Source organism: Azolla caroliniana, unplaced genomic scaffold (assembly GCF_043228905.1).
Source record: "Azolla caroliniana isolate FFs.n. ecotype wild unplaced genomic scaffold, voAzoCaro1.0.p SCAF_9, whole genome shotgun sequence".
Taxonomy (NCBI): Eukaryota; Viridiplantae; Streptophyta; class Polypodiopsida; order Salviniales; family Salviniaceae; genus Azolla; species Azolla caroliniana.
Genome location: NW_028230444.1, coordinates 15,246,644 through 15,318,732, shown reverse-complemented (window position 1 = coordinate 15,318,732; position 72,089 = coordinate 15,246,644). Strand labels below are relative to the sequence as shown.

At 40.3% G+C, this 72,089-nt stretch overlaps 4 protein-coding genes across 7 annotated transcripts in view; 1 reads left to right on the top strand and 3 right to left on the bottom strand.

The window, feature by feature from the left end:
* The first annotated feature begins 16,156 nt into the window (after positions 1-16,156).
* CCDA (cytochrome c biogenesis protein family) lies at positions 16,157-39,309 on the top strand. The gene is made up of 12 exons (XM_087324520.1): positions 16,157-16,261; positions 16,360-16,476; positions 19,113-19,229; positions 20,315-20,525; positions 20,623-20,708; positions 20,803-20,834; positions 20,945-21,106; positions 29,162-29,234; positions 29,334-29,434; positions 29,515-29,607; positions 29,709-29,755; positions 39,086-39,309. The coding sequence occupies exons 1-12, from the start codon at positions 16,198-16,200 to the stop codon at positions 39,165-39,167; spliced, it is 1,185 nt and encodes a 394-aa protein (XP_087180646.1). The 5' UTR covers positions 16,157-16,197; the 3' UTR covers positions 39,168-39,309.
* Positions 39,310-40,791: 1,482 nt separating this feature from the next.
* On the bottom strand, positions 40,792-42,066 carry LOC147860238 (photosystem I reaction center subunit IV, chloroplastic-like). Its single transcript, XM_087324136.1, has 3 exons — positions 41,668-42,066; positions 41,414-41,479; positions 40,792-41,304 (listed from the first exon to the last, which is right to left on the bottom strand). Exons 1-3 carry the CDS (start codon positions 41,899-41,901, stop codon positions 41,203-41,205), a joined length of 402 nt encoding a protein of 133 aa, XP_087180262.1. The 5' UTR covers positions 41,902-42,066; the 3' UTR covers positions 40,792-41,202.
* An 11,648-nt stretch (positions 42,067-53,714) lies between these two features.
* On the bottom strand, positions 53,715-63,255 carry LOC147860237 (DNA ligase 4-like). Of its 4 annotated transcripts, XM_087324515.1 has the most exons (20): positions 62,916-63,255; positions 61,750-61,825; positions 61,530-61,654; positions 61,416-61,450; positions 61,212-61,261; positions 60,827-60,910; positions 60,598-60,696; positions 60,477-60,525; positions 60,316-60,403; positions 59,840-60,037; positions 59,622-59,747; positions 59,063-59,165; positions 58,866-58,971; positions 56,022-56,164; positions 55,757-55,924; positions 55,531-55,650; positions 54,553-55,439; positions 54,226-54,348; positions 53,791-54,129; positions 53,715-53,757 (listed from the first exon to the last, which is right to left on the bottom strand). In XM_087324515.1, exons 2-17 carry the CDS (start codon positions 61,761-61,763, stop codon positions 54,617-54,619), a joined length of 2,331 nt encoding a protein of 776 aa, XP_087180641.1. In that variant the 5' UTR covers positions 61,764-61,825; positions 62,916-63,255; the 3' UTR covers positions 53,715-53,757; positions 53,791-54,129; positions 54,226-54,348; positions 54,553-54,616. The 4 variants fall into 4 exon arrangements, with proteins under 4 accessions (XP_087180641.1, XP_087180643.1, XP_087180644.1 ...); XM_087324517.1 differs by lacking the exons at positions 53,715-53,757; positions 53,791-54,129; positions 54,226-54,348 and having other exon boundaries at positions 55,247-55,434; XM_087324518.1 differs by lacking the exons at positions 53,715-53,757; positions 53,791-54,129; positions 54,226-54,348 and having other exon boundaries at positions 55,302-55,439; positions 55,531-55,640.
* Positions 63,256-70,104: 6,849 nt separating this feature from the next.
* LOC147860236 (DNA ligase 4-like) overlaps positions 70,105-72,089 on the bottom strand; it is a 4,185-nt gene continuing 2,200 nt past the window's right edge. The window contains exons 6-8 of the mRNA XM_087324522.1: positions 71,599-71,684; positions 71,144-71,181; positions 70,105-70,190 (exon numbers count right to left, since the gene is read on the bottom strand). Coding sequence (XP_087180648.1) covers positions 70,182-70,190; positions 71,144-71,181; positions 71,599-71,684 — 133 coding nt within the window. The 3' untranslated portion in view covers positions 70,105-70,181. The remainder of the gene's footprint in view (positions 70,191-71,143; positions 71,182-71,598; positions 71,685-72,089) is intronic.

Genomic DNA, 72,089 nt, shown 5'->3' with positions numbered 1-72,089 from the left:
ACTGGATGAAATCATCGAACTTCTTGTACCACTGTCGGGGTGCCTGTTTCAGGCCATAAAGACTCTTCTTGAGTCGGCAGACTAGATGTTCCTGACCGGTGGCCACAAAGCCTTTCGGCTGCTCCATGTAGATTTCCTCCTTTAGATCACCGTGGAGGAATGCCGTTTTCACATCTAGCTGAATCAGCTCCAAATTTTCGGCAGCCACAACACCGAGCATGAAACGAAGGGTTGTCATTTTCACCATTGGTGAAAAGATTTCGTCGAAGTCGACGCCATATTCCTGTCGAAATCCCTTCGCAACTAATCTGGCCTTGTACTTTGGGGTGGTCGAGTCGGACGTCTCCTTTAGTCTATAGACCCACTTGCAAGGAAGAGCACGTCGATTCTTCGGTAAGTCGACCAGATCCCAAGTCTTGTTGGTGCGGATGGAGTGCATTTCCGACTCCATTGCCAGATGCCAGGTGGCTAAATCGGCAGCTGCCGATGCTTCTTCGTAGGACGTCGGTTCGCCGACGTCGGTGAAGAAAATTCCGGGAGAGTACCTCTCCGGAGGTTGCGATAGTCTTTCGGATCTTCGAGGTATGACTGGACTGGTCTCACCGGGTGTCGATGTCGGATGGTCGGAAGCCGAGCCATTCGGTTGTGCCGAATTTGTGAATTCGGTGCGAGAGAGGTCAGTTACCCGTGAAACTAATCTCACGTTGTCTGTTGGGCCGTCATGAAGGGTTGGCACTTCGGAAAATATTACCCTTCAGACTTCAATAGGCCTTTCGGCCGTTTTGTGCATAGTCGACTCGTTGAACATGACTTCCGAACTTCAGATGATTTGCCTGTGCTCGGGGTCCCAGAGTCGGTATCTGATCTCGCCGTCGGGTCCATACCCGAGGAAAACGCATTTCCTTGATCTCGGTTCGAGTTTTCGGCGGTCGTCTTTCGGTATGAGGGCGTATGCCTCGCAATCGAAAATCCTCAGCTTATCATAATTCGACTTTCTGTCGGTCCATATTTCCTAAAGTATCTTAAGTCCTAGAGGTCTACTTTGCGACATATTGATTATGTGTACTGCCGTGAGTAGAGCCTCTGCCCAGAAGCCATCCGACAGTCCGGAGTGTTGGAGCATGGATACAACGCGTTCTTGAATCGTTCGATTCATGCATTCTGCGATTCTGTTCTGCTCCGGACTATATGGTGTCGTATATTCACGTCTAATGCCGCGTTCTCGGCAAAATTTGACGAATTCATCAAATTTGAACTCACCTCCATTGTCGGTTCGGAGACGCTTTAGTTTCCGACCGGTCTGGTTTTCGACCATTGTGAGCCAATCTGAGAAGATCGAGAACACCCGATCTTCGGTTCTGATGGGGTAAGCCCAGACCTTCCGAGTCGAGTCGTCAATGAAACTGACAAAGTACGAGGCACCACCGAGGGACTGATGTGGCATCGGGCCATAGACGTCTGAGTGGACCAAATCGAGCGGGCTCGACTCTCTTGGTGCTGATGTCGGGTGTGATGCGGCTATCTGTTTGCCGTACTGGCAATGCTCACAAAATTGATGGTCCGAGAAGGAGAGTTTCGGGATGTATCCAGCTCTGGATAGGTGCGTGATGCCGGCCTTGCTGAGGTGTCCAAGTCGTCCATGCCCTAAGGATGACACAGGGATATCTACCAGAAATAAGTCACCCTCTCTGAGTGTGACATACAAAGGGTACAATGAGTGTACCTTTGGTCCTCTAGCAAGCAGGAGGTTCCCTTTGTGGAGTGTCCACCGTCCTAATGAGAAACCAGCACGGATGCCAGCTTCATCAAGTTGTCCGACTGAGATCAAGGGTCGTGAGAGCTCAGGAACGTGTCGGACGTTGTGTAGTATGAGTGTAGAGCCACCCGGAAGGTTGAGCTCTACAGTGCCGATTCCGATGATAGCACAGTGCTGCGAATTTCCGACTCGAACTAAGTCGGAGTGCCGGTCCGAATATTGCCGAAACTGTGATCGGTGAGGTGTCACGTGATATGACGCACCCGGGTCCAGAAGCCATGTGCTCGATTCCTCAGTCGTAAGTAGAACTTCTGATTCGACTGGATTCTCTATGGACAATATGTTCGGGTCGGTCATCAATATCTCGGCTGAAGAGCCGACGTAGTTGACTTCCTCATGTCGGTTACTCCTCTGGTCAGCTCTCTGAGCTTTGTCTGTCTTTGACTTGAGTACCCAACAGTCGGCCTTGATGTGTCCCGGTTTCTTGCGGTAGTTGCAGATTCGGGTTTCCCGGGACTTGCTGCGGCTTCACTGATTTGTCGGCGGTCGGGAAGAACTTCTTCCCCGGTTGTTCGATCGGTCGGTCGAACCTTGTACTACATAGGCTTCTTCTGCCGAGTCTTTGGTGAAAGATTTTCTCTGAGCTGCTTCAGTTAGGATTGCACTTGTGATTTCGGAGTACTTGATGGCAGTCGTAGAAGCGTTGCACACAGTTGTAACGAAGGTTTCCCAAGAGGAGGGGAGACTGCTCATGAGTATCATTGCTCTAAGTTCATCCTCGATTGTCGTCCCCTGTGACGAGATTTGGGAGCTCAAACTTTCGTACTCGTTAAGGTGTGCCTGAACCGAATCAGAGTCTTTCATCCGCAGGTTGTAGAGGTGCCGGATCAAATACATCTTCGTTGAGGCGACCTTCTTTTCGTAGGTATCCGACAGCTTCTTCCAAAGTTCGAAGGTTGTCGTGCACGATTGCACTATGAAGTACACTGACTCCGACAGGTGCATCCGAATCGTGGCGCGGACGATTCTGTCCAGCTTCTACCACTCATTTTCCTTGTATATTTCTGGAGCAGTTTCATTCTCAATCGGATCGATCTGACCCTTGACTATAAGATAGTCCTGCATTTGCTCCTTCCAAAAATTGAAGTTCGAACCGTCGAACCTCCTTAGACTCATTTCCAATGAGCCGGATGTTGATGCCATCAGATTCGGTTTCGGTTGACGAAGCTCGGTTCGGAGTTGACTACGAACCTTGTTGGAGTGCAGTCGGTCGGCTCACCCGATATCGTTCTAGTCGGATTTGAACCCGAGTCAGTTCGGTTTCGAATATATGTATTGTTGAACTTGCTCAAATTGACTCCAGTAACTCGAGGGACAGAACCGACTAGTCTTCCCGAATGTTACCGAGTCGGAGTGAGCCCGGTTCGCTTCCGAATATATATGCCAAATACCGATTATTGAAACCGATTATCTGGACCAATTCTGTTTTGGGTGACTGTAGCGACGAGAGAGACGGATCCAATTGATCCTCCCGAATGTCGATCAGTTTGAAGCACGAATTGGGGTTGTTGTCTTGAGACCGATCTGCATCGAGTGGTTACAACGGGCGGCGAGCAGCGTTCGGTGACCTGTTCGGATGCCGTTTAACCGAGTGGAGCATGATCGTGTCAATGTTGCACAAGGGGATTTCACCTCGAGCAGTTACGATCATGAGGAACAGAGTACAGCCGGCTGGCTTACTCCAAGCGAAGATGATCTAACGTGATGAGATGCAAGCCTCGTTTTTCTTCTTCTACTCTCTTCTCTATTTCTTCAAATAAAAAAACAAAAAACAGAATGTTGTGATCCAAAAAATTCGAATGGCGACCGACAGCAGGATGAAGGACATCCAAGCTCTGATACCAAATGTAGGGAATGGACAAGGCTGTCAGTGCGGAAGAGATCACACAGTATGAATCTGTGAGGAAGAAATACCTGCGTATGAGATGGGCAAGAACAAAATACGTACAGAGAGAGCGAGAGAGAGAGGCACAAAGAATATATCTATATTCATAAAGGGGCAATCGTTACAATAATGAACAACCAACCTTTACAAAAGGTTACAAAGTCACTTTATATAGTGACTCACTTAGGGCAACTGCCCTTTATGTTATTTACAAAAATAGCCCGAACTTGGGCTCTCTAAGAGGATAGTGTGAATACGTCCATTATACATTCGTATTCGACACACCCCCACCAAACCACACATCCACCGGTATGTGCCATGAAAGGAAAGGAGAGAGATTTCGACGACAGTGATCAACTGGGTTCTCCGCCGTCCCGGCTCCCACCGACCCCGATCCGTCGACTCCATCCGTTCCGCCACGTATGTCCTCCGATTAGACCCCGGTTACTCCGATTGTACGCCGAATTCTACACCTCGCGTGTCGCGTGTGCCCCTCCTTTGGTTCGACCGTCTCCTCGTCCCAAGCACCTCGGCGTGCCGTCTCTCTCTGTTCCCCGCTTGCCTTCCGTAGGCTCTTCCCGTGCGTCGATGTCATCCTCTGAATACACGCTTGTTCTTCGGTCCTTAGGTGACCCCATTATGCACTCCTTGTTTCTCCCTTGCTCTCCATGCTCTCTCGCGGTAGAGTGTACCGTCATCCCGACGACTCACCGCTCCGCCTTTTGTCCCATCCTTGCCTCTCAAAGGCTCGATCGGACCGCTATCACCGGTCACTCGTTGTCGATCTTCCGGGTGCATGCTTGTTCTTGGCCCTTCGTTGACCGTAGTGCATGCTCCGTTTCACGCCCTTCACTCGTCGTAGTCCCGACCTCCATGTCAGCCTCTTCTTCCTTCATCGTCGTAGTCATTTCCGGCCCTGTTTGGCCCTCTTGGCCCCGCTCGTCCGTCTTTCCGCACCGGATACCCGTTTCGGTAACCTCGTCCGCTCCGGCCTCTGACTCCTTGCCACCACCTGCCGTCTCTCCGGTCTTACGTCGATCCGCAACCAATGATGATGCTTTTTAATATAGTTAATCATTCCCCATCTTGTCTCATTGTTCATAAGTGTTCTTTCTCTCCTTCTCTCACACTCTCATATACTTATACACACATCACATAATCTTCCGTTGCTTAGTCACATAATTAGGTACTAATTAAGCCGTAGTTAATTACCTAATTCTTAACATGGTATCAAAGCGTGTGGTTTAGCACATCCACTAAGTCCATCCGACTCTTCGTGATTGTGTGTTCGAAACGCCAACGACAAATTCTGTCTATCCACTATCCGCTATCGTAGTGCCGCTACGTAGCACGTGTACGTGATCGGAAAAAAAAGAAAAAGAAAGAAAGAGAAGATATTAATCAACATGAACACACAAATGGGTAGCTCGCTCTCTAGTGAAAAACTAGACCGGAGCAATTATTCATCTTGGGAGTACAAGACGAACCAATACCTTGTCGACCAAGCGTATTGGAGCGACATCAATGACGCACAAGAAAATCGACCCGACCCCCCAAAGAACGCCGACTACTCAACATGGGAGCAAGCGGCGAGTCAAATCATGTATTGCTTGGCAGCATGTGTCCGCGATCACATGGTTAGCCACATTCGAGATGCCAAGACGCCTAAAGAGGTGTGGGAGAATCTCAAGAAGATGTTTGCCGCCAACAAAATGTTGGGAAATCAGTCCATCCGAATGGGATCCGGTTATGAATGAAGAGGACCCGGTGAGAACCGGAAGAGATCCGAAAACCGGATCGGATGGACCCAGTGAGCACCGGAAGAGAAGACATACTTGTCAATATGTTTTGAGTAAGCCTATTGAGGCTATATTTGTAAATAGCCCTAAGTTCATATAAGTATAAATATGACTTAGTGCAATCACTCTGTAGGTGTTATGGGGTTGTCATATTGTTGTTGATATAACTATTGTATAGAGAGAGAGAGAGAGATACAGAGCGATACTTTGTTGTAACCGCCGGTTGGCGAAGATACAGAGCTCGAGGTCGTTGCCTCTCTGTTTGTACCTTTTCCTATATAGTGATAGTTTGGAGTCTGTGGGCTCCCGTGGTTTTTCCCTATTAGAGTTTTCCATGTAAACATCCTTTGTATCCTTTATCGTTCTTTGTATGTGTAAGTGCGCTCACTCCCTACTTCCCATTTCTGTGTTTGATTTCCATCCAAGTGATTCAAGACTCAGTTGTGGCCGAGCAATATTTTGCTCTATTCTTCTCAAACTGGTATCAGAGCGAGCAACACAAGAAATGGAAGAATCATTCGGCGGCGTGGTCAAGCTCACCGGCTCCAACTACTCAGTGTGGAAGTCGAAGATGAGGGATATGCTGGTGGTTAAAGATCTTTGGTTGCCGGTACAGTTCGGTGACAAGAGACCCGATAAGATCGACACCACAGTGTGGGAGGTGATGCACATGAAGACAACGGCTTATATCCGGTGCTTCATCGACATGAGCCTGTGGGACACTTCAAGAAGAACTGTTGGCATTTCCAGAAAGAGAAAGAAACCGGCACTACTGATTCGAAGAAGAGTTCGGACCGAAACGGTTCGGACCGGAGAGGCCCGGATCGGAAGGGAACGTCGGCAATCGCGACAAATGAAGAAGAATTGATGCTCATTACCGAAGAGAATGAGTTAAACCTTGTCGGCCACGAGACAATGTGGGTTATCGATTCCGGAGCATCGTTCCACCTTACACTGGACCAGAGGTGCTTCTCATCCTACATAGCCGGAGATCATGGTTGTGTCCGGATGGGGAATGAAGGTACATGTTGAATTGTCGGCATAGGAGATGTGTTGTTGACGACATCAACCATATGCAAGTTGCTGCTGAAGGATGTCCAACACGTTCCGAAGGTTCGACTAAACATGATATCAGTCAGTCGTTTAGATGATGAAGGCTACACGGGTAACATCCGGAACGGAGTTATGAAGTTCAACAAAGGAAGCTTGATAGTGGCTCGAGCCCGGAAGACCAACACACTATACTTGATGAATGCTCGGATATGCCGGGAAGAAGTGAACGTAGCATCTGAGACTACCGGTGAGCTATGACACAAGAGACTGTGTCATATGAGCCAGAAGGGGATGAAGAGACTTGCCGAAGACAACCTCATTCCGGAGGTGAAAGACGTGCATCTTAAGAAGTGCACCGATTGCTTGGCCGGGAAGAAAAAACCAAACCTCCTTCTGGTCAAGACCACCGATGAGATGGAGTGCACCACTAAAGCTTGTGCATACCGATGTGTGTCAAGTGGACACGAAGTCACATGCCGAATCCCAATACTTCGTGACATTCATAGACGACCACAGCTGGAAGCTGTGGGTCTCACCGCTGAAGACAAAGGATCCGATGTTATCCGTCTTCAAGGAGCTCCATGCGAGAACAGAAAGAGAACCATGATGGAGAGAGTCTGGAGTATGTTGGCACATGCAAAATTACCCAAGACGTTTTGGGCTGAGGCGTTGATGACGGTGACCTATGTGATAAACAAATCACCCTCAGCACCCTTGGAAGGAGACTCACCATAGAAAGTATAGACCCATAAAGATGTATCTTACCGGCATCTAAAGGTGTTCGGGTGTCTCGCCTATGTGCATGTTGCAAAGGACAAGAGAGCAAAGTTGGATCCAAAGTCCAAACCATGCATATTCCTTGGATACGGCGATGATGAGTTCGGTTACCGAATGTGGGATCTGGTCGACAAGAATGTGTTCCGGAGTTGGGACATAGTCTTCATGGAAGACAAGACCATTGCCGACTGGGAGTCGGAGAAGAAGGTGATGAACTCTAGATCATCCAATGAAAACCAACTTGAGGACACAAGGATATACCCGGTTGAAAACCGGATGTTATCCGGTAACCGGATGACACTCGATGAACCGGCCGGATACGGCCAAGAAACCGAACCGACAGAAGAAGAAGAAGAAGAAGAAGACGTCGGAACCGGACAAGATCCCGAATTGGATTCAGATGAGGAACAAATGGAGGAACCGGCAGTCAGAAACCAAGGACGGAGATATCCTCTCTCAGAGAGAAGAGCCCCTTGGAGATTTCTGGATGCAGAGCACATGTTGCTAACCAATGAGGGGGAGCCAGAAAGCTTCGAAGAAGCAAAGAGAGACACTCACATCCGCAAGTGCTTGAGTGCCATGCAGGATGAGATGGATTCCCTGCATGAGAACCACACGTATGAACTGACAGAGTTGCCAAAAGGAAAGAGGGCACTCAAGAACAAGTGGGTGTACAAGCTGAAACCGGGAGATGCCCCATGGGCGTGGTGGACGAGGCGGGTCGGCTGGATCTGCCTCCGTGTAAAACATTCAGTATGCATACATGACCAATGTGGCGGAAGTGTGTGGGCCGGAGAGCTACGCAGAAGCGGCAAAGGAGGAAGAAATGCGGGCACTTGATGCCAACGACACATGGGACCTAGTTTACCCTCCCCGACACTGTAATCCGATCGGATGTAAGTGGGTGTACAAGGTAAAGTACAATGTTGACAGTTTGGTTAACCGATACAAGGCCCGATTAGTGGCGAAGGGATACGCGCAGACCCACGGAATTGACTACGACGAGACCTTCGCTCCGGTAGCGAAGATGACAACGGTTCGTGTGTGCTGGTAGTTGTTGCGGCAAGGGGGTGGCATCTTCACCAGATGGACGTGAAGAATGCATTTCTTCAAGGTGATCTTGAAGAAGAGGTCTTTATGACCCAACCCCCCGATTTCCAATCGGAGATGAACAAGTCGGCGGTATGTCGGCTGAAGAAGTCACTTTATGGCCTGAAGCAAGCCCCCCGAGCTTGGAATGCGAAGATCACGCACCGGTTGCGTAAGATGGGGTTTGCGGCCTCCAAGTCCAACTCTTCGTTGTTCATCCGGCAAGGTCTAGACGGTCTGGTTTGCATCGTGCTGTATGTTGATGATCTAGTCATCACCGGACCCGGACTCGATGAAATCAGCCGTGTCAAGTCCCAGTTGTCGGACGCATTTGAGATGAAGGACCTGGGGGACCTTCACTATTTCCTTGGGATCGAGGTGATCCGAACCCCCGATGGCATATTGCTCTCACAAAGACACTATGTGTTGAATATGTTGTATAAGTTCGGCATGACGGAATGCCGACCGATCTCCACAGCCCTAGATCGGAACCAGAAGCTCTATCCCAACTCCGGACCGGCCTGCAATGAGAAACGATTCTGACAAATCGTCGGAAGCCTGATATATTTGACGATCACTCGACCCGACCTCAGTTACCCGGTCGGAGTGATCAGCCAGTTCATGTAGAAGCCGACCGTCGAGCACCTTCCGTGCGCACACCAGACAGATACTCTGGTATGTGAGCGGCACAAAGGACTGGGGACTGTTATACCAGCATGGTATAACCGAAGCACTAGTCGGATATACAGATGCTGACTGGGCCGGTGATGCATCGGATCGCCGATCCACCTTCGATTACATGTTCTCTCTAGGTAGCGCGGATGTTGCATGGAGCATCAAAAAGCAGCCAACAGTGGCTCTGTCGAGCACTAAGACTGAATCCCAGGGCGCTACCAATGCCACTTGTGAAGCCATCTAGCTTCGACGACTGCTGCGAGACCTACGGTTTGAGGTCTCGACCCCGATCCTGCTCTATTATGACAACATGAGCAGCATTCAGCTTGCCAAGAACCCTGTGTTCCTTGCTCAAACAAAGCACATAGAAATGCATTATCACTTTGTGCGTGAGCGGGTTTTGAGCGGTGAAGTAGAACTTCGGTATGTTCAGACGGATCGGCAGATTGCCGATATCTTCACCAAACCACTCGGATCAGACAAGTTGCAACACTTCACCGAAATGCTTGGTGTTTAGCATCTCGACGTGCCACACTTGAGGGGGAGAAAAGAAAAGGGAACAGATGGCACCAGACAAGGAGCCGGAGAGGAAGAAAGAACCAACAAAGGGGGAGACAAGAGGAAAAAGGAAGACGAGCCGACCGAAGGAGTCGACACATCGAAAAGGTCGGAACAAGCGGCAGCGGCGGCAGAGTCAAGAAGGACAGAGCCGACCGGAAGAAAACGGCCAAGACCCGAACGTGGTCCAGTGTGGTGAAGGGCCTGAAACCGGAAGACGAGTTGGAGAACACCAACTCGGACAAGAGCTGGAAAGAATCAAAGGAAAACGATTCGGAGAAGCCGGATCAACTAAAGGCCAAGTGGACACGAACGCAATGAAAGTCGACGCCAACACGAAGGAACCGACGGGTCGACAAGTGTCGGAGTCGCAGCAACGAGGGAGCTGAAATGGGCTTGTTGAGCAAACAAGCCGACCGAGGAGGTCGAGGTGCGTAGAACCAAAATGGTCGTTGCAAACAAGACCGGACCGGACGAGGAACGCGAGCGAGGCGGAGCAACGCCAGAAGGAGCCGGGTAGAAGAACCAGCTGCCGCGGACACTAACACCATTATCCGACCTCAAGTTGAGCTTGAGGGGGAGTGTTGAGCAAGCAAGCTCAACCGGATCCAGATTGGCTGAATAAGCTTGAGCCGGATCAGTATCCAGATGGTATCCGGAAACAACCGGCCGGTTCGGAGAGCCGGATTCGAGCAGGAACCGGAAGCCTAGTAGTAGCCTAGACTAATAGGTAATCATTGTCTCATAGTTGGTGACAGTCGCACTTGTGAGCATTGAAGTACCTGTCAATACTTCTGTCAGTCCGTATGGACTTGTATAAAAGTGCTCACTAAGCACATCCTATGTACAGACTGAGTATTATTTTTGAATTGAGTTTTGTGTGCATTCTCACTCTGTCTATCTCTCCCGTGTATTGTGTATATTCAAGCTCTCCATTAAACCTGTGTTTCTGTGTTCGGTTTTCTATTGCTTCCGCATGCTATTCTTTTTACATTGAATGAGTGACATGGTTATCATGTAACACATGTAATACATGAGCGCCAAATGGCAAACATGTACCTCATGCATGTCTTGCACCCTCACAGGCATCATATGCATGGGGGCATCTATAAAAGAGTAGATGGAGAGGAAAAACGGGCTAGGTATTAATCAAGAAATGAAGAGTAAGAAAATTCATTATCCCATTTTTGTGATGTATTAATCTTGTCTCTCAAATCTAAAGTCAAGCGTTCTATCTTATCTCAATCTCTCTCTCTTTCAATCTATCTTAAATACTTTCTCGCTAAAGCTAGTGCAAACTTCGAATCCTTACGTAGTGACGGATCTTCACAACAACGCTAAATATCTTCTAATAATTAATAATATAATTATTACAACTATACATCATATATGTTATCATAATGCTCAAAGGTTTGACACATATAAAAAGGGGTTGTGGGTTCGAATTTTCTTTGTAAGTTAAACTGAATGTAATCGTGGCACTTCATGATAGCGATCCTTTTTCTGCAGTTATAGCATATTCAATTTGCCAATTCACTTGAATTACCTCGTTTGATTTGTGATTGTTGTGGCTAGAATTGTTCTTTATCCGGTTCCTCTCGAATCCGGGGATTGTATTGGAATTGCATAGCTTGTTTAGGTCGCCTCTGTTCGTCCTGTGCGTTTTCATGGGGTTGAAATCGGTAATTACCTTCCCGATTACCGTTGATTCTCCTTTGATCATAATGCCAACAATTATATCTGTCTCGTCTTGATTCGGCAAGTCCACCTCTATTCTCGGTGTAGAATTGCCATTTGTCGACTCTTCAGCCTCTTTCATATCGAGGTGAGTAATCGCAATCATATCAGTTTCGGCTATCTCTTTGATATTTGTCTGACCGAAATCTATCCTCCTCCGGCCGGAATATCTCCTCATACTAGGGTCGATCATCTTCTCTCAAACGTTCTAGTTGCCAAATTCAGTCATCGTGCTGAATTCGGTCTTCTTGCGGCTTGATATGTCGAACTGGAGCAACCACTTTGTTTAGCAAATTGTATTCGCATTGATTGATCATGTGGGATCTTGAGTGACAAATAGGATAGTGCGTCCACATGGTGCATTCGATTGTTGAATGGCTAGGATTTAAGCAAGTTGTGCATGGACACCTTGTCAGAATCTCAACTCCTCTTCCTTTGGTAAGGCTCATTGAAGTGACACCATTGACATGTTGTCCATTACAAGCACACGGTCAATGACTTGCTCAATTGTGTCAGCTTGGAAGTCTAACATTACCAATGTCATCCGAAGTGGTTCTCCAAGCTGTTACATTTTGCATATTCGTCCTTCGGCTATTAATATTTAACTTCGGCTCTATCCGACTTTTCCTACTTTCGGCTATACTGCATTCAGCTTTTCGGCCACAAAACTCCTTTTACACTATAGTCACCCTACCTAGCTAATAGTCCCCAATCATTAATGCATCATTCTAGAGCCAAGAAAATATTATCTTTTAAACCAACAGAAAAATCTATTTATGCATTATGTCGTGTCGGGCAAAATCAAGTGTACATCATGGTGAAATCTTTATTGTTGAAGGTTATTGTCTTCACCAAGAATAATCGACAATCCATCTATTCAACAACACATAACAAATCAATTTGTTTGCAATTTCATTCAGACAAACTAGCTATACTATGAGAAAGCCATGATACTCATAATGCAAAACAATCGTTAGTACCATTAAACCCATAAATACTAGTTATGCGCTTATCTCAATTCAAGAGCTTCAACTAGAGTAACTTTTCATGGAGAGTGATGCCATTTAAAAGGGTATCATTGAGATTGAATAGGAAAAAAGGGATTTAGAATGTACATTGAATGGGAAAAAGATGTATTTGCATTCATGACAAAAACCTGCCTTTGATTACACATGCATACATATTTGCATCCTCAAATTAAGTAAATGCATATGGAATTCATTCCTTTTCTATGTTCATTTCTAGTGATTTTGGGGATATCTTTGATACGAAGCATTTTATTGCTTCTCTACAAATTGAACTACGGATTATCATAGATGTTCTTGCGAAGTTCCTTTTAAAAGTGAGGAAAAGAACAATTGTTTCTTTGCCTCTAATTAGTTGGTCGGATGAATCCTACTCTATGTTGGATGTCAGCAAGAAACAGAGAAAGAAAAATAGGCAAGATACATACCTTAGAGCGGTGAGCAGGAGATGTTGTGCAATCGGTGACCGAGGAGCAACGAGCAGAAGGAAATCTCCACGCTCAGGTAATGTCAACAGTCAGATACACACAAAAGGAGGGGAAAAAAGGGAAGTGGGAATCAAGGTTCATAGAAACATAAAAACAATATATTTTTACCATGTTCTTTTACGAAACTATGTAAATAGCCTGTTAAAAAATTATTAACCCGCTATATTCCGGTTGGTTGGAAAACCTGGCCAAGATCAATTCCAGTTGTCCCCCATATTGGCCGACAGAAGTCCCAATGTAACTAGAACGATGACACTGTTCCTGGCCTGGAACACTCATGTGTTGTAAAAAGATGATTACATAACATAAAAGTTGTGTGTTTTTGCAATGTTACTTGAAAGGAATGTATACATGCACATGTGACAATGGTTTAAACTTCATGGGTTCAATAACATCAATAGTAAATGGGGAATAACTTTGCATAACAAAAAAAACTCTTTAATACATGTTATCTTTGCTAATCTTTTTAATACATGTTATCTTTGCTAATCTTTTTAATACATGTTATCTTTGCTAATCTTTTTAATACATGTTATCTTTGTTAATATTTCTGGTATTGAAAGGGATACTAATCTCCCAAAATTCATTTGCTCGATATAATAATGTAATATAAGGCCTGCAAGAATCCATAGCAAGTTAAGGATATGAGACTTTTTGTTGTTTGCTTGAAGTTGAGAAATTGTTGAACTGTAAGTTGAGTTGTCTTCCACTACTAGGAATACCATTTGTTGTTCAGACTTTTGCTTGTTATTGGGAAACACTCCATCATATTTAGCCTTTGACATAAAATTCACAACATCCTCATTTCGGCGTGCATTTACAACTCTTGAGAAGTGCATATACACGATCTGTGGATTTAAGTTTGCCTTACTAATAACGAGTGTTGTATTAATTAATCTAGATGAAAGACACCCATCATAGATAGAATATCATTAACTTTCAACATTTTAATTTCCTTGCTTTTGATTTATAGTCCCAATTAAAGAAATCTTAGCAAAGAACCTCATATTTGTGAGTCTATGTGCACACTAGAAGATGTAATTTGCTAAAGTTCAAGAAGGAAGACATCTCATATAAGAGGAATATTATGTGAGGCTTGGTTGAATGGGCATACATGATCAAACTTAAGATTGCATGGTAAAATAAACAATAAAGCAATAGGAAAACAAATAATAAGGGACATAAAATGGATTCAAAAGAAACACACCTTCAATTCTTAGCACTAAAGCAATCTTGCTCCAAAAATAGATGTCTAAATAAATTACTTATCACAAAAAGCTCTCCTTTATTATCCTTGGAGTTCTGCATATTTTTTAATTATCTTCAAGCATTGATGAATCTAGTTAATCATTTACAGAAGATAATTATTAAAATGTTTAGATTCACTCAAAGACATACTTGTATGCCGTCAAAATAATGCTTTTCCAAATTTCCGGAAACTACAATGTTGAAAAGTTATTGTTAATATATTTGCATGTTGTAGATAAGTTCTTCTAATGAGCATGAAACAATAAGCCAATACACTATAATATGTCTCCTTTGTCAAAATAGAAATGATTGATCCTAGACTTGTAAGTCTTGAGCTAGATTACAATCGGGATAAAAAATAACAACTCTATTCACACTCAATAAACCCTTGTAAGAGTCTACTACTAAACAATAGGCCAAATTAAAGTAAAATAAAGATAAATAAATTTGATAGAAGAACTCGACCACCCCTAAGCTATAATCAAGACATAGACAACCTACCACTAATGTCCCATACCGATGGATATTAGGATGACTAATACCTTGGAATTAGGGATCGACAACAGCTTGGCTCAAGCTTAAACCGGTTTTAAATGGCTTAGCGGCTCGGCTTGGCTCGGCTTGAGCCTTGCCAAACTGGCTCAAACTAGTTAAGACATTTTAGCCATTTATGTGATTTAAGAATTAGGGTTTAGAAAGTTAGAAATTAGACAGTTAGAACTTAGAACTTAGAACTTAGAACTTAGAACTTAGAACTTAGAGCTTGAAAGTTGATAGAGAGACTGACAAGAAGCCATAGGTAACATACTATTGAGTGACCATAGAGGGAGAGAGAGCTTGCATAATGGACAATCAAGGGACCTCCTTATTGTTTAGTGTTACGTTGTTATATACATTCTTTGGACAAGGATTGGATCATCGAGAGTGATAGGTCTCCATAGCCTTGGGCCTCGTGGTTTAGGTGGTGGGAGGCAGGGGATTCATGGATGTCAACCGACCAATCATAGTAGTCTACAAAGAGGGAGTCGTGAAGGTGGGACTTGGAGTTGAGTTTGACTCATAAGTGGTAAGGCCGAGGGGGTGGGAGTTATGAGGAGAAGAAGAAGAGTAGGAGGAAGTGGTAGTGGTGTTTTTTGGGTATCTTCAATTTTTTTGTTCCAAACCAGCTCCCAAATCGCTTCCTAAACTGGTTTAGGGATCGGTTTGGTTTGGTTCAGGTTTGAGAACCCCAAAACGGTTTAGGCTTAACTGGTTTGGCTTGGATAAGGACAAACCGTTTAAGCCTAAACCGAACCGTTAGAAGAGATAACATGATCGTAGTGACGAAAGCCTAGCTTGCACCACTAGTGTCTTAAGACAATCACCTTACGACATAATGTGTTTATAATGGTAGTTAGACCTCATATTTATACCTCTTCCTAGGACCCTTGAATGGACATGCCTTTCTAAAAGATTCTCTATTCATTGGTTGTCAAGATCATGATAGTGCATGCACCCATCATTCCTTCTATACAATTACATTAGTCCCTTTTAAACATTAATGAACATATACATACCCTTCACTTATGTAAATATTAGTGACCTACCCTCACCTACGTAATGTGTGCATAACAACCCTCTACCACAAACTTTCATCTCATAGATAAACTATTATCATGCATTAGGTGAGTGGGGTTACTAGCATTGGGCGACGGGGCTATTGGTGAGAGAGCTAGGTTATCGGTGATAGTAGAAGGGGGTAGAGCCGGGCAATCGGTGACAAAGGCTAGTCATAGTTGGGTTGCTAGCAACGCAACGCACATGCTTGGATAAAGATATGCACGGTGCAGATCGCACACACCCTTCCAAACGTGCCCTGCACCGTCCAATTCCCCTGCCCCCGCCTCATATGTATTGATTTGGTAGCAAATAGAGAAGAGCGTGCGTTAGTCACTCTTCTCCTTGCTTATGTACGTACGTATGTATATGTATGTATATTATATGTACATATGTATATATAGTTGTACTATTTGCAGGCCACTCACTCAGTTTCGTGTTCGTTCTCCTCATGACTGTTCCCTCCATGGCCTTATCCAGCTTCACTGCCCACACCCCATCCGTGCTTCAATCAGGTCTCTGTCTCTGTCTCTGTCTCTGTCTCTCCCTCCCTCCCCCTCCCTCTCTCCTGATTTTTCGTGCTAACATTTCAATGGAATATATGTATATGCAGTCCCTTCTTCTCTATCTCTGGTTAAGAGACCATCTGCGATTTCCTTGTCCAGAAGAGAAGACTCATTTTTGTGTAAAAGTTTGATCCATGGAGCAAGTTCTGCTCTGGCCTTCACAGGTATGGGCGTGCATTGCATATTTGTGGGTGTAAGCGCATGTGTATGCTTTATATGTATACATGCATATATGTGTGTATGCATATTTTATGTGTATGAGAATGTGCACGATATCATAAAAAGAAAAGAGTGTGTGTATGTGTATGTAGAATTGCTAAAAAAGTCTGTATGTGTATGGAGACTTTGCTGTTTCTGATGTCATTGCGATCAATTGTTTGGATCCCCAACGGAAAACACATAAATCTGATACATTAGCTTGTACTGCTTATTTGGCTATAACAAAAATGAACTTGATGAATTACGTTGATAATAATGTCTATCATAGACATTAATATAAATTTGTTTGAGATGGTATTGGCTGTTATCGGGAACTACTATGATGAAGTAGCCTGAGATGGGTGTGCCAATCATGGGAAATAGAGGGACGAATTAGTTTGAGATGGTATTGGCAATCACGGAAAATAATGATGGATTAATGATTGTGAAATGATATTTGCGTATCATGGAAATGAATGTGCTGAATGTGTTTGGAAGAGGTATTTGAGCATCATTGAAATGAATATGCTGAATAAGTATGAAAAATTGTATTTGAGCATCATGATGAGCTAGTTTGAAAATGATAGCGGTTATCATGGAAATTAATGCAATGAATTAGCGTGATATGGTATTGGACGTTTAAACACCGAAGATTTGCTACCATAAAGTGTAGATAGAGTATACCGTAGCAAGAAATCTTTGACAATGCCAATCCACAGAAACAAATATAGATCATACAAATACAGAAGAAAAGGGTAGACTACCAAGCATATATGTAATTGATACCAAGTATACTGAAGAAGTAATCAAGCAAGATTACATGTGTTGTTTATTTGAGGATGATCAGTTCAGTGTTGATCAAATCTTGTTTCTGACGCCATCTCTCTTTCTGAATGCTCATAGGTAAAACTTTTATGTTTCATGATTAAATCCTGAATCCTAAAGTTAGTCTTCTTTTGTGAATGCCCAGTTTCATGAATGTAAAGACCTTGATAGTAGATAATTATATTATTGATATGTAATCTTCACTTGTCATCATTGATTTTAAACATACTGGAAATGAAAACGATGCCTAGGAGATGGCTCATCATAGAAGGATCCATGTGGCCTATCTCAAGATGTAGCTGAATATTGATGCAAGTGAATGCTCAGATATTAAAAACCTAAACTATAGAATATATTATTAGAGAGATGGAGCTCAATACATGTATGTATGCCAAAGCTTTTCTCAAATTGCAGTTGAATCTTGATGCATTTGAATGCAGAAATAATAATTAAACGAAATTCCTGAATGTTTGATCAGAGATTAGGTTGAATGCTCATGCATCTAGGTTAATGAAAAATGCTAGTTGGAATGCAAGAAGAGATGGCTATGGATGAATACATGCAATCAAATCTCAAGTGGCCAGAGAGATGTACAACACGAGTTGAAGCATTAAAATGAAACATGATTTTTTGCCATGAATTGATATGGTCAAAAAGTACAAAACAATGCCAATGTACTTGGGGGTAGTCATGAAGTCTGCTGCATCATCGAAACCTTGGAATTAGTTACTACAAGGAAAAGTTGTGTCATATGTGTGAGTTGGCTAGATAGAAAGAAAATAGCAGCCACGGGGGGATGCCATGACTATTGTTATAAAGATGGATGCAGCATTGATAATTATGAAAGAAAATTGAAGGGGAAGCCTGAGACCACTTATCTTACACCCAGAATGATATCAAATGACAATTTAAAACCATACTTGTAGATCTATCTATCTGCCTTTCAAAAGATGATGGAAGTCAAGGTTGGAATTTAATTGCATCCATAGTCATCTGAAATAAGGTCCATTTTCCAATGATGATTTTGCTTCAATGTTTTACGATTCTTCAAGGGAAACATTGTACATTATACATTCAAGGTAGAAATTATACCCTTTATTTGATATTTGTTTACATGGCTACATATTGAACCCCTGGGCAAGGAAGTCAGATTGCTCATAGGATCCATACACTGAAAGCTTGTAGTATTGAATATCTATTATGAGCAATCAAATATGTAGAATTGGCAGCTGTTTTTGGAGGGGCTCTGATTTATAGAGGGGTTGTATTATGCAACTCAAGAAAATATTGTTGAACATTGTCTGTCAGGCATGGCCAATGATCATGTAGGACGGTTTTGGTAGAGTCTATACTGTCAACAGTCTTCAAGCTGACTGAAAATTTATGAGGGAAAGATGTAAGATCTAATAATATATTTTGAATTGCCTATTCTTTATGCATCCTCCTATGGTTTTCCACATGATTATTATTTTTATTTATGGATAGATTCTGTTTATGCCTATTTATGAGAATTAAAGAGAAGATCAAGAAAAGAAAAAGGAGAGGCATGGTGATGGGCCAAAATGCCAGATATGAAAGCTATCAGTGCAAACTTCAGCTTCTATGAGTCCCCATCTAAATATTGCAAAAGTATTGATTTCATTATGGATACATCGCCTAGACAAAGCACATGCATGTGATATAAACAAAAAAGTAATACAGTTGATTGGAGAGATGTGAAATTTTCATGCAATATATTCAAAAAGTAATATTGGGTTTTCTTATGGTTATATTACAGGAACAAAAGATGCACTTGCTGCCTCGGATGCATTTGCTGCTCTCTTCACTCTGGTTCAACTTTTATCTTTATCTATGTTGTTGAGATTGCAGATTCCTGTAAACGGATTCACTGAGGGTAATTGAACAGACTGAACAGAAGAGATATAGGGAAATTAGTTAATTCTACTATTTTCCTTGTGGGTTCTTTGCGGCACAATGAATTGACAAAGCTGTTTTTTTCCATCACATTGTATTCCCAGCTTCTACACATGATGCGTTTAGGAAAGAAAATTTGACCGATATTGCCTAAATCCAGACTCTATTTACATCCTTCCATGAGAAAGGAGAAATGCATGAGTCTTCAACAGGTATTCTTATGAAAGTTGAGCTCAACATGGATATAGGGAGCTTGTAATCAATACCTTTCCTAGAAATGATTGGAAATTTTCCTTTCTACAAAGAACTCATGAAAAAATAAAGACATTGAGGAACGCGAACCTATGTGTCTATTTATTTAGTCACCAGCAGCTGGAATTGCAGCCAATTATGTTCTAGGAGAGGATAAGTATAAAATTCGAATCTATGCAACAATACGAGGAAGAAAGAACCTATATTTTTTCCTGTATTACTTTTTTGTCATCATTTTTCTACATTTATTTCACACAATTAAATTGGTTTGTTCTCAAGAAAGCTAATCAATTGCATGAAAAGGGACAAGTATTTCTGTGTGCATGTAGCATGTAGATTTACTATGAATCACCTATATAAGCTTGCAATAATCTAACTTTTGGAGATGCCTATACATTTCTAAAAAGGTGATTCCCAGCACAAAAATTAGCTCGTTTTCATGTGTCTCAAAACTGTCCCAACTTTAGATTATGTTGAAGCCTGTGTAACATATGAATGTTTATGTTTGGCTTTCATAACCAATGGTACAGGCTGCATCACATTTCTGATAACTTGACAAAGTTCGTGGATTCCATAGTACTAATTCTTGTCCATCATTATCATGATGATGTTCTGTGATAAATGCTGCCTTACATACATCCAAAAATCCTGTAAAATATTCATAGCCTTCTTAACTTGCCATTACTCCATTTTATCTTATCTAGTGAAGGTAGAACAATATATAAACGAATGGTCAGTTTATTTGATAAGTACTTCGTAGATACTTAAACCATAGTAGTTTTTAAAACTGCAAATGGTTGCTTTTTGATATAGTCTCAAAATGTAAGGAACTTAAAATTAGTGTTAACTGTGTGGATCTTTACCACATAACACTCAACATTCAGGGAGGGGAGACAACATTGCAATCTTCTTTATTCCTATCTGATGCTGGAGCAGCTGACTGGTTCAGCAGCCTATTGTTTAATGCTGGTCAGAATGCGAATGAAGTTGTGGAACTGCAGTTGAGCTCTTTAGGTCCACTGAGGTACATACAAATTGATACTTAAGCCTACATATATGGAATTAAAGGAACTCTTGTCATCATTGACATTATTTGTTGAATGACTTGCCTATTTGGACAGCGTTGCTATTATTTTTGGAGCAGGTTTGGTCACAAGTTTTTCACCATGCACTTTAAGTGTCTTGCCATTGACTCTTGGGTATATTGGTATTAACTTCATAACTTCTGTAAAAGTTTTAGAAAGAAACGTAAAAATTTAGTTTACAAGAGAATGCTCATGCATGTTAATTTGCTTGTATAGGGGCCTCTGGAGCTGGGAAAAGCCGTGGGCAGGTTGGAACCCATCATTTTCATCTATTATAATCCAACTTAGATTTATAGTACCCTAATTAACATTCTCATTAACTATCTGTTTTTGAGTTCTGTTACTGGATTTGGTACAGACTTTCTTGGATTCTCTGTCATTCGCTTTAGGACTTGCCACGACGCTTGCCCTCTTGGGCGTTGGGGCCTCATTGGCCGGAAAGGCTTATGGGCAAATTGGGCAGGGATTACCCATAGGTGCATCCATTTTGGCGATAATAATGGGTTTGAATCTTCTTGAGGTAAGGTTCATGATACCTTTTATGTTCTGTTTTCTGAAGTCTTGCTGTCTTGCTCCACCAACACAAACAAAATACAGGGTCACATGACTAGTTTGAGAACATGTATAATAATAAAAGTTTCAAAACAGCAAAGGAATCTGCCAGATGAGACTAGATGCTCTTACCTCCAAGAGTGCTTCTCTTGAGAATAAACCTGAAAAAAACACATAGTTAGTATGTTTCAAATTTGTAACATCATGAATAAGAGTAAACAGATTCAGACTTAGGTTTTGTTGCTCTTACCTCCAAGAATGCTACTCTTGAGAGTAAGCCGTTACAAAACACACAGTTGGTATGTTCTGAACTTGTAACATCATGAATAAGAGTGAACAGTTGGTTTTGTTCGTCGCACCTCCGAAGAGATACTTACAAATAATGTAAGTATTTATTCTTGTGGGCAAAAAGACCGAAAATCTTCTATGATAAAATTAGTGAGGTATCCATCTAATATTATGTGCCTTGAAAATGATTGTAGGGCATTTCTCGGGCCAAACTACAATATTGGACATCTTAATACATGCACTATAAAAGATGTTTTTTCTTTTTTTTCAAACCAAGCCATAAATAGTTTATTGTATCATGAGTAGTCATTGAGAAAGCTATTTTTTGGTGTCCCTGATCTGGTTTCCTACATTTATTGGGGGATAAAGGCTCTATGTACTCTCCTCATGTACACTTTGCCCTTTCCTCCTTGTAGCTCTTCTCTAGAGCGTTCTAGGGTTTTGTTTTCCTACTTATGCAAACATAATACTTTGACCTTTAGGCATTTGGGATTTTGGATGTTTTTAACCTGTTCATATTGTCCAAGTGGCTAAAGTGCCCACTTTCATAAAATGATGTCCCAATATCCCAAACCCTAGATTTGGGATAAAACTTGTATTAATTGTCTTTATCTCTCTTCATTCTATTTCTATTTACTTCTTTACTTCGTTATGTTTATTTTGAATTTGCTGTTCTCAAAAAAAAGACAACATTTTAAGATGTAGTCTCTTGTTTGGTCTTATAGGCCATTTTGGCCTCTTCAAAGACGTTAATATATCTTTCTATGGAAAAATGAGAAAAACACCTTTATTCTCAAGAATATACATATATGTCACAACAGGAGAGAGAAACACACAGAGATCACTTTTTACATGAGGAGAAGGTCCCTCTTAAAGGCCAAGATCTGGCCGTTGGGATAACTATATGTTGGGGCTGGCTAGCCGTTTTGGCTATAACTTTAATCATTCTCAACACTCCCCCTTAAGCTGGGCGAAAGATATCCACTAAGCCCATCTTGTCACACAGTCTAGAAAGACTTACTAGCCCAAGTCCGTTTGTAAGACAATCTGCTACTTGATCTGTTAGCTAAAATAATCAGCCCCAAGTTGTAAATCTATCCCCATATGTGCTCTTAGAGTGCACAGTTTGTGATAGCGCCCCAAATGAGAAGCGGCTAGTGTGCAACTCGACCATATGGGTCGATAAGGTGTTAATCTAGGAAACCGTAGATGCGTAGGATAGGCTCTGGAGCTGTTTCGTGGAGTAGTAAAAAACAACCAACAGTGGCACTATCTTCAACGGAGGCAGAATACAAAGCAACATGCATAGCGGCATGCGACGATAGCAGGTTTTAAAACAACGTCTCTAGCTGCTCACACAGTTTCAATGGTAGAGCTCAGTGAAGGATCTCTAACCCTCACGCTTTGATACCATGTAAAGAATCTAACTCTAGTAGAGTTGAGTATTCAGAAGCGTAGTGTGTGTGTGTGAAAGAAAGATATATTAACGTCTTTTAAGAGGCCAAAATGGCCTATAAGACCAAATAATAGATTACATCTTAAGTGTTGTCTCGTCTTTGAGAACAAATCAAAATAAAATAAATACTACATAGTAAATATAAAAGTAAATAAGATGAAAAGAGAAGAAACAAGGGAATCTGGTTTTTGGCACATGTGAGATCCTCAAGTTAGGTATATTGTAGCTTTTGTCTTCGAAAGATCTCTAGCATAGGTCGATCAAGAATGGAAATGTCTCCGAAGCGAGGGAAGCACCTACGATGGCGGGAGATAATGGCTTTTATCTGTCGATGACAAGGGTGTTGAGGTCATGGTCCATGGAGGCGGGGCCTACGTGCATGGCAAATTGCCATTGCCCGATCAATTGTAACCCCTTTGTTATGTCCTGGTTTGAAGCCCATTTGTGTATCCCGGGGTTGACTTCTAGCACTAGGAGTGATGGGGCTAAAGAAAGTTGTGATTGTTCTTTGTGGATGAGCTTGTGTGGCTGTATTCTTCAATCACTTTTCCCGATGTCTCTTGAGCTCTAGCAAGAAAAGTCCTAGGCATCGTTGGTCCTCATATTCCATTACCTTGTGTAGTGGGCCAAAGCCTTGTTTAAAGAGGCAATGGTATCTCCCTTTGATTTCATAAAAGACATTACAATGACAAACATAGTGTTCCTTTGATTCCACTCCTTGATGACACAATTGGCAGATTCTCTCTTCTAGAGATCGTCGTGTATATCTGCCTACCTCAATCTGTAGCTGATGTGATGAAGTTCTTAGCTGCCCTATCACACTACGCAACGCATAGGATAGATGTATATGTCCATATAAGGTGGCCTGATGACGAATCCATCCTCCGATGTATGTAAGAAGTGCGTCTTATAGTGGGCCATCTTTGTACTGAGTGGTATTTTGGGGCTGATCCATGTTATCTTGTTTTCCAAGTTAATAATAGCAGTCCAGATCACTCTATTCTTTTCCACTTTGGTCATATTTAGGTGGGGACAGTCCAAGCTATATTGGAACGACGGTAGTGCATTTATACTCATGCCATGTAACTCAAACCATTGCTGCATTTTAGCATACCAACAATGAGTGTCTCCATTTTCAGCTAGTTGTCTTGATGACATAAGTGCCAACCTTGGTACCTTCGTTTAGGTAGCTCCCAAAGACATTGGATAAATGTCACTGATCGGAACAATGCCTTGGTTATTATAGGTGTTACTCCCATCTCTGCCCGGATTATATCGTGGGGCACCAATGCTTTGCTCCTTATCATGCGAGCAATCATTGACACTAAAGGTCTCTCTAAATCTTTCCAATGATTTGCCTTGTTAAGACTTGGTCCCCATGTTTCTACTCCATAGAGAAGAGTTGGTGTGACAAGTGTATCAAATAACCATAGTTTAGTCTGTGGCTCTTGGAACTGCAGATGTGCACATTGTCTCTTGAGAGCACCTAGGGCTGCATATCCACGAGAAAGTCGGGCACAAGTAGTCTCCTGTAAGGAGAACCTAGGTCCTGTAAATGTTACTCCTAGGTATGTGTAGTGGCGTGTGTATTCCACCTTTTCCTCTCCCAAGAAGAATTCTAGTTTTGATCTTGTTACCCATGCTTGAGTGGTGTTAAACACCATCACTTTAGTTTTGTCCATGTTGATTGACAAACCTTTGTCCATACAAAATAGTTTTAAAGCATTTAGATGTCTTTGTAGTCCCTCTGGAGAGTCAGAAATCAGCACAATGTCATCAGCATAGAGTAAATTTGTATAGCTATACCTACTAGGCGTGCTCCGGAACCCCCGAATCTCTCTATGTAATGTGATACCTCATCTATGTAGAGACCGAAGAGAGTAGGGGATAATGGGCATCCTTGCTTCACTCCAATTGTGCTACCCACTGCCTCTGACAAGCCCTTGGGAGACCGCACTTTTCCTGACACAGATTCATAGAGTGCATAGACTCCCCATTGCATATATGTAGGAACACCAAGGGCTTCTAGCCGCTGCATAAGCCGAGCATGTGGCACAATGTCAAAGGCTTTTCGGAAATCCACAAAGCAGCAATAAATCCTCTTATTGTGGGCTTTGCCCTCCTCAATAAGGGCCCGGAGGGTGAATATGTGATCCAAAGTTGTGAACCCCTTCCGCAAGCCTGCCTGTCCAACTGAACGGCAGCCATTTTGCTCTGCCCATATACACAATTCTGATTCTAGAATCGACCCATATAGTTTAGCCAAGTAATGGCCAATCATGATTGTCCTATAGTTGCTTGGCATCATGGGGTCTCCACTTTTGAGGGTTGGCACAATGGTATGCTGAGTCCATATAGTAATAATGACCTTGCCATCTCTATATACGGCCCATTTTCCTTCCTTTCTTGCATCATGCACTCGTGGCATGTTTTCTTTGCGGTGTGCCACTTGGGCTGGAGTGAGAGTGAGTGTATAATCAAGAGAAGGAATCAGAGAGAATAACCAGAAAATAAGATAACACACAGTAGGAGGATGATAACTGATGCACTTAATAGAGCTATGTTAATTAACTAAAGATCATCAACAAAACAGAATGGGCAAAGGGGGTTTTATATACAAGTCCTCAAGGGAGTGCCATATTAAATGTGTTGGTGGAATCTAACCAAGATATCCACTTGAGTACGATTTTGTTATAAGAATATCTAATATTCTTTGACCACATTAACACTCGACAACTACACGGATTACAATAAAATGTGCTCACACACTCGACAACTACATAGAGTACAATAAAGTGTGCTCACACCATTTTACACACATCGTCCTTTTCTTCATAAGCACATGTTCACACAAGTTGAGCTTGATTCTCAACACAAATATTATAACAAGTGAAATTTATGAGGCTCGAACCTATAACCTCACATATCAAACACTGAGTCTAAACCATTAAAATACGTTCTTCCACAAGTTTACATTCTCATCACGATAGCTATGTCTTATGTAATATTACATACATTGCTAGATGAGACACATAGCTATCATGCATCACACATAGCACATGTGTGCCAAGTGGCAATTATACATTGCATGCACTCTCTCATACATGCACTCACACATCACATGCATTTTTATTCAAACACCTATTTAAGGAGAAGGAAGGGAAGCATGTAGGCATCAAAGGAAAAATACATTTTTTGATAGTCAAGAAATTAAGCTAGGTTAGTGCAAAGGTTTCTCATCTCTCAAGATCAAAGTCAAGGTTTTGAGCGAGAGTTGAGCAGAGATAAGGTGTCATCCTTATGGTCGAATGTGTAACTTTGGTAAATAAAATCTTATATTCCCAATTTAGTAAAGCATATTTTCATCATTATTCTTTGCTTCTTGAATCATATACTATCTCCATCTCTTGTCTATGCTCGTCCATCATAGGCCATTATCTCCTGCCATCATGGGTGCTTCCCTTGCTTCGGAGACCTCTCCATTCTAGATCAACATATGCTAAAGATCTTTCGAAGACAAAAGTTAAAATATATCTGACTTAAGAATCTTGCATGTGCCGAATCTTTCTGTTATTGGGGGTTTTTGGATGAATTTCTCTAGCTTGACCAATGTTAAAAGTGTCTTTTAGATAAGAGATTCAATGTTAACAGTTTTAAACTTTGGAAAGATCTCAATGCAAGGTATACTCTTTTCTAAAATTTACAGCTGTAGAATCAAGTGATATGACAACTCATGCATGTGTCACATTCAACAAGAAAGCAAACATACTCATTAAGATGTCCGTGTCAAATGAGGCGTTGGTAGGTCTCAAGTGTTTGAGCATTGCATGTGTCATTTAGAAGAAGCTGAGGAGCAAGTAAGAATACCACACATGTTGACCAAGTGCATCTCATGAAGATAGTAGTCAATATGCAAGGGTGAGTCAAAGTTGCTGAACACTTAAGTGTATTTTTGAGTATATCATCCCAGTTGCAAGATTCAAGTCGTACTCATTGATGACAAACTGAAGGCTATTTTCTTGCTTATGATGTTGTCTGACTCTTGGGAAACATTGTGGGCCTCGTTTTCAAATAAAACCAAATCTTACATTTTATGGTGCTATAGGGGTCAATCTTAAATGATGAAATCAGGCAGAAAATGAGTGCAGGAGGAAGATCAGAGAAGAAGAGAAAGGTAGAGCACAGAAATAGGAGCAATAGCAAAGGGTATATATTCTGATATAATATGCTATTAATGTGGTAGGAATTGCCTGAGAAGCTGTCAAGTAGGTACTACAAAAATGATCAATAGAAGAAAGAAGATCAATGAATGATAAGAAGAATGAGAACAAAGAACCCAAAGCAAATCAACAAGGCAGTTTCAAAAGCAAGGAGAAAACTAATGTGGTCACTATTGTCATTATTGAGGAGCTATTTGATGCTGCCAAACACGTACTTTGTGCTACTATGTTTGATGATGCCTTTGACCTCTATGTACAAGACACGAAAATCACCAAAGATGAATTGATGCCTTGTTGGCTTGGATTCTGGATTCAGGTGCATCCTTTCATGTGATATCTACATTTCATGCAAACAGTTATGATGGTAATGTTTTGTAAAGCTCATGCCTGTTCTATGGATGGAATTAGCATAGTGCATTTGGTCTTGCCTGATATCCAAGAGCTTGTAGTGCATGATATCAGATATGTACCCAGCATCACGAAAAGTATTTTATTTGTGGGACAGCTAGATATACATGGATATAATAATGTGCTCAAGTATTTTATTTGTGGGACAGCGAGATATACATGGATATAATAATGTGTTCAATGGTGCCTCGTAGAAATTGACCAAGGTTACTATGTTGGCTGTAAAAGGTAAGAAGAGGGGTCCTCTTGGCTGCTTGTATGCAAAAGCTTTGTGTGGCTCTCACAACTGATCTTGTTTGGATTTCTATCAGATTGATGATGATTTGGATGAAGTGCTGCACTTCAAGCAACAAGTAATTGCAGTATCTAGTACCGAGGCTGAACATATTGCAGCTATTGAGGCTTGCAATGAAGCCATATGGTTAGCATGCCTACACAGTGAGATTGCTATACCTACAGGAAGATACTTGAGGATGTTCTGATCTCGTTGAACAAGGTTGACACATCACAGAATCCTGCAGATGTTCTCATTAACTGCCTCCTAAAGACACAGTGCCTGTTAACTGAGATGTTGTTGGAGGGTAAAGGTCCCAATGAGTCTCCTAATGTACACTTTGAATTTCCTCATAATTTTTCTTGATCAGAGTTTTTGAGAAACAATTTTCTTACTTGTACAAACATGGTATTTTGTCCTCTGGTTCACTGAGACATTTTTAGCCTACTCACACTGTCCAAGCTGCTAATTTGTCCAGACTTAATAAAATGATATCCCAAAACTAAGAAGTCTTAGATTTGGCAATAAAACTATGGCTACCCCCGTCTCTCAGCTTGCTTGTGCCATTTCTCTTTCTTTCACCTATACCTGGTTTATCAAGGCTCTCCACCTCCTTTTAGGCAAGAATCAAGTTCATTTACATATTTTGATTTCCTGATAGCTATAGATATCCCTAGTTTTCTATTCTTTTTAGGATCTATCACTATTGGTACAACCAACCATACGGTTCAGATTCCTCCGTTTCTTTCTTCGCATAGTTAGGGTTCACGACATTTTTTCTTGGCGGCTGTTGCATCCTTCTTTAACTAGATTTTGTGTTCACATACAGAAGGATTGTGCCTTCTCACATCTGTATAGACCAGACAAAATGCCCTACTACCTTCATGTATTGGATGAGCAGCTGTAGCATGTTCATCATGAATTGTTTGTCTAGATTGCTATTGAGCATGAGAGTCTTCACCAGATCTGATGTTCATTTCCAGAAATTTATCTTCCTCATCATGAATATGGCAGCCATAAATGATAAGACTAATTAGTTACCCTTTTGCTCAGTTGTAGGCCATTTTGGCCCCTTAAAAAGATGCGAATCTATCTTTCTTTTATTCTGGGTCTTGTGGGAAGGTTTGTCCTAACTCCAAAGAATCAAACTTGTTTCCAGTTGTATTGTTTGTATTGCTGAAGTTATGCTGTTGAGCTTCACATAACTTGTCTGAAATCCAGTTCATCTTCCAAGTTCAACTAGTACTATATAAAAATGAAAAACGAAAAAAATAGATGAGTCCATGAAAGGATAAACGGAATGATGATACCAAACTCACACATTATCTCAGTCACATTCTGTCTTCTCAATTCTGTCTTCTGATTGGCACTTTTAAGGTTATTGAGCTACAACTGCCATCTTTCTTCGGTGACTTCGATGCTCGTGAAGCAGCAGCTAGCCTTCCATCAAGTAACATATTGATCTATAATTGATCTAAATGTCATGAATAGTAAAATTATTAAATATGAGATATACTCTTGCTCACTTTTATTTGTGTTTGCTCTGCAGGTCTACAAGCATATCTTGCTGGTCTTACATTTGCACTTGCAGCTTCTCCTTGCAGTACTCCTGTTCTAGCAACCATATTAGCCTATGTGGCTACTTCTCAGGTTGAAGATCAGTATTACATTCATATTTATCTCTTCATTAAGATTTTGTTAATTCAAACTTGTTCTGTGCTTTCTTGAAGGACCCCTTACTTGGAGGTGGCCTTCTTTTAGCTTATACAATGGGGTATGTTGTACCCCTGTTGGTTGCTGCTTCATTTGCAGGAGCACTTCAGGTTTGAATATGCCTTTATTTTAGGATTTAATATTTGTTTTGCTACCATATAGAGATCCAATCTCTTAACAACTTTAGCACTGTTGACTTCTTATGTATCAGCGGCTTCTTTCATTTCGGAAATATTCAGCTTGGGTTAACCCGACAAGGTTTGCATCCATGATTAGTTGAAATGTTTGAAGGAAATCTTGAGCATTAAAATAAATCCACCTGTAGTTGAAATTAATATGAATACTAGCATTTTAGAAAAATACTGTTATAATTGAGTACACTAAAACGATATTGTAGCTCATATAGGGAATACTAATGAGTTTACGACAGATGCATGGCAATATAGTGAACATGCATGTAGAGGCAAAAAAGTTTGTAACTTGCCACGTCATCATTATAACATTCACTGCATCGTTAGTTTTCTCCACTACTTAAAATCATTATGCTCCTAAGTATATTTTATCCCCTTACATAATTGCATTTGTTATAAACCCCACTCTCATTTTTGTATTTAATGCTTTGTGGCTCACTAAGAAATATATTTCTTATTAGTTATTATTTATTTATTTGCTGCCAGTAGCCTCTCATTGTTCATATTTTTCTCCCATCGAATTCAGTTTTCTTTGAGCAGCCAACAATCTGTTTCATTTTTTCCATTTCCATCCCTCCCACTCTACAAAGGAGGCACTCCAAACAACCCTAAATAGTCCCACTTAAACGATCATTTAGGGAGTAGGCAGTCCTTCGCATGTAGTTACCACAATCTGTTTACAACTTAAGAAGAGTGACTCCATGGCTTCGAATGACATTATTGTATCTTCCACCCTTGCTCAACCTTCCAAAGAATATTAGGGAACAAACTATCTTGATTGGGAATGGTAGATCATGACCTTGTTGCAATACATTTGTTTATTGTTACGGGATTGAGCCCAATCGTAAGGATACTTCAAATGTTTTATCTTCATCTCTCACACAAGTTACAATTGACTCTTGGCTCATTTTTTATCCTCTTCAACATGAAGCCTTAGGTTCCTTCCGAATTTATGGAAAAGATAATGAGACAACTCGAGAATTGCGGGATGCAGTTCAAAAAAAGGTATCAAAGACAAAATAAGTCTCAAATGATAGCTCTGGAGAGCCATTTTAACCAATCTTTGAATTTCTGATGGTTCTGATATTATGGAGTAGATCACAGATTTTGTCTCTCTTTAGAAAAAGCAGCTTGTTCCTTAAAAAGCAAGACCACTGAAGAAGACTTTGTGCATCATTGATTGCCAAGTTCCAAAACTCACTCCAATTGTTTCCCCTCCCTCTACACACCAGCTTCCACCACTTCCAAAGCGGCGTCAAGCCACCATTTGTGATTCCCATCTCTACAATGCCGAAATTCATGAGTGTACAGCTTGTTCTCCTACCAACACGAAAAGAACACGCAGGTCACAACGGTCTCTTCACTCATGCAACTTTGCCTTACTGTGCATTGTTGTGCAATCACAAGAACCCACTACAGAAAAAGAGGCTCTTGTTCTTCCAAAGTGGAAAGCGGCAATGGAAGTTGAACTTAATTCCATTGAGCGGAATAATACATGGGAGCTGGTCCCTTGGCCTCAATATAGGCAAGCCATTGGACTGAAATGGATTTTCAAGACCAAGTACCATGCCTTCCGTGCACTACGCTGATTTTGAACATTGTAATTATTGTGTTTATGGTATGCATGCTCAAACGTCTCATAAATGGTCTCTTTGGCTAAAATTTTCTTCTCTAGAGGTAGTACATTCAGATGTATGTGATGCTAGAATTATCTTTAGGGGGAAAGAAATATTGTCACTTTTTGTTGATGATACTATATGGAAGGTATGGATTTACCCTATTCATAGCAAGGACAAAGGGCTTGACAAGTTAAAAAAATTCTTGACATTGGTTAACAATCAGATTGATAAGACACTCAAGTGCCTTTGCTCTAATAGTGGTGGGGAATATGTGTCCAAGGCTTTTCAGGTATTTTATGAAAGCAAAGGGACGAGGGAGCTCACCACCTCTCATAAACCACCCCAAAATGGAGTTGTAGAGCATATGAATCGGACTATACAGGACAATATCCGTGCTGTGCTGTATCATGCTGCATTACCCTATGGCTTTTGGGCAGAGGCTATTATGACAGCTGTTCACTTCAATAATTGGTCATCAAACACATCTTTGGGGGAAGGAACCCCTTAGGAAGCATCGTTGGGCAAGCCACCATTATATGCTCACCTGAAAGTGTTGGGCCACGAGGCTTTTGTGCACGTTTGTAACAAAGAACACAGCCAGAGTCCTGTAAATGTATTTTCCTAGGATATGGTGATGAAGGGGAAATGTGGGGTAGATTGTGAGATCCCCTGAAAAGGAATACAGTACACAGCAATGATGTTATCTTCTAGGAAAATCACATGCATAAACAGCCTGTAAAGACAGTAAGTTCATAGGGTTGTGTTCCGAGAAGAAATACCTTCTGGCCAGCAAAATGTGCCGTCTGTACAGCAGCAAATACCTGCTGTAACTGTACCTGCAAATGCAGAAAATGATGCAGGAAATGATCAGATAGCCATTGCCCATAATGATGAGCCAGCAATGTGCAGGAACAGCCAGGCCAGCAAACTGTTAATGCTGATTTGCAGGTTGCAGGCTCAACAGGAAGCAAACAGTGGTCAATGGTTAGGAGATTGTCTAGGGCTACTATGTGAGAAAAGGTGTTAATAGCAGCAGCGGAACAGTTATTAGAACAAAATAGACACAGCCAAGCTGTGAGAAGGCTGTTAGGCAGCAGTAGAAAAATGGTTGCAAAGAGTAGAAACACAACCAAAGAGTAGAGCTTGTTTTTAAGTACCAACAAAAGTAAAAGTCTTTACAAAAGAGGCTGGTATAGCCTATTTATACAAAATTGGGGAAAGTGGGTGAAATGGTTGTTTGGTAGTTAAGTGACTCTTGTACTACTAAACTGGTACAATAAACTAGGAATAAGAGGGAATATCTTGGAAAAAGTGGAAGAGAGAAAAGACATTTAAAGTGTTGCAGATTATGGAGAGAGAAGGCACTTAAAGAGTTGTAGATTCTAGAGAGAGAAGAATCTAGGAAGAGAAGGAAAGAAAGAAATAAAGATATATTAACGTCTTTTAAGAGGCCAAACTGGCCTATAAGACCAAATAAGAGATTACATCTTAAGTGTTGTCTCGTCTTTGAGAACAAATCAAAATAAAATAAATATTACACAGTAAATATAAAAGTAAATAACATGAAAAGAAAAGAAATTAGGGAATCTGGTTTTTGGCACATGTGAGATCCTCAAGTTAGGTATATTGTAGCTTTTGTCTTCGAAAGATCTCTAGCATAGGTTGATCCAGAATGGAAATGTCTCCGAAGCGAGGGAAGCACCTACGATGGCGGGAGATAATGGCTTTTATCTGTCGATGACAAGGGTGTTGAGGTCATGGTCCATGGAGGCGGGGCCTACGTGCATGGCAAATTGCCATTGCCCGATCAATTGTAACCCCTTTGTTATGTCCTGGTTTGAAGCCCATTTGTGTATCCCGGGGTTGACTTCTAGCACTAGGAGTGATGGGGCTAAAGAAAGTTGTGATTGTTCTTTGTGGATGAGCTTGTGTGGCTGTATTCTTCAATAACTTTTCCTGATGTCTCTTGAGCTCTAGCAAGAAAAGTCCTAGGCATCGTTGGTCCTCATATTCCATTACCTTGCGTAATGGGCCAAATCCTTGTAGAACAAATATAATAAAGATGAAAGAGAATGCAGGTCTGGAGTTGCCACCTTCCAACATCTCCTCTCAACTCCAGAACGCCGGTCCAACATTGAGTCGACCAATGAGCTGATCAATGGCTTGCCTTGGAAGTGGCTTAGTAAATAAATCAGCCACATTTTCTTGAGTAGGACAATATGCCAAGTTGATGACTTGTGATTTCACTTCAATATGTTTTGAGTAGGACAATATGCCTTGGAAATGGTAGTTCACTTCAATATGTTTTGTTCTACAATGAAATGCTGAGCTATGTGCCAAGGCACGAGGCACTTTGGCTGTCAGTGAAAATTGCAATAGGAGAGACTTGAAAAACACCAATGTGACAAAATAATTGCATTAACCACATCAACTCACAACAAGTATCCAAGTAGGCTCGATATTCAGCTTTGTTGATGAAGTAGAAACTGAGTTTTGCTTCTTTGATTTCCAAGAAATCAAGCTTGGACCTAACATAAAACAATAGCCAAATGTGGACCTTCTAGAATCAATATCACTTGCCCAATCAGTATCTGAGTAGCCAACAAGCTCAATGCCACCTCGAGTGTGTTGGCCAAATACCGAAGAACTCGAATAGCTGCTTGCCAATAACTTTGTCTTGGAGCACTTGAGAATTGGCAGAAAATACTCACGCTATAGGACAAATCAGGCCTGGTGTAAGTTAAGTGAAGAAGGAACCCAATTAACTTTCTATATTTCGTGATATCTTCAAATATGGGAGAATTGTCTTCCCGAGATAGCTTTGAGTTTAGATCCATTGGACAAGAGAGTGACTTGCAATTTGACATGTTGGCTGCCTGAGATACCTATGTTGGCTGAGCAAGATACCGCCATGTGATTGATAGACCTCCATACCTATGAAATACTGGATAAGTCCTAGATCAGTCATTTCAAAGGTTGTTTTGAGGTCAGCGTGGAGCTCCTCGATTTTAGAAGCTAGAAGGTCATCAACATATAATATGATCAAGCATAGCAAATTATCTTGGGAAAAAACATAGAGATTGTTGTCAGCATAACAGTTCTGAAACCCAAGAGAGAAAAAGAAGGTATCAATTTTGTCATGCCAAGCTTTGGGAGCTTGTTTTAGGCCATACAAGGCTTTGTGTAACTTGTAGACCATGTTTTTCTGCTCTGAAATCTCAAAACCTGGAGGTTGTTCAACATAAACCTCCTCTTTCAAGTCACCATTAAGGAAGGCTGACTTGACATCCATTTGAAAGATGGGCCATTTGTTGTGAGCAACAAGAGCAACCGCACATCGAATAGAGGTGTACCTTGCTGTTGGAGCAAAAGTTTCCTCATAATCCACTCCTATGACTTGCGAGTAGCCTTTTGCAACTAAACGTGGCTTGTGCTTATTCAAAGTACCATCAGCATGGTATTTGTTCTTGAAAATCCATTTCAGTCCAATGACTGGTCGATGTTGAGGCCGTGGAACCAGCTCCCATGTATGATTCTGCTCAATGGAATCAAATTTAACTTCCATTGCTGCTTTCCACTTTGGAAGAACAAGGGCCTCTTTTGCTGTTGTGGGTTCTTGTGATTGCACAACAGTGCACAATAAGGCAAAGTTACATGAGTGAAGAGGCTGTTGTGACCTACTTGTTCTTTTCATGTTGGTTGGAGAACCAGATGTATACTCATGAAGTTCAGCATTGGAGAGTTGAGAATCACAAATGGTGGGTTGAAGCCACTTGGGAAGTGGTGGAAGCTGGTGTGTAGAGGGAGGGGAAACGAGTGGAGTTGTGGGAGAGGTTTGAATTGTTGGCGAAGTTAGAGATTGAGTAGGAGGAGATGGGGGGCTTGAAGGTGAGACATCTTTCTCTAAAATAGGAGATTCCGGAGGAGCTGGGATTTCAATCGTGAACTCAGGTGAAATCCTAGAGTCATCCGGCGGAGACTCCACAAAATGAACATCCCTAGAGATGACTAGGGACTTTGATTCTAAATCCCATAACCTATACACTTTAGATTGTGTGCTGTAACCAAGAAATTTGCATTTCTTGGTTTTGGACTCAAATTTCGTCCTTTTATGATCTAAAATGTGAACATAAGCATCACAACCAAAGACTTTAAAATGAGAAAGTGAGGGCTTTACACCTGTAAATGCTTTTGGAGGGGTCATTGCAGTTAACAATCGGCAACGGTTTGGAACCCAACCCTTTTATTTGTTTTGAAACCTGAACCAAACCGTTCAACATTTTTTAAACTGTTAAACCATTAAACCATTAAACCGTAAAAACCGCGGTTTCCTGGTTCGGTTTCGGTTTTCAACATAAGTCAAATTTTTAATTTTAAATTTTTAAATTTTTTTAAATTTATAAAATTTCATTATTTAGAATTTTTAAAATTTTTAAGATGTTCCTTAAATGTGAGAATAAGGTGTAAAAATGAAAAGATTGTTTAAAAACAAATTTTTAATTTTTTTCTTAAAAAATTAACAAAAAGAAAAAACCGTTAAACCGTTTAAACTGCGGTTTTTGACTGTTGAAACCAAACCGAACCGTTTTTTAAAACCTAACCCTGAACCGAACCGGTGAAACCGTTAAGCCATTAAACTGTGGTTTCGCAGTTCGGTTCGGTTCAAACTGAACCGTTGCCGATTGTTAATTGCAACAACTGCTTTTGTTGGGCAGCACTTGATGATGTAGACTGCTGTGTTGACAGCTTCACCCCAAAACGAGAGAGGAAGATCAAATTAAAATAGCATTGTACCAGCCATCTCTTGGACTGTCCGGGTCTTCCTTTTCACAATACCATTTTGTTGAGTATTGGGTGTAGAAAATTGGCGAGCAATGCCTCGTTGAGAGCAAAAATGGTGGAAAGGTTGGGAGATAAACTGTCCTCCATTGTCCGACCTGATCTTTCGAACATTATTTGATGTCTCGTTCTTAACAAAAGATTTCTCTACAAGAAAATAAACCCAAACCTTGCGGGATAAATCATCAATTATAAGCATGACGTAGCGTGCACCACCAAGAGTAGTGGTTTTCATGGGACCACAAAGATCCATGTGCACTAACTCCAAGATAGATGTTGCATGGTGAGTGGCTTCATGAGGGAAAGCACTCGATGTTGCTTGCCATGAAGACAAGCAACACATGTGGGAGTTTTGAAAATATGTAGACCCTCAACGAGCTGTGAAGAGGAGAGCTTTTGTAGAGAATCGTAGTTGAGGTGACCGAACCTAGCATGCCACAACATGGGATCTTCTTGTGCAACCAAGGCATGAGAGCCTTGAAGAAGATGAGATTTGGATTTTTTCAATGGGCTATGGGAACTTTTCAGGCGATATAAACCCCCTTCTTGTATGCCACTAGCTACAATTTGTAGTCTTTTGGTGTCAATAACTTCCAAAACTGAGCTGTCAAAGTAGACTCCATAACCTTGCTTAGTGATTCGGTAGACCGAAAGTAGGTTGGCAGAGATGCGAGGCACATGTAGCACATCTTGAAGAACGGCAGGTTCGTCATTTGAAGAAGTGTTAAGAAACACATTACCCACACACAAAGCCTCAATGCTTGAGGCATCTCCTATGGAGATTTGGGAGGAGCTACGCTTCACATCATGCAAAATGGATTTGTCATACGTCATGTGTGCCGTGGCACCATTGTCTACTAACCACTCATCAATGGTTGAGGTAGTTGGTCCAGCCAAATGTGAAGAATGTTCCTCAATGCCAAGGAAAACTGTTTCTTTTTGGCTGAGTGGACCGAGTTTGATTTTGGTGTAGGTTGACTTTCGATAGAAGAAGATTTCTTGGCATTGTCCCTTTTCTTTTTCCGACAGTCGGGCTGAATGTGGCCTTTGTAGCCACAATAATGATAGGCGATCTCCTTTTAGGCTGGGTTGTTTGTTGGTCTTGGATTGAGTTGCCATTTTGCTTCCACTTGCCTTTACTTTTCGCATGTAGAAGCATCTCATTGGAAGTTTGAGCACTTTTCTTCCTTGTTGCCCTGTCTTGTAGCATGCCAAGAAATGTATTCATATCAGGTGTGTTGGGAAGAAGAGAAATTGTGTCACAAAAGGCTGAGAATTCGCAGCAGTTGTAAGTGGATGCTCAGGGTCTGTGTACTCCTCCCTAGATACTAGGTGAGGCTTAGATGAGGGAAAAAGAGTAGAGCTTGTTTATAAGTAGCAACAAAAGTAAAAGTCTTTACAAAAGCCAAACAGGTACAATAAACTAGGAATAAGAGGGAATATCTTGGAAAAAGTGGAAGAAAGAAAGAAAGAAAGATATATTAATGTCTTTTTAAGAGGCCAAAATGGCCTATAAGACCAAATAAGAGATTGTATCTTGAGTGTTTTCTCGTCTTTGAGAACAAATCAAAATAAAATAAATATTACACAGTAAATATAAAAGTAAATAAGATGAAAAGACAAGAAACGAGGGAATCTGGTTTTTGGCACATGTGAGATTCTCAAGTTAGGTATATTGTAGCTTTTGTCTTCGAAAGATCTCTAGCATAGGTCGATCCAGAAGAGAGAAAAGGCATTTAAAGCGTTGTAGATTATAGAGAGAGAAGGCATTTAAAGAGTTGTAGATTCTAGAGAGAGAAGAATCTAGTAAGAGAGAGAATGTAGAACAAAGATAATAAAGATGAAAGAGAGTGCAGGTTTAGAGTTGCCACCCTCCAACACCTCCTCTCAGCTCCAGAACGGCGGTCCAACATTGAGTCGACCAAGGAGTTGATCAATGGCTTGCCTTGGAAGTGGCTTAGTAAATAAATCAACCACATTTTCTTGAGTAGGACAATTTGCCAAGTTGATGACTTGTGATTTCCCTAATTCACGAACAAAATGGTAATGCACTTCAATATGTTTTGGTCTAGAGCTGCCACGCACCAACATACTAAACAACCCAACAGATTTGTTCCTCGAGCAAATAATGTGGCTGTTTTATGTAATGATGACAGACTCTTGTGAACTGTCTTCCTTCAAGGCAGCAATGGATGGACAGGACAGTAAGAAATGGTATAATACCATGTTGTCAGAGATGGAATTTGAAAAAAAATGGCAGTTGAGACAGTTTGGCTTACTAGTTTTTGGTTCTAGCAAATCTGCAAAGGTGCACTTCACCTTCTATGAGATTTGTTCTCTTAGATGGACCTTTTTCTGGATTTGAATTAGTGGGTTCTTTTCATTTACTTTGCTTATCACACATTTTCTACACTTAATATAAACCCTGTTTTTCTCAAAAAGAAAGAGAAATTATGGTCCTTGGGACGTCAAGTATGACCAAGGGGAACCAAAGAACAGTACAATGCTTTTTATGTACCCTCTTAAAGGACTTCAATTTTAGTTAGCCTATCCCCGGTACTCTAATTGTTCTGCTGAATATGTCCCCAACGCCGAAATGTGTAGACAATCTTTTCATGGGTTTAAGGTTCTCCCAAGAATAGGAAACTAAGCATAAAATGCTGTTTTATCTCCATATTTCATGTTGCAAAATATGCATAATCTTTTCTTCATATCCAAACATGCCCATTGTCCTGTCTCAAAGTGAGCTATATTGTGTGCAGCGTAGTTGCATTGGCATATGACTGAATCTCAGCTTCCATGAGTATCTTCTATATATGTTAAGAATAGTGATGAAACTTCGATTTTTTCTCTGAAATCATCCGAAATGTGGAATTAAATGTCCTTGTGTGTAGATTTGTGTTTTGTAGAGAGAGAGAGAGAGGTTATTTTTGTTGCAGTGGAGCATTGCTAATTGGAGGGGGTGTATATACATTTCTGGATCGGGTTTTTCCAGCATCATCCATGTCTATGAATATGTGATGACGCTATGGTCTTCATCTGCACTCTTTTTTAATATATGTTCTCGATAGTTTTACCATTTGGAATTATGGAGCTCAATTACATGTTTAGATACATATTTTATATTAAAGCACTAATAAAAAGGAGCATAATGTATATGAAAGTTCAGCCTTAAAATCTCGAAATCTTGTTATAGATTTCGTTGAGAGGATTTTGGCACAACTCCTTTAGACCTCTTATATTTGCTGTAATTTAAAAATGGAGCAGGAATTAAAGCTCCCAACCAATGACTTACCAAGGGCAAGTGCCCAAACCACTTGGCCAATTCTATGTTTATTAATAGATTTAATTTAGAGGAATTCTCATTATGCCAGTGAGGGTATGATGGGATGTCATGATGGTAATGTTCAGAGGTGTACATCAAGCTGTTTTTGACTACTAAAAGTTCATGAAAATAAATTGAATGTGTGGAATTCTTGTACAACGTTTGAGTTATGTTATTGTACTTGAAAGAGTATGCTTTGCACCAAAGCATGCAAATCAAGATTGTAGATGTTCCTTAAAAAGATCGAATATGGCAAATTAGTTGCGAGTATGATAGATGTAACAGCACAAAAAGAAAGTCATTAATGTTGCTCCTTTGAGCTTGATGAAAGTATGTAAAAGAAAATACTGTAAATCTTGTCCTTTACTTGTTTTGAAGGAATTGCATCCAAAATAGTCAAACAAGAACAGGCACTATAATAGATGGTAAACATGAAGTCGTTCATGATTTGGGCTAAACTTAGTGGTCACCTAAGGGTTTAAATCGTGTAATGATCAAATCTGTCACCATTAAGTTAGGTAATGTCTTATAAGTTGCACATCATTAACTATGTTGTGTGGGTAGATTCACAGAGACAATGTGTGAGAGTTGCACAAGAGTTCATGACATGACTAGAATCTAGAATGATGGCAACACCTATTTTATGGTCGCTCACAATGCCTTTTAATGCAAGGGTGGTTGATGACATGGATACTTACAATTAAATAATTTGAGAAGCATGAGCAGTTAATAACGTTGTAATTATATATTTTAACTTCTCAATTAGTTATGTGAAAGGGGGTTGGGGTAGGATACATACATTAATTAGAGATTCAGAATTAAGTTGGATGAGTTAGAATTAACATAATAATATTTCAATCATCAAGCTTTAAACATAATTTATTGCCCTAAATGATTAGGAACCTTACTAGGGTTGGAATTAATACAACTTCAAACACGTCTTAAACATAATATATGAATTAGATAAAGCCAAAGCACTATATCTAAAGCACATAGATTAATCTGATATCATGGATCTCAATTAAAAACAAAGACTCACTCAATCCATTGGTTAAGTATAGAAAACTCCTCAATATACGATTTGCATAAATGCATGAGACAGATTGGCTTGCTTGATACCTTGCAGTGTGCACACAAAGGTTGTTCCATATTTCTATTTTCACTACAAGCACAGACTAGTAAAGAACCATGTCCACCCAAAGCTACACATTGAGGGTCCATTTTCCAGGTTTATGCAATAGACAAGGTCATTTGTATACATTACCAATGCAATTATTGCTGCAAATTTCACAATCTTAAATGTAAAGCATATCCCATTACTACATGGCAATGAGCTGTTTATTGAGCATAAATATTTTGGCTCACTGCAACTTTGGACGATAAAAACCCAAAACATCATCCATAATCGAAAGTACCATCATATGCCCGAAGAAAATAAATAAAGAAACCCACAAGTAGCATATATGCTGCAGCCCGCAACAATATTGGTTAAGATATGATAAATGTGGCATAATTTTCTTGCCAAAGCTTTCATGGACTCTGAGCAAGAAGTGAATAACATGTTAGGTATGCAAGTAGATGACGACGACGATGGTGGTGGTAGTGATGGAGAACAGACACAATCTCATCCGCAGCATTTAGTTATTGGTGGAGATCAATAACCTGCATAATTTATCTTGTTGGAAAGGCCGAGGTACCATTTCCCATGAGACTAAACTAAACTAAACTAGACTAAGCAGGAACAATCTCATCCAATGCATAGTTGTTGGTTGAGATTCCTGCATAATTGACCATATCAAATCGAACCACGACCGGGTACCGTGCACATGAAGACTTTAGGACATAACCACGAAAACAAAAACCCAGAAAAAAAAATGTGAGTGTGGATATTAGGATTGCATCTTCTTGTTCTTAAATTTGTTGGAATTATTTATATTAGAACCTGATCCACAGCAACAACTGTGCCAACTCCATTGAACCAATACGATTCCGGCCTCAAAATCTTCACCTTAAGAAAGACAAATTTTAGGGTTTGAGGCATGTTGTGTGGAAGATCCATCAGATAATTCCAATAATAATAAATAAATAAAATCCCTCAGAAAGACGGAGAAAAAAACTCGGATAAAGATGGAGAAAAAGAAATCTCCCTTTCAGAAACAAGAACACAGAGGAAATAAGGAGAAGTGATAACAATACCTTGGAGCCACGAGGTGGGCCGATGGGCTTCGGCTTTTCAGCTGGCTTCTCAACAGCCGGTGGTGGCGGTGGAGGTGCTGCTGCTGCGCTAGCCCGAACAACACAAGTTCTCCTACGAGAGGAAGAAGAAGAAAGATGAACTCTGTGCACAAACACCATGGATGAGGAGGAGGAGGAGGAGGAGGAGAGGATGGAAAGGGAGGCAGAGGCAGAGGCAGAGATCATTGAGGCCATTGTCAAAATTGATGCTAGAAACTACAAAATGGATGCGAAAAATAGGTTAGGAGGATCCGTCCTGTTCTCAAAATAAGCAAAATCTGAGATGGAAAAGGTCCGAAAACAGCGACAGATTCCTTTATCCCTGCGTGTGCCTCTGTGGGACTAGGGTTTTTTTCTTCTTCTTCTTCTTCTTCTTCTTCTTCTTCCCTTTCTAGCCTATTGTGTTTTCTTTTTATTTGCCTTATCCAAAGCCTCTTTCCTCTATTTCTCTCTCATTGGCTCACCACCATATCTCCTTCTTTCCTTTCTATCTCTCTTACTAAAAGCTCTGTTTGTTTCTGTGTTTGACACCCAAAGAGAGAGAGAGAGTGAGAGAGTCCAAGATGGATGTAGTTCACTTGGTAAGGTTCCTCAACGGAGACCACAAGGTCATGGGTTCAACCCCTACATTCCACCACAAGGTCATGGGTTCAACCCCTACATTCCACAGTGGCATCTAGTGAATTAAGAGATTAGTGAATTAAGAGATCTCATGATATCTATGAAGTATAGAGAGGTGAGGAAATTAGGTTTCGAACTCAAGACGCGATGCTTGTAAGGTAACAACTTACCACTAGGGTACGCTAATTACGATAATAAAAAAAGAGACAGTCCAAAAGGTCATGGGTTCAACCCCTACATTCCACAATGCCATCAGTTCTTGTAGAGTAACAAACTTACCACTAGGGTACGCTAATTACGATAATAAAAAAAGAGACAGTCCAAAAGGTCATGGGTTCAACCCCTACATTCCACAATGGCATCAGTTCTAGTAGAGTAACAAACTTACTACTAGGGTATGCTAATTACGATAATAAAAAAAGAGACAGTCCAAAAGGTCATGGGTTCAACCCCTACATTCCACAATGGCATCAGGCAAATTAAGTGATATGTGTGGAGTAATAATAGAGAGGTACGAAAATTGCGTTTCGACATAGTTCTAGTAGAGTAACAAACTTACCACTAGGGTAAAGCTAAGTACGATCAAAAAAATAAAAGAAAGAAAGATATATTAATGTCTTCTAAGACCAAATTTGGCCCGTGAGACAATTGATTAGAGTAATGGTTTTAGCATGGTACGAAAAAATGGTCTACAAAGAAGAGCCTATATGCTTAGACTATAATTTTCTTTCCATCCAACTCTCTCAAAAAGGAGGGGGGGTTGAAGGATTTCGATGTGGGTGTACCCCATAGTCTTGATGTAATTGGTATTTCGACCTTAGCTTCTAGGCGGGGTAACTGTCATTCTCATATCTTCTTAATTACACGACAACGAGTGCATTCTTAGCCCAGTATCCGAGGGCATTTGCGTGCTCTTTGGTTTTTTGCTTCATCAAGGGAGATGCCTGCTAATGTAGGTGTGTTCACGTTCATCGTCCCCCCTTGTCCTCGAAAAAATTCAACGGTTACACGTTGGTGTACACTAGAAAGGTTATGGTTAACATTTTGTAGCTTACACTCCCTATGCCATTTTAGCTCTAAGATATACCTACCTAGTATCTTTATGTCCAAGGTATCTAATAATTGGGAGAGAGTCAGAGAGGGTCCAAGTATGTATTTGTATTTTCCCCTTATCTCAATGTAAGCTGGACATTTGCATGTAAAATGGTACTCATCCTCTATCTCTATGTCACATAATCTACATATCCTTTTCTCTCAAGGAACCCCATTAGCACAACCATTGTCAATCTCAAGTTGGTGGGATAGTGCATTTAGTAAGAACATATCAAGATATTTTGGTTGTATAATAAGTCCTCACTCAAAGAAGTGAAATGTCCCTTATAGTACAACATTTTAAATGGGAGTGGCTCTAGTGGGTTAATTCATTATGTCAAGTATAAATTGCCATATTTCTTGGCGTATCACTTTGTTATGGTCCACATGGGAGATTGAAGTTTTATGTGTATTGTGTTCATACCTAAGAGGAGATAGGTTATTAATGTTTAGGTTGTTTTGGGAAAGCTACCTTACCACGATACTATTCCAGTAGCTAGTATCTCTAGACTCATATAGTGATCGAGATGCCTCAAAAGCTTCACGAAATATCCTATCTCGTGATTGGCTATGTATCCTTTTAATGAAAACTACTACTTGAAAAAGTGCTTCGACTAACATAAGGAGCAAAGTGAACGTTGCTCTAATGATTTTATGTGACATTGTTGATTTACTGTGGATTTGTTGTGGTAGCATCATGACCAATGGTCTCTCTAATTGCAACTACGTGAAAGGTGGTCGCCTCGGAGAGAGAAAGAAGAACCCTCTTGAAAGTGTCCCTACTTGTGTAGCCTGAGGAAACATGGTTCTTGTGGAATGACAAGCAAATCATGTAAGATCCCCATCATTATAGTCCATGGAGTGCACTGGGCTCCCAACCCAACTTTGATTCCTCGATTGGACAATGCACCACACGCATACTCAAGGTTGTTAAATACCTCCCCACCTCTTACACACACATAAAGCTCTTGAGCCCTTAGAGCACCGACCCACTAGAAGGGTGACCAAACTTCCTTGTTATCAAATGCCCAAAGTTATCATGTAACAACCCACATAGCTTTAGCAATTGCCCCAATTTGTCATTGTATAGAAATAAAAACATACACATGTACCATATCATTGTAAGTGACGCCTTCAGTAACATCAACCAAGCTCCACATTCAATCAATTTATGATAGACATCATTGGTGTTCAATACATGTTTTTTTTTTTTTTTTTTTTATCGAATAGCTGACCTTTCTATAGATCATTTGCCACCAATTCTAGATCATGGACCACAATAGTAGGCATCATGAATGATAATGATTTAGTGTTTTCATTTGTTATAGGTTATGATGCAACCTACATCAAGAACATTCATTTGTGTTCCAATAGCGCCTATCGTTGCTCCTCCCTTTCTTGCCTTGTATCATGCAAAGGCTACGTTATAACTCATTGAGTTATATCATGTGAGCTATGCTTGATAGAAATTGTTGAGTTATTATTGTGTGGGGAGCTACATGAAGTTTGATCATGGTGAGTTCACAAAATAGAACTCATTGACTTCTACCTATGGTATCAACAAGACAGAAGACCTTGAGTCACTAATATAGGGGCATAACGACATGAAAACACATTACCATGCTTGTCAATAATTGTGTCATGTCTCTGTATCACCAAACTTCTTTTTTTTCCTTGAGTATCACCAAACAATTTTGGTGATATCGAGTGGCACAAAAACACGTTGGTAAATGTTAGATATAAAACCCAATATTTAACGATGTGTTTTAAAATGTGATGTTTGTCTCACCCATGTATTGGAGTCAAAAGTAGAACTACAAGATAAGTATGACGGTGTATTCTATGATGATGAGTCTTATGAGCATATTAACCATAACAATAGTTGTGAGCTAATTCATATAGTCAAATCGCAGAACTCGAACTTATGGCATGGCCAACTCGGCCATACATCTCAAGCCAGATTAGACTAGTTGATGGCGATTGGCTACATCCTGAAGCTATAGACAAAGACAGACTTCTGTGAGTATTGTCGTTATGGGAAACAAACCCGAAGTCCGTACTCTCTCCACTATGAGACGGTACGACAGCCCCTAGAGCTCATGCACACAGATATATGTGGGCCTATGCTTGAATGATCACTAAGAGGCTCTTGTACTTCATCACGTTCATTGATGAATGTATGTGGAAGGTTTGGGCCTACTCGATTAGGTTGAAAGATGAAGCACTTGAGGTCTTTACTCAATGGATAACCGAAATGGAGAACCGGTATGAATACAGAGTGAAGACACTCCGATCCGACAACAAAGGGGAATACACCTCCCAAGACTTCAAACAATACCTATCTGAAAAAGGTATCCAACACCAAAAGACCATTCCATACACACCCTTGCAGAATGGCATGGCAGAACGGATCAACCGGACGATCCAAGAGAAAGTGACAGCAATGGTCCAACACTCCTGACTGAAGATGGAATTTTGGGCCGAGGCACTACTTGTGGTAATATACTCGATCAATTTGTCGTCTTCGAGAGCAATAAGGCTCAAGATGCCATATACACTATGGTCAGACAAACAACCGACCTATGATAGGCTCCGTATATTCGGATGTGAAGCCTATGCATTCATCCCCGGGGACAAAAGGACCAAGTTGGCACCCCATGCACTGAATTGTATATTTCTTGGCTATGGAACCAATGGGGAATTCGACTATCGGCTATGGGATCCAGAGAACCAGAGATTGATTTAGACCAGCGATGTAGTCTTCAATGAAGACTCAATACTCTCCAACTCGATACAGTAAAAAATCAGCAAAAAGTTCTCCTTCGAAATCGATAGAGATGGATAGAAGGACGGACCTACCGGGCCGAATTGGAGATTCGACAAATAGTCAAAATCAAGCCACCGATACCCTTGCCGACTGCAAATCGGCAAGAAGTCCATAGTCGAAATTGATTCGACTACGAGATTGACATGAGACGAAAACGACAGAGTCGCCATAACCAAATAATCCAAACAAGCCAAGGTACCGAACAAGACACCTACCACTCTACCAATCACTCCCAAAAAAGGGGAGGATGACTGGACATCACCGAAATCCTATTGTAGAGGTAGGTCATCCAACAAGACTCATGAAGATGGTTCAAGTAATACCGATCGGCCGACCGAGCCAATTGAAGAAATTGAACCAAAATCGGCGCTCAGGTGATCCAAACGAGTCCAAAGGCTGACAGAGTTTTACCAACCGAACCTTGACTATATGAAATACACAGACACAAGTGAACCAAGCTCTTACAAAGAATTTATAGCTGTGTCAGACGCCGACACATGGCTACAAGCCATGAAATCCGAGATGGACTTGATTCATCAAAATCAAACATGGGAGCTCGAACTACCAGTTGGAAGGAAGCCGTTGCCCTGCAAATGAGTCTTCCGATACAAACGTGTATCCGATTCAGAGAAGCCCAAATATAAAGCTTGGCTCGTCGGGAAAGGATTCAAACAAGAACATGGGATTGACTACGACGAGATATTCTCACCAGTAGTCAAGATGACCACCCTCCGCCTTCTACTTGGGGTCGTGGCGACTGAGACCTAGAGCTCGAGCAACTAGACATCAAGACGACATTCCTACACGGAGACTTGGAAGAAGACATCTATATGTCTCAACTGGCAAGCTTCACGGCAACGGGGGAGGAAGGTCATCTCGTATGTCAACTAAAGAAAAGCCGTTATGGCTTAAAACAAGCGCCGAGGATGTGGTACCAAAAGTTTGACTACTACATCAGGCAAATTGGTTACCACTGGTCCAACTCCGACTCATGCATGTATATTTGGCAATTAGCCTATGAGTTCCGGATCTATTTGATCCTATACGTCGATGAGATGCTCATTGCAGGGAGCAATCGAGTAGAGATCGGAAAGCTAAAAGAGCCTTCATGAGAAATTTGCGATGAAGGAACTCGGACAAGCTCGGCACATACTGGGCATGATGATCGAGCGAAATCAAAATCAAAATCAAAAGACTCTTTGTCTCTCCCAATCTGACTACATCTGAAAGGTGCAAAGATGCTTAAATATGGAGAATTCAAATCTAGACCAACGCCACTTCTAACATCGATCCAACTATCAGAAAAAGACCTTCCTTTGACGGATAAGGAGAGAGTTCAATGGAAAATACACTACACATCAATGGAAAATACCCTACACATCGGACGTAGGAAGTGTCATGTACACAAGGGTGGTGCTCCGACCCGACCTTGCATATCTAAGAGGAACCGAAGATGTATACTAACTTTCAGACCGGCAAATACGACCAAAGTCAAAGGTTATACCGACTCCGACTATGCCGAAAATCGGACAATCGGAAGTAAGCATTAGGCTATATTTTCACCTATGAGAGCGGCACCATATCATGGAGGTCGAAGCTTCAAGATTGCACGTCCTTGTCTACCACAAAGGCTGAGTACATAGTGACATCGAAGGCAACGAAGGAAGCCATTTGGCTGCAGCAACTATCAGTCGACTTCTCGACGACAAGACGAATTGACCATCTAGCACCAACCATCTATATGACTCTCATAGGGCAATACACCTCATTTGAACTCCAGTCTATCATGTGAAGAAGAAACACATTGAGGTACGGTTTCGTCATATCCCGGAGCTCGTAACAAAGAAGAAACTCGAAGTCCGCAGGATCAACATCGAGGTGAACATCGTCGATTGCCTAACAAAGCCACTCCTAGAACAACGCTTTAGAGCACTGAGGTCAATGGTGGGACTACGACAAGTGACTGAGCAGAAGAGAGTTGAACAAATAGCAGCAGAAGGAAAGTCGAAGATCGGCCCGAGTGGACGAGCCAAAAAGGCAAAGTCAAAAGAATCAGAATGCCAAGAGGCTAAAGATTCAGCATTGAGCGAGGATACCGACTGGAGAGCAAACAATCGAGAGGCAAACGAACATGAAGATAGATCGAGGATCCAGCGAGGAGCATAGGAGCTAGCACAAGCAAGAAGGAAACGATCGACCAAAGGCCGAGAGTCCGAACCGGACATGAGCCAATTCGAATGAACAAGCTGATTCGGATGACATGCAATTTGATAACTAGCCGAATAAAGCTAGAGCTCAACTTTACCTTTGCAAATTCGACCGAATGCTGACATCCTTGTATGTGTTGGGATCGTGATCGGCCACTATCGGTTGCTCTTATACGTATTCGGGTGCAAAGACAGAGATAAATGTGCACAGACACACACAAAACGAAATAGATACAAAGACACAGATATTTACGTGGAAAACCCGAAAGGGAAAAACCATGTGGAGTCCACAAACTCCAACCAAATCACTATGATAGGAGGAGTAACATGAGAAGCTCCAAGGCAACAACATTAAGCTCTCCTTCATCAGACTAACGGCCGTAGAGTTACTCACTAACTCTCACTCTCTCACGGTTACAGAGGCAACAACCTTCTCTAACTATGTAATAACTAATAATGATACATAACTACACAAACATAGAGTTCGCCCTAGTTGTATTTATACTTATACAACTTTTTGGCTATTTACAGATATGGCCCACATGGGGCACATTTAGACTATTTATAAATAAATTTTCCCAAATCGGTTATATAATCGATTTTCAATTTCAAATAACCCATGTTTCTTCGATTTGGTTCATTCTCTTCTTCCCATCGAGAGGGACCTGTTTTCCCAACAGCATGTATACTTCACAATTATCAAGGGCGTGCTCTACCAACTAAGCCCGCAAATTGCGCCAATTCCAATTTTGGTTTACCAGATCCAAATTATTTCTATACATAGGAAAGAATAGCCCTTTTACGGAGGAGTTTGTTGGCATAAAAGGCTAACTCCTTCCCCTTTGTATCCTTAGTGTGAACATGTCATGTAGCGAAACTTGCGTCCTCAATCTCGAAATGCGCTCCAAATTGTGTTGATTTAGAGATTGTCCTCTTGTTGTTTAATGACGTCTGTATTGAGCGGGTTTGAGAGGATGGGTTCCCAATGCTTGACAGAGAGTTTACCATTTAGTCTTTGGAGAATGTCATGCCAAGGTTGAGGGTTGAGTTTTAATAATTCTTCAAGCGTCAGCTTTTTAGATAGAATACGATTTAAAGTCGATTTGATTGTAAGGGCACCTATTGAGCATACACCTCGTGTATTGTGAGTTGAACCTTGATTGCTAATATTTGTTGCAATAACATCACCTTGACTTCTTTGTTGCTAGACGTAGGGGAGGGGTTCGTTGTAGTAGCAGGGCTATGTCATTCAATGGATACCTCATTTTGGTGGGGAGGAATATTGACCTGAGTTGGCCAAAGTACAAGGTCAATAGGTTGGGTGGTATGTGCTCCTCTTCATGAACGAATAATTTAATGTACTCCTTTACCCTTTGCTTTTTTTTTATGGGGTTAGGCTAAGTGGCAAGATGTGCAGGTAATCCTATTGTCGAGTTCTTAATAGGTACCTCTGTCGCGTTGTCATCGTCAAAGTTGCTAGGAAGGAAGGTTCATTGTGAAGGTTTGGTCGATTTGCTCTTTTTTTGTTTCCTCTTCCTACAATGGACAGTTTGTGTCCCATTCTCTTGATATTTGAGGTTGTGAGTAATCCTTTGGGTGTGTGGGATCACATTGGTTCCTATTGTTGATGGGAGGACTGAAAATAGATTTGTGCCAATTCTCTTCTTTTTCCCGGTGGAACCAGGCACTAAGTGTTCTTGTCCACATTGGGGGCACAAGGTTTCTCGTTGGAGGTAGGTGATAAGCTCTTGTGTTTGTTGGGCAAAGGTATTTAATGGTCATGTAGGTACATGGGCGCCTTGTTGGGTGTACCTTGGTTGTTGTGTCATGCAGTCGAATATTCATACTTCGTCCAGCACTCATTGACCATATCTAGACTTTTTCCCAGTGGAACTAGGTACTAAGTGTTCTTGTCCACATTGGGGGCACAAGGTTTCTCGTTGGAGGTAGGTGATAAGCTCTTGTGTTTGTTGGGCAAAGGTATTTAATGGTCATGTAGGTACATGGGCGCCTTGTTGGGTGTACCTTGGTTGTTGTGTCATGCAATCGAATATTCATACTTCGTCCAACACTCATTGACCATATCTAGACTTTTTCCCAGTGGAACTAGGTACTAAGTGTTCTTGTCCACATTGGGGGCACAAGGTTTCTCGTTGGAGGTAGGTGATAAGCTCTTGTGTTTGTTGGGCAAAGGTATTTAATGGTCATGTAGGTACATGGGCGCCTTGTTGGGTGTACCTTGGTTGTTGTGTCATGCAATCGAATATTCATACTTCGTCCAACACTCATTGACCATATCTAGACCTTAGCAATTGAAGCGTTTAAATCCAGATCATCTTGGGCCTCCTATGTGTCCCATTGGGGGTCCTCATTGCTAGCTTCTTAGGATAGTCCGGGATTTGGTCACCTTTGAAATCGATGAAGTGACATAGGACTTCTTCATCAATCTCACAATCATTGTATTGGTATTTACTCTCATAATAGCGAATGGGGCCTCACGCCCCCAACCTAGGCTCGTTCATCTCTATCATGTTCGAGCTCCGCTAGTCACGTTCCAATTTGAGGGAGTGGTGGTTGTTTTGATAGGATAGTGGGTAGGGTTGGAGGATTTGGTCTTAGTGGTGATCTTGGATATTTAATCATAGGTTCTTGTCCGAACCTCCTCGTGAGTGCTTGCTAGCAATTTTCTTATGAGTGCATCACAAAGGCCTCACACCATGTGCAATAGTGGGGACGCCTTTAATGTAAGAGTGGGCATTCATGTCTCGTATGATATCCTTGACATGTTGGACAACGAATGTTTTCTCTTGTTGCCTAAGCGTGAATTTGTTCCACTCGAGCATGTCTTGGGGCCGTTTGTTGTGTAGGTTTGGGGACATTGTCACATTTGTTAGTTGGGACTCGGATTGGAGCCCATCATGGAATCTTCAAACTTCATCACCACTAAGCATGTTTCGGTGAATGATCAACACATTTTTGCCATGAGGAAATTTTTCAAAGTTGGGTCATCGCCCATTGATGTACCGACTCATAAGCTTGTCATCGGACATCTTATTACCCATGTCACAATGTGTACGTAAGCTCTTAGTGGTTGGAGAGCTGGAAATCTCCACGCTCCTTGTTCCCTCACGCAAAAAAAAAAGAAGCTAGTTACTTTTCTTTCAATAAAAAAAGTTCTATTGACTCTTTAATTGCTCCTTTTGAGATTGTTTTTGCCTATCCCGTTGGATGTACAACTCTATATCACTAACTATATTTCTCTTTGGTTGGAAAAGGCAATCTAATGTATGGGGTAGCGTGAGCAAGCAAGAGGCGGCTAATTTAATATCAGCAATGCCAATCAAGATGAATATAGGGATGTCACACCCAACGTCGTGAAACTTTGATGGAGTTTTTCTTAAAATCAATGGGTTCCTTAGGTTTTTCTTTCATTGGGTTTTTTATTTCTTATGGATTCGATCGTTCTCCATTTCGATATTTTTGAGCGCATCATAGTGACATAAGGTAGTTTCCATTCTTTCCCACTACATGGACTGCTACTTGTGCTAGCAAGGGGGTTGGACTCTCACATTCTATTGGAGTTCTAGAATAATAAATCTAGTTCTTTGGGAAACTAACATCCTCAAGCATTGTACCCACAAAGACTCGCCACTCCATTCTCTCTAGTTCAAATCCCTAGTAGATCCGCTCTACTTTCACACACACGTGTGTAACTTTACGACAATGTGAAGAAGACTCTAGCATAAAATTTTAGAACATGAGAAACAATGTGTTGTAAGTGAAGCAAAGAAGGCATTTCCAAAATATACTATGCAAAATATGGTACAAGTTAACGAGCAAACTACATTACCCAACAATACAAAAACATGTACATTTCCACACCAAGGGATGCAACAAATGCTAAAAGGATTGCGTCACCAATCAATATTGCAATTAGAACCATTTCCAAAATGAGACCTGCAGTTTGTAGTACGATTCAATCTATCACTAGAAATAGGTGTGTTCTAGTAGCTGCATATTGTCCTACAAAGTGGGTGGAACTAAATGCATCCAAAGACAACACAACATACAAGCAAATCATTTGACAATTCAAATGATTGCTAGACCTTGGCGCACACCAAGGACACTTGATCAAGGGCCAACGAAATATGTTATGTTCATTTACAAGATCCTATATAAAATCCTTAAAATTGATAAGAAAACTAGCCAAATTGGGATCCTAAACTCAATAACATGCATTCAACATATCAACATCCAAAACCAATATTCATGCTACTCCAAATGATATAGTTAGAAGCAATTACCCCAATCAAGTATCATGTGGAGAGGTTAAGGTTACACATCAAAGCGAATGTATGCCGCGAATGTATGCCCAAATTAGCTCAAAATGAAAGAGAGCACTGAGCAAACGTGTCATCTACTATATGGTTAAGCTAAAGATGCTCTAAAAGCAGCAAAAGGTACATTGGAGAAGGTAAGAACCAATTGAAAAGTAACTTTAATACAAAGTCGATTTACCCATGACAAAGATTACATCAAGAAACAGACATTGGAACCCAAAGTATCCATTCAATCAAGAAAGAACAGAGGAGACACAATTGTCCTTACAAACAAATGTGATTCCATATTATAATTGTATGTAAGTCCATTCAATGACAAAACTCTTCTAGAGTGGCTCAAAGATTTTGTGCATTTCCGCTAAGAATTTGAAGAGAATAACTTGTATCTATTTGAGTTATCTTCCCTGTCCTTCACTGCATTATTTTCGTCTTCGTCACTTCTTTTCTAGCCCCTCTTTGACTATCACATATATAAGTCAAATACGGTAAACAAGCTATACACAGACCATATTCACAACAAAAGTTATGACTGGAGGAAGTACCCTAGACCAAAAGCAGCTTAACCAAAAGTTACAACTATTCAACAACAAAACCCAACAATGGCCACCATCTACGCACATAATTTATTCATATTTTGGCCAAATGAATGAAACAATTAAGGGTTTTTTTAAAAGCAAGAGCAAAATGAGACGAAGGTTCCACGGGAACATAACTGGTATCCGTTTGAAAGAATGTCATAGTAGAGGGGAGAAGGCTGAAGCAAAGAAAGAGGAGAACATAGAGAAGGTAGAGAAACTAGAGAAGATGGAGAAAGCAACACCAAAAACAAGGGTTACTATATTTGATTAAACCCAAAAAGAAAATACGAGAAAGTGCCAAAAGAAAGCTACAATATTAGCAAAAAAGAAACGATAAAGCAAATGGGAGAAGCCTCCATCCACATTCTGAATTAAATATGTTTAGGCTTGTTTCAAATTTATGTTGGTATCAACCTGACCTTTTTATTGTTGCAAGCTTAACAATATCTTTTTGTTGCTGCAGAGGTAAATCAAGGAAGGGTTGATGTGGTTTACAGATTGAAACAATATGCAGAAGGGGGGGTGTTATGCGTGCAGATCCATAAAAGATGATATCTGTATATATGCTGCCTAAGATGGCAAGCCACAATACCTCGAGGTAATGGGTTCAAACACGAGTCCATCTTGATTCGTTGGGATATATTTTACTCTTCTGAACGTGAACCCGTTCATGTGAAGTTAACATTCCTTCTTTATTTAGTACTGGCATCCTCTACTTGTTCCGCATCAACTAAAATACATTCTTATTACATATGCACCTGCATTCATCATTTCCCAAATTTAAACAGGCAAGAGAATAAGCAACGAATTAAAACTATACACTTGGGATTTTGTTTCATAAAAAAGTGTCATACTTCATTTTTGTACACCACAAAGAATTGATACGGACAGCTCATATATTTGCATCAAAGATGTAGGAAGGAGATCCTCAAATGCATTTTAGGGCCAGGAAAAGAAGACAAACGTTTGTAAGACAACTGCATTTCCACAAACAATGTTTAGACAGAGATGTCAATGAATTTCATTCATGGAAGAAATGATAATTTGTTAGTAATAGAAACTCATCACCAGTAATAATTTTAGGATACATTAAAACAAAGCAAGAGTTAGATTTAGCCTCGTGATTATAATGAATGGTGGGCTAGAGTGCAAAGCAAGCAAAGTAAATGCTAAAAACTAACCTTTTGCAGTTTATCTGTCCCGAAATTCATGTCGTACTGATTCTCTCAACTATCCAATAATAAATCACCCAAAGGAGCTCTTGGGACGTAAGTATCCAAGATATACTTGGGCAATACCTTGAAGACTCTCTGATTCCCATACTGCTTGTGATTGTGTGAGCGTGGCATAATTAATTTGCAGTCCACAACTTGCAGTCGATGCAGTACCAGATGCTTCATTATCACCCCTTTCAATTTCTTCTAAAGAATTTTTCTTATTCGTATTGGTCTTTACTTCTTCCGTATTACTTTTTATTCTTGTTTCCTTCATGGTTTCACCATCTGTTTTACTTGTACTTGTTTCATTCATGGTTTCACCCCAAATACGGCATTTGGGGGACTTCCTCCACTGGCTTGTGCATAGTTTTTTCCTTCTTTGATCATCTCTGGAGGATGAGAATGGATAACCCTGTTCTTTTTTATCGTCTCTAGAGAGCAGAAAGGGATTTTCCTCTTTTCTTCTATTACCTCCAGAAGGTGAAGATGGATTCCTCCCTTTCCTTTGATCATCCCTAGAGAGGGTACATAGATTCCTCCCTTTTCTTCGATCCCTACAGGATGAAGATGGATTCTCCTCTTTATTAAATTCAAATGGCACATGGTTACAGGAATTACGAATATGATTTGGTACTCCTTGAATAACTTTGCTTGAACATGTACTGATTGGAGAATCTTTAACAGGTACTTCACTGCAAGATAAGTTATTTAACTGTTTGGGAACTAAATTTGTTCCGTTACTTTCATGACTACCATTAATTATTTCTAAACCACTTCGTTGAAGAAAATTGAAATCAGATGGTGCTTTTTGCATATCCCCTGTCTTCTTCACAAAAAGATGACCTCCTTTACTGAATGAAAAATGTAAATACCAGTCATTTATGATTATACAAGGACTATGAATATGAAAACAAAAGAATACTCATACAGCCTGCAATCCACCTCAGTTCGTATGGAATGATGCAAATCCTCTCCTTTTTTCTCACACATTCTTCTAGCCATTGATGACTTATAATGCTGACTTGTGTTGCTTGTAAAATTTCTTTCTCAGACTGCTTGAAACTGCCAAGACAGTTCATTGCTTAGATGATGGACTAAAAATAACCTCCCAAAAATAGGACAATTGGCTGACCTTTTCTCAGTTAAAACCTAGCCTTCTGGAGCATACCTTTGTTCTATTCTTCTGATGATTACTGTCGATGACTCTGAAGGCATATAAATGATTGCGTGTGTTATATTGCCAGTAACTTCACATGATACTGATGCTCCCAGCATTTCAATCTCTAGTTGAAGCCTTCTTAGTGTCATCATAGAGAGAAACAGAGAATCCTGATTCCTGTCGAACATTTAGTAATAACAAGTGTTTTCACTATATCATTTATATTGCAACACATTGGCATTTGATAAGATGAGTTGACAGAAGCGACACTTACTTGGAGTGCAGAGGTTTATGAAAGTAAAAACAGCAACCCTCAAACAGATTCCAACACCGGTCCTTTCCAGACTTCCATGGTAATTGTTGAAGTTCAAGTGGTACAGCAACAGGCAAGCCCTTATCACCCATGTTTTTAAATACCTTTTCAAAAATAAAATATACACTTTTGTTGATGATGCCAACAATGTGCATTCCATTCTATAGCAGATATAACATTGGCAACTACCACAACTTCTCATATTCCAGCTATTTGAACACATTAACCATCCATTCCAACATACAAGCAGGAAAGTAGTGTGCAATTTTACGGATTGTCAACAAGAAAGAAAGATATATCAACGTCTTTTAAGAGGCCAAAATGGCCTATAAGACCAAACAAGAGATTACATCGTAAGTGTTGTCTCATCTTTGAGAACAACAAATCAAAATAAAATCAAAAAAATTACTAAGTAAATAGAAAAGTAAACAAGATAAAATGAGACTAATGAATCTGGTTTCCGGCACATGTGAAATTCTGAAGTTAGATATGTTATAACTTTTTTCTTTGAAAGATGTCTAGCATAGACCAATCTAGAATGGAGAGGCCACTGAAGCAAGGGAAGCACCTGCAATGGCGGGAATTAATGGCCTTTATCTATCGATGACAAGGGTGTTGAGGTCATGGTCCATTGGGCTGGGGCCGGGGCCGATGTGCACGATAAATTGTTATTGCCCAATCTATTGTAACCCCTTTGTTATATCCTAGTCACAAGCCCATTTGTCTATCCCTTTATTGACTTGTAGCGTTAGTAGGAGTGATGGGGCTAAAGAAAATTGTGACTATTCTTTGTGGATGAGCTTCTATGGCTTGTACTATTGTCCTTCCCCAACAACTTTTCCCTATGTCTCTTTAGTTCTAGCAAGAAAAGTCCTAGGCACCATTGGTCCTCATATTCCATTACCTTGCGTAATGGGCCATAGCCTTCTTTAAAGAGGCAATGGTATCTCCCTCCTGTTTCATAAAAGACACTACAATGACAAACATAGTGTTCTTCAGATTCCATTCCTTGATGACACAATTGGCAAATTCTTTCTTCTAGAGATATTAGTGTATATCTGCCTACCTCAATTTCTAACTAATGTGAGAAGTTCGCAGCTGCCCTATCACACTGCACAACGCATAGGATAGAATCTAGATGTATGTCCATATAAGGTTGTCTGATGATGGATCCATCCTCCGATGTGTGTAAAAAATATATCTTGCAGTGGCCATCTTCATACCAAGTGATATTTTGGGGCTGATCCATGTTATCTTGTTTTCCAAGTTAATAAATATCAGTTCAGATCACTCTATTCTTTTCCACTTTGATCATATTTAGATGGGGACAGTCCAAGCTATATTGGAACAGGGGTAGTACATTTATGCGTATGCCATGTGACTCGAACCGTTGCTGCATTTCAGCATACCAATAATGAATGTCCCCATTTTCAGTCAGTTGTCTTGATGACATAAGTGTCAACCTTGGGTACCTTCGTTTATGGAGCTCCCAAAGAGGTTGGATACAGGTCATTGATTAGAACAAAGCCTCAGTGATTATAGGGGCTGCTCCCATCTCTGCCCAGATTATATCACAGGGCATCGATGCTTTACTCGTTATCATGCAGGCTATCATTGACACTAAAGGTCTCACTAAATCTTTCCAATGACTTTACTTGTTAAGACTTGGTCCCCATGTTTCTACTCCATAGAGAAGAGTTGGTGTGGCAAGTGTATCAAATAACCATAGCTGAGTTCCTGGCGTTTGGAAATGCAAATGTGTGCATTGTCTTTTGAGAGCACCAAGGGCTGCATATCCACAAGAAAGTCGGGCAAAAGCAGCCTTCCGTAAGGAGACCTTGGGCCCTGTAAATGTTACTCCTAGGTATGTGTAGGGGTGTGTATTCCATGTTTTCCTCTCCCAACAAGAATTCTGGTTCTGGTCTTATTACCCGTGCTTGAGTGATGTTAAATAACATCACATTAGTTTTATCCATGTTTATCGACAAACCTTTGTTCGTACAGAATAGTTTCAAGGCATTTAGATGTCTTTGTAATCCCTCCGGAGAGTCAGAAATCAGGATAATATCATCAACATATAGTAATATTTGTATAGCTATACCTGCTAGGCATGCTCCCAAAGCCCCGAATCTCTCTATGTAATGTGATAGCCCATCTATATAAAGACGGAAGATAGTGGGCAATAGTGGGCATCCTTGCTTCACTCCGATTGAGCCACCGCCTCTGACCTTCCTTTGGAAGACAGTACTTTTCCTGACACAGATTCATAGAGTGCATAGATTCCCCATTGCATATCTGTAGGAACACCAAGGGCTTCTAGCCATTGCATAAGCTGAGCACTTGGCACAGTCGCTTTTCGGAAATCCACAAAGCAGCAATAAAACCTCTTATGCTGGCTCTGCCATCCTAGATAAGGGCTCGGAGGGTCAATATGTAATCCAAAGTTGCGAACCCCCTGCAAAAGCCTGCCTGTCCAGCTGAACGGCAGCCATTCCACTCTGCCCATATACTCAATTCCAAGAGAAATGATGGGAAATATTTTATAGACCTTCCCAAGTTCTATGCCAAACAAATCAATTCAGAAACAGCTAGAACTTGCAAATATTCCTCCGAAACTTGGTCTAGAGTGGGAAATATTTTATAGACCTTCCCAAGTTTTATGCCAAACAAATCAATTTAGAAACAGCTAGAACTTGCAAATACTCCTCCGAAACGTGGTCTAGGAAAAGTTGTAGATAAGCACAGAAATTTCATGCATAGTTGTGTCATGACCCAACCAATGATTTTGCAAGAGCAGTCAGAAACCTGCAGCAAATCATCTTTAGCAACATCTTCAAACCAAGGATCACCATATGCATCAATATCCATATTAAGCTTCTCCTTCGTAGTTCGACTCTGAAATAGATAATGCCTGTAAACCAATAGTGGAAATGCATTCAGAAATGGATAAACAATCAGTATATTTGTTTGTCTACTTTTTCTCCTTGTTGATGATTATTAACCTTGGAGAAATCGGCAGAAGCATCTTCGAATTGATACATTCCGAAATCCAATCAATTGAAATGATATCACGATCATTGTCAACAGCAACATGAAATTGGAGGCCTAAAATATAGACAAGGTTTCATATTAGAAAAATGTGGGAATCAGAAATGCTTGCATCAAGCCCCAAAATAATCCAGGAATAATAGTTTCTTAATTTGGGCATCAGTTGCCCTGTCTTGCATACTGTTTATTTGTCCAAGGATAACTGTCTTTTGCAACTATCTCTCTCCCTAGTCTCATCTCTCTGATGTTAAATTCCTTGCAACATAGTCTGTCTTGCCTTTTTGGAATAGAAACAGGACCTATATTACCTGTGTGCCAAAAATCACCATGTGGCCTACACTAAATCAGATATAGCCATTTGGCTATAGCTTTGCAAGAATTACGATTTATTTCACTTAACAACCATGTATGAACTAAAAAAGCAATACTTGAATAATCATTTTATAGTCATACATAACCACTGAAAGCCCATTTCAAAAGCATTCACGTGCAGCTTGATTATAAATTTCGTACCTTTTGGTTCACATGCAAGGACGTGGGTCACAGAATGAATGAAGTTTGGTACTGTTCTACCTCCAAAGCGTTTAATTTGAGCTTGTAAGCTCTCTGTTCCTGGAATATTAACGCTGCCACAGATATCTTTATGCTGCAGTCAAGGATATTTATTTTCACAATCATTATTATACATTCTATGAATTAATAAAAAAATCCACATTTGTACTGAAGGATACAAAATATCAAACCCTCGAAAACCCCATCAATTTGTTCAATATGTGACACATCCAAATTCTGCAAATGAGGCACAACATGATGTTCTCTTGTATGTGTCTTCCTTTTTGGTTGTAATGGATAATCCAGCTTGTTAAAGTTCCGAGACACAAGCATGCTATTGCCAGTTTGCTTGGCAGCTCGGATTATATCTTCAAACTCTGAATTATGTTATATTTTAAGGATGGTTCAGAAACAATTACAAAGATCCAAAAGCTATGGTTCAGCTTTTCGTGTTGTCTAGTTTATCTAGTATATACGCAAATGTTCATTGTTTCACATGATATTATGCACCCAATCAATTGTAATGTTAATTATCATTCATCCTTGACAAACATGATATTATGCACCCAATCAATCGTAATGTTGATTATCATTCATCCTTTACAATATGTAGCAGTGCTACTGTAACAATATTTCAAAGACATGACTTTCTCACCTTGTACATGAAGAGCCTCATTCCAACACTTGTCGTACCTTACTCTCATGATTCTTGGAAAGCGGAAAGTCCATCCTGCTTTGAATGTCTGGCAATATCAAAAAAAACTTGAGCGAAGCATAAGATATAGGCACACTATTTAACGTTTGAAGATTAATTACCCCAGTTGGATAAATGCGTTTCTCAGATGAAATTTGTAACACAACTGACCTGTAAACTCATTTTTCTTAAACATTGAAAAGTTGAGAAGTAAAAGAATAACACACGAGACAAAAAAATTACTTCTCAGGTCTTGAGATCCACACATCAGGACATTCATAGCGACTATTTGTGACCATATAGCCACATGTAGCAGGTGGTTTACCTCCTTTCTCGTTTTTTCTGCAGAACCATGATGAATCAGTGTTGGGATATATATCACAAAATATGGGTGTAAGGCAATCACCATCCCACAAAGGAACTTGTGAAAATGGGAACTTTCTTCATAAAAAGATAATACAGCAAAACGCACATGATATAAGGAGAGAGCTTGCTTTCCAGAATAGAAGATTCATCCACTGACAGACCTTGCCCACATCGACATATTGTTGTGAATCTGCATGAAAGACATATCCAGTATCATATTACCATAATACAGCACATAATGGATAATTCATGACAATAAATCATGCATATGTTTATAGCAATCTGTACCAGATAATTTATGCTTGGTTATTGATGTCTTTAACTAAAAATCCATGTTTTTACTTAATCATACCTAAAGGCCACAATCAGAATTTACAACTAGGCAGTAGATTAAATTCAATGTCCTTTTTGTGTATCCTTACTGGTGAATAATATGACTACAACATGAAATATATGTGCCATTGTCACACTTGACAAGGACAATTTGTTACCTAAAAGAACCCCCTCGATCATCCACCAATGCCAACAAGTATGATGCAATCTGCCACAGTAAAATCATCAGATTTTATATGGAAAAGTTGCACTCTCTATCTACAAAAGCCAAATGAGGGAATAAAAATGAAGAATTGCAAGGTTGCAAACAGAATTAGAACTAAATGCTGGTGGTTCTCAAATGCACAGTCACTCTCAGTTACCTTCCCACCCCGAGATCCAGAACCAAAATAGCCACCTGCAAAATTCGTGTCACAAAAATATGATTCTTCACATAATCATAAATGCTGAAGTTGGGCTTCACTAAGAAAACTTACCGATTATGAGGAGATCAAGATCACTTCCATACAGCACATAATCAGGTTTGATTTTGCACCAGCGACCATCCCGATTGTCTGGCACCCATTGGGAATGCAGGTCTTTAACAACTATACCCTCATTCCTGATAATTGTCAGTAATTTCATTTCTTATATCCACATCACAATCAAAGAGATGTGAAAATCAATATGCATGCGTCAATAACATAAATAGCAGACCCTTTTTCAACCATGGTCCAAAAGAATTCTTTCAGCTCATCCAAACTGGCAGGGATTGTTGTCCACTCACAGTCCTCTGGAAATCCAACAGACAGATAAATTAAAAGACATTAATATATCTTTCTTTCTACCGACATTATTGAATTGGTTAATAAAAGAGCATGATTCAGCCCCATAACATCTGCAGTGTGATAGGGCAACTCAAGACCTCTTCATATCAATTAGAGATTGAGATACACAGACATAAATACATACATATATACATGTGTGTATATGCACGCAAATTTATGGAGGAATGGATCTCCCAATTACACCACCTTGGGGTGGAATTGGAAGAACCGTATGTTTGTCAGTGTGCTGTTTTTTATGAAATAAGCAGTACATATCACTACCTCTTAAAACAATAATTTGGCCCACTACGCAAAGTAATGGAATATGAAGACCAACAATGCTTAGACTTTTCTTGCTTGAACTAAGAGAGAGAGAGGGGAGGGGGGTTGTTGAAGAACAATAACAAATCATTGAAGGAGAACAACGAAGAAGTTTTTTAGAACCAACACACATGCGACAAATTGATCAAGGACTACACAATTAGGGTCTCAACCATGATAATCGAAAGGGTTAACAAAAGATCAAACAATAGCAATTTGCCACACATATACACCATGAACTCGTCGTCCTTGTCATCGACAAATAAAGACCATTATCACCCGGCACAAAAGGTGCTTCCCTCACTTTAGATATTTCTCAATATTGGAACAGTTCATGGCGATTTTTAGGTGCAGATGTTACAGTCTATCTAAGTTCAAAATCTTTAAGTCTTTCGATAACTAGATAGTACTCTATCTTTAATTATATTGTTGTGTTGTTATTCTCAAAGATGTAATCTCCTGTTTGGTCTTGGAGGCCAATTATGGTCTCTTAAAAGAAATAAATATACCTTTCTTTCTTTTCATCAAAATACTTTATTTATAGTCAAAAAAGTCTGACATGGTGGGTGAAACTCTAATGTTAGAAATAGTATCGAGGCAACATTTTAGAGAATTTTCACAACATATATAGATAAGACTCTACTATCATGTGAAATGTAAGTAAAATACTACACTTTCTCTCTAACTTTGAGTATATGTTGAAATACCACGATTTTCAACAAAAAAGTAAGCTACCTGTAGCTGTACAGAATATTTGTTGTGACAAATTCGGATGCAAAATCTGATTCAATATCTCTCGGCGTCTCTTCAAAGGGAGATGTGTTATGCTGCCATATTGCCCTTCATAGAGTATATCAAAAACCACGTCTGAATTATTAATATTAAAGAAATCAAATCATGTCTATAATAGCTTTAAAGAAACGTTCAGCTCAATCTTATGGTTTTTATTTTCTAAATTGAATCAGATGCTTCATTTGCAAACTATAAGGAATATCATGGCTTTAAATATTGAGCCATTAACTTCCTCTTGATAATATTCCTGCCCACTAGCAAGGTAATGATACAACAGTTTACCACTGTCTGGAAAGGATACAACACACCTGCAGACATGAAGAGTCTATTCAGTCAACCAAATATCTTCCTCTCTCCCTCTCATAAGTTGGCATGAAATGTTGAAACAACAAATGTATAGCCCATTTAATGCACATGTCAAGAAGCAAGGGAAATCACAATGGAACATGTATATTCCGAAAACAGGTGCTCAAGTTCAAACTGAATGGCAAGCACCAAGAGAGGTTCAAACGGTTCCAAGAACTGCTTATCCGTGGCAAAAACAGTGTTGTATTGCCTTTTGCACACTGTGTGAACCACCTATGAACCAAGCACATTTATTCCACAGTGGAACATGTATATTCCAAACACAAGTCCTCAAGTTCAAATTGGATGGTGAGCAACAAGAAAGGGTCAAAAGGTTCCTAAAACTGGTTCTGCATGGCAAAACAGTGTTGTATTGCCTTTGGCACACTGTGTGAACCACCCATGAACCAAGCACATTAATTGGTTGTAAAGAAAAATGAGAAGGCACATCTGTTCAGTAATATACATTGGTATGTCACAACAGGAGGGAGAAAATACAGAGATTGCTTATTTTTACACGAGGAGAAAGTACCTCTTTATAAAGGACAAGATATGGCCGTTCGGCTAACTAGCTGTTGGAAATAACTAGCTGTTGGGCTAGCCATTATAACTTTTAAACATTCTCAACACTCCCCCTCAAGATGGGCGAAAAATATCCACTAAGCCCATCTTGTCACACAATCTAGTAAGACTTACTGGCCCAAGTCCCTTTGTAAGACAATCTGCTACTTGATGTTCAGTAGAAACATGACTCAATTTTAATATTCCATTATCAAGCTTTTCCTTGATAAAGAATCTGTCGATTTCGATGTGCTTGGTCCTATCGTGCTGTACCAGATTATTGGCAATGCTGATTGTTGACTTATTGTCACACCACAACATCTGATTTTCTTGATTCACATAGTTCTACTAGGAGAGTTCTCAGCCATAACATCTTTGCAACTCCTATAGCAATAGCTCTATACTCTGCTTCCGCTGTTGACCTTGCTACTACTAACTGTTTCTTACTCTTCCAAGAGACCAGATTGCCTCCAACAAACATGCAGTATCCTGATGTGGATTTCCTATCATCAGCACAACTAGCCAATCAGAATCACAATAGCCCTCAATGTTAAAATGACCATGTTTTCTAAAGATTAATCCCTTCCCCGGGGCACCTTTGAGATATCTCAGAATATGGTACACTGCATCCATATGATCTTTCCTCAAATCATGCATGTAGCGACTTACCACACTTACTGCAAATGAAATATCTGGACGGGTGTGAGTCAAATAAATCAGCCGACCTACCAATCTTTGATACCTTTCACGATCAACTTTCTCTCCTGCAAGTTCAGTTAGCTTGATCTTTTGGTCGATTGGAGAAGCTACAGGCCTACAATCCAACATTCTAGTTTCTGTGAGAAGATCTAATACATATTTTCGCTGACATAGAACAACTCCTTCTGCTCCACGAGCTACCTCAATTCCAAGAAAGTATCGTAGCAATCCTAGATCCTTCACCTCAAACTCTTTACCCAATTGCACCTTCAGTTGGGCAATTTCCCCTTCATCGTTACCCGTGATAATTATATCATCCACATACACAGCAAGTAATGTACTATGCTCCTTGTGTTGTCGAAAAAACAATGTATGGTCTACATTTGTCTGTTGGTATCCCATACCCACCATAGCCCTTCTTAACCTGCGAATCAGGCTCGAGGAGATTGCTTCAGTTCATAAAGCGACTTCCTTAGTCTGCAAACCTTACCTATTGTTTGAATTGTACCAAAACCTGGGGGGACATCCATGTACACTTCCTCCATCAACTCTCCATGAAGGAATGCATTTTTTTACATCTAATTGATGTAATTTCCAATCCTTATTCACTGCTAAGGAAATATGCGTTCTAACAGTGCTCATCTTCGCCACAGGTGCAAAAGTCTCATCGTAGTCAATGCCATATGTCTGACTATATCCTTTAGCCACCAATTGTGCCTTATATCGAACTATTTTTCCCTCTGGGGTCTGTTTTATTGTAAACACCCATTTGCACCCAACCGCCTTCTTTCCTGGTGGTAGTGACACAATCTCCCAAGTTTTGTTCTTCTCAAGAGCTCCGAGTTCTTCTTGCATGGCTGCTTTCCATTTTGGATCTTCTTTAGCAACCTGCCAACACTTGGGTAAAGTGACAGAGTCTAATGATGCAGTGAATGCTCTATGTGTAGCTGATATGTTAGAATATGAGATAAACTGAGCAATATCATGAGGAAAACCATAACGATCAGGAGGGACTCCTGCATTACTGCGAGAGGTCCTCCTAATCTTTATAGGAGAAGGAGAGGAAATCATATCACCTGTGATTTCTGGGTTTGGGAGTTCTGTAGGTATTTCAAAAGTCGAGGCAGGTCGGGAAATGGAACTTGATGGCACATGTGGCACTGAAGATGTGTTCATATTTCCTTCTTTCTACCTCCTCTTCCTTGTATACACCTTTAGCTCCCCATCACCTTGAGTCCCAACACATATAGGCTCCTCGGCTTCGTTTCCTTCTTCCGTACCGCCTACGCTCACTTGTTTCTCAACTGATGTAGGGATCAGTAAAGGAATTGATCCTATTTTTAGCAACCTCTCACCATTATCTCCTTCCCTCATATTTTCAGTTTCAATTACATCATCAAAGGGTGAAGTTACCCCTTGTTTATAATATGGCTCTGACTCTCTGAAATGCACATCCATGCTCACAAATAATCTCTTCTCTACTGGACTCCAGCAAACACAGCCTTTTTGTGTGGCAGAGTATCCCACAAATACACATTTTACAGCTTTAGGATCAAGTTTTCCTACAGATGGTCTATTGTCCTTTACAAAACACACACATCCAAACACCTTCAAAGGAAGGATTCCAGAGTTATTGCCTTGCAACAACTCACATGGAGACTTCCACTCCAATATTCTAGAGGGCATTCTATTGATGTCTATAAGATGTCTATACTTCCTCTCTGCTACTTCATTTTGTTCTGGTATATATGGGCATGTAGTTTGATGTTGTATTCCTTGATCTGAGAGGTATGCCCTAAATGTCATGTTAGCATACTCTGTTTCATTATCAGACCTCAACACTTTTACTACTGCACCATATTGAGTTTGAACTGCTCTATGAAAATCTTTAAAACAAGCAAATACTTCATTCTTTTTCCTCATCAAATATAACCAAGTCACACGAGAGAAGCAGTCAATGAAAGAGACAAAATATCGATATCCATTAATAGAACTTGTGGAACATAGTCCCCAAACATCGGAGTGTATTACATCAAATGCATGGGAACTACTATGACCTGAACTAGCATATGAGCTTTTAGTAAGCTTACCAAATTCACATGCATCACAAACAAGTTTTGTTTTATCAGCCTTTTCAAAAAGGTGTGGATACACCCGACTCAAAACGCCATAAGAGGTATGTCCCATACGTTGGTGGTAAAGTATCAACAACTCGTCATAACTCATTTTAGATCCCCTTACATTTGTTCCCTCTACCATAGATGCTAATGCTGCAAGTCCCAAGTCTCCGACATGTCCCTTTCTCCTGGAATATGACCTTGAGAATATCAAAAGAAACAACACAGTTTAGTTGGTGTATGATAGAACTTATGGATAATAAGTTTATTGGGAAAGAAGGAGCATGCAACACATTAGACAATGTCACAGAGTTGGTACATTTTATTGTACCTATACCCACTACAGGTTGTGTTGTACCATCAGCAATTTGAATGCTTTCTGGCATTGATAATTCAGCATACGAGGAGAATTCACTAGTATTAACTATCACATGCCTAGATGCACCAGAATCAATTATCCATTCTGGTGTAGAGGCAAGAATATTTGTGTTGCTAGTACTTGTGGCTGAATAAGCATAGGTGGCAATGTTACCTCTTGACATGAATGAAGTATCATCTATGGCTCTTTGCTTCCTCCTAAGTATTTCTAAGAGAGCTCTTCGGTGAATACCACCTCAGTTCCTTCCTCTAATTTTGTTACCATCAAGTTTGCTTGGTGACCTCCTCTTGCACCTCTTCGGCCCCCTCGACCACAACCTCTAGTTTGTCCACGTCCTCCATATTCTCTCTCCTTCGATGGTTTAGGGCAAGCATTCTTTAAATGACCAGCTTCACCACAATTGTACCATTTTCGATTTTCACTTCCGCTTGAATTTGACACCATTAGTGTTGATTGTACCCCTAGAAGTCCGATAGTGTCAAAGAGCAGCTTCATTCTACTCTCCTCTTGTATCATAGTCGCAATTGCCTCATCAAGTGTGGGAATTTCAGCCTTGGTTAGAAGAACTGCCCTTCTTTGATCAAACGATGGGTTGAGATGTTTCAAAAATTGCATGGTTCTTCTTTGAGCAGAAATTTCCTTGCTCTTACATTGAGGATCATTGCACACTGTCACAGGCGAGAAATGATCATATTTTGCCCATAGACGCTCCAGCTCTATGGCATATTCCTGAATCATCCTATCTCCTTGCCAAACAGCATCTATCTCTTGCTCGATTTGAAATACTCTCATGTTGTTTCCCCTCCCAGCATACGTCTTTTGCAATTTCTCCCATATCTCCTTCACACTTCAAATTCCGTCAACTGTTGTGGCGATTGATGGAATCATGGAGTTGAGAAGCCACGTGTACAAAGACATGTGGGTAGCTCTCCATGCTTTCTATTCATTGCTCGTTATGACAAGAGGTTCTTTCTCTTCTCCCGTTAGGTAGCTGTCAAGGCTTCTCCCTACCAAGGTACCTATAATCCGACGCGACCAGCTCAAGTATGTGGCTGGTCCATCGAGTTTGAACTCAAATGGGAGGAGTTCAAGTCGGGGTGGTGGTTGTGTTCCTGTCACACCTCCGGATGCTACAATCTCAGCCTGCTTCATGTATTTCAGCATTTCACCTCATCCTCGTTCAATTTTGAGAACACCTCATCCATCTTCTCAACTTGGCCTATCTCTGCTCTCCTCTTCTGACTTCTTTTCTCAAGTCACCTCTCAATCACATAGCAATGTCATCCCAAATGGAAAAAAGAATCCCCCTTTCCTCTCTCGGATGGTAGGACAGTGTTGTTCCAATCGCTGTCATACCAGCAAAAGGGTGGATCTAGGGTTTTGCAGAGGGGCGGATCTATGCTCTGATACCATAAAGACAAATGAGAAGGCCCATCTGTTCAGTAATATACATTGGTATGTCACAACTGGAGGGAGAAAATACAGAGATTGCTTATTTTTACATGAGGAGAAAGTTCCTCTTTATAAAGGCCAAGATATGGCCGTTGGACTAACTAGCTGTTGGAAATAACTAGCCGTTGGGCTAGCCGTTATAACTTTTAAACATTCTCAACAGGTTGCAAAGGGTTGTCTCGTCTTTGAGAACAAATCAAAATAAAATAAATATTACACAATAAATATAAAAGTAAATAACATGAAAAGAAAATTAATGAGGGAATCTGGTTTTTGGCACATGTGAGATCCTCAAGTTAGGTATTTTGTAGCTTTTGTCTTCGAAAGATCTCTAGCATAGGTCGATCTAGAATGGAAATGTCTCCGAAGCGAGGGAAGCACCTACGATGGTGGGAGATAATGGCTTTTATCAGTTGATGACAAGGGTGTCGAGGTTGTGGTCCATGGGGCCGGGGCCTACGTGCACGGCAAATTGCCATTGCCCGATCAATTGTAACCCCTTTGTTATGTCCTGGTCTGAAGCCCATTTGTGTATCCCGGGGTTGACTTCTAGCATTAGGAGTGATGGGGCTAAAGAAAGTTGTGATTGTTCTTTGTGGATGAGCTTGTGTGGCTGTATTCTTCAACAACTTTTCCCGATGTCTCTTGAGCTCTAGCAAGAAAAGTCCTAGGCATAGTTGGTCCTCATATTCCATTACCTTGCGTAGTGGGCCAAAGCCTTGTTTAAAGAGGCAATTGTATCTCCATCTGATTTCATAAAAGACACTACAATGACAAACATAGTGTTCTTCAGATTCCACTCCTTGATGACACAATTGGCAAATTCTCTCTTCTAGAGGTAGTCGTGTATATCTGCCTACCTCAATCTGTAGCTGATGTGATGAGAGAACAGATTTCGAACCCTATAGCTCAAGGTTACAAACCAATGTAACTACTGATGAGCTAGTAGCTATAGGTATTATATATTCTTTGAAACTCGTACATGTATACAATTAAAGCTAAAATAAGACCTCCAGGTGGCAGCATGTGCCCCTATAAAAAGCAACTCATTTTTTATGTAAGGATTGAATGACAAGGGTTGATTTTACTAATTTCCATATGGGGAAGTTGTAACAAAAGAAGTTTATAAATTTGTGACACATGGATTTGAGACATACAATGGTTTTTCACAATCGCCAAGATCAGATGCTGTGACACGTTGGAACCCCAAGGGATGTGCAAGCACAGTTGATTACTTGATGGCATCTCCATCTCTTCTACCCTAGATAACTTAATCCTACACTGAAATCCTGATATATATGGAACGATTACATATGAAGGAAGAAAGACCGATGACCGACATGTTTCCCGTAATGCACAAGGAAGCTTTCGCTATAAAGACGTAACAGGAAGCTTGAAAAAACTTCAAAATTGCAAGGCAGCAGATACACTTCGACTGCACCCAAAAATGCAAAAATAGACAGACTTGATAGCTAAAGAATGGATACACACATCATCAAATCACACAATAGCACAGGTCTTCGTCAAGATAAGCATAATAAATGGATCAACACACTATACAAAGGGAAAAGTAGAAATCAGCTCACCAAAATTGCACAATCATGCTGGGATCTTGTATGGCTAAACTTCTAGGCAATGCTACTGGCCATCAATTCATCAAAAGGGCTGAAAACGGGCAACAAGAGAGCCATAAGACAAAGCAGGTTCGACCAAATTGAGTAATATTGATCATCTCGTTTGTTGATTTCAAGAAGGCTTTTGAAACAATCCAAGGTCAAAGTTTGATTAACAATACACATGAAAGCAATGGTGGCAAGTTTATACCAGCAATTAAGATGCAGTTTGATGATGAATGAAGGCTTTTCTAGGGAGTCCATAAGCACCATGAGAGAGAAACAAGGATGCTCGCTATCACTGAAAGTTGACATGGCAAAGACCATGGTGATTGTGGTAAGCACCATTAAAGATGAAAGTCAGCAACCCATAGTGTAGTGTAAACAGAAGACAAATTGAAGTGGTCACAGTTTTGAACATCTCAGAGTGAACATATCTAGCCAACACACTAGAGCGGCTGTCTAACTAGGAGAATGGAGGCCAGCACAGCCCAATACTATGAATTTGAGAGCAAATGTGCCACATAAACCAAAGATGGGAAAATGCCCAAGGCCCCATGGCAAATTGGATGTTAACCACAGAAAAACCTCTTCCAGCTGGATTCAAGACATCCTTGGAGCCTGGCCCAACTCTAAGGAGCTTTCTCTCCCCATATACAAATCTAACAATATTTTTCTTTCTCAATAATTTCTCATATTATTGCCTCAAACTTTTTTGAAGGGCAAATTATGTAACTTCCTAGTGTAGATAAGTTTGTGCACTATTAGCATAATTGTCATCTGTTTATAATGATAAACTATAAAGCATAATTCTACAATATTCAGATACAATAAGCTGTTTAACACCCTACATCAAGAAGTACATTTGTTTCCAGAATCCTGTGATATTCAGAAGCTTCCATATGAATGTCTTTAACAAAAGTAAGCACAACATGTTTAATTTGTCTAGCATATAATCCATATGGATTATGTAAGTTTCATTGTTGATCTTGATTGATTACTTACCCGATGATTTGTACTTTCACTCTTCCGAGCTGCTCTTGCTGCATAAAACAAAACCCAAATTGGTTCTCTCATCTGACATCAATTGAATAAAATGACTATAAAATAAAGCCTTTAAATCCATTGAATGAAAAACTAAAATAAGTTCCAATTAACGCAAAATAAATACAGATTTTTGAAAGATGACTCAAAACGTTTCAAATAGGTGTGGTCATGTCACAAGGGATAAAATAGAGGTGAGCATTATTGGCAATTCTCCTCTGTGGATGTGAATTGCATCAAGGATGTGAGTAGGATGTTATCCTAGTGATAAGAAAACAATGGCAATTATACTGATTGGCGCATTCATAAATTTTTCTTTCATGCTATGGAAGTAACACAATCTAAAATATGAAGGAGAGGATTATAAATGCATTATGTTTTACTATGCATTGTGCAAAAGAACTTAAATGATGTACCTGCATCAGAATTCAAAGTTCTTGTACGAGCTTTGAACATACCGACTTCAACATCCCAAACAAGTAATTCACCATCAAGTACACATCTGCATGCAGCATTCATAATGATCACAAATATAGACCTCCAAATTAGATTAATTAATTGACGTGGTAGTTGTGAGGAGTTGAGAATTAGTATACAGAATGTGCATATACTTTGCTGATTACAACCATAGATTGACATATTCGCATTCGTCAGGTTTCCCATTCGAATGTAAACAAATACGAATACGAATGGGTGGTCAAGTATTCGTTTAACTCAAAAAAGAAAAAAGAACTCTATCTTTTTTAATATCCTAGGATAAAAAAAACGGAACTTGACAATAAATAGGGATAATAAAAGAGGGACTTGGGGATTTGACACTACTAAATTTTTATAATAAATGTATAACTTATAAGTTATAAGTATTCGTTTTATTTTTAATAAATAAATAAAATAAAATAAAGGCTCA

What these genes read in the sequence shown, in the direction of transcription:
- CCDA (XM_087324520.1), top strand. Translation starts at nt 16,198, where the DNA reads ATGACTGTTCCCTCCATGGCCTTATCCAGCTTCACTGCCCACACCCCA. An exon ending in TGGGTTTGAATCTTCTTGAG is followed by an intron (nt 21,107 to 29,161) that starts GTAAGGTTCATG and finishes GGCACTTTTAAG; the next exon opens with GTTATTGAGCTACAACTGCC. An exon ending in CATTTGCAGGAGCACTTCAG is followed by an intron (nt 29,608 to 29,708) that starts GTTTGAATATGC and finishes CTTATGTATCAG; the next exon opens with CGGCTTCTTTCATTTCGGAA.
- LOC147860238 (XM_087324136.1), bottom strand. Translation starts at nt 41,901, where the DNA reads ATGGCCTCAATGATCTCTGCCTCTGCCTCTGCCTCCCTTTCCATCCTC. An exon ending in GCCCACCTCGTGGCTCCAAG is followed by an intron (nt 41,480 to 41,667) that starts GTATTGTTATCA and finishes GTCTTTCTTAAG; the next exon opens with GTGAAGATTTTGAGGCCGGA. An exon ending in CAGTTGTTGCTGTGGATCAG is followed by an intron (nt 41,305 to 41,413) that starts GTTCTAATATAA and finishes TATGTCCTAAAG; the next exon opens with TCTTCATGTGCACGGTACCC.
- LOC147860237 (XM_087324515.1), bottom strand. An exon ending in CTGGATCTCGGGGTGGGAAG is followed by an intron (nt 61,262 to 61,415) that starts GTAACTGAGAGT and finishes TTACTGTGGCAG; the next exon opens with ATTGCATCATACTTGTTGGC. An exon ending in CATAAACCTCTGCACTCCAA is followed by an intron (nt 55,925 to 56,021) that starts GTAAGTGTCGCT and finishes AATGTTCGACAG; the next exon opens with GAATCAGGATTCTCTGTTTC.